Source organism: Trachypithecus francoisi, unplaced genomic scaffold, assembly GCF_009764315.1.
Source record: "Trachypithecus francoisi isolate TF-2019V2 unplaced genomic scaffold, Tfra_2.0 Lachesis_group2, whole genome shotgun sequence".
Taxonomy (NCBI): Eukaryota; Metazoa; Chordata; class Mammalia; order Primates; family Cercopithecidae; genus Trachypithecus; species Trachypithecus francoisi.
In genome coordinates, this window is record NW_022681465.1 from 6,541,650 (window position 1) to 6,612,130 (window position 70,481).

General features: G+C 48.8%; 1 protein-coding gene across 2 annotated transcripts; it reads left to right on the forward strand.

Annotated features, from left to right (window-relative positions):
- Positions 1-2,759: 2,759 nt before the first annotated feature.
- TENT4A (terminal nucleotidyltransferase 4A) lies at positions 2,760-47,324 on the forward strand. Of its 2 annotated transcripts, none has more exons than XM_033178766.1 (13): positions 2,760-4,001; positions 27,539-27,662; positions 28,711-28,757; positions 29,762-29,882; positions 32,919-33,026; positions 34,129-34,257; positions 36,632-36,845; positions 38,551-38,677; positions 39,713-39,813; positions 40,634-40,806; positions 41,288-41,446; positions 43,142-43,306; positions 45,032-47,324. In XM_033178766.1, the coding sequence occupies exons 1-13, from the start codon at positions 3,289-3,291 to the stop codon at positions 45,224-45,226; spliced, it is 2,376 nt and encodes a 791-aa protein (XP_033034657.1). In that variant the 5' UTR covers positions 2,760-3,288; the 3' UTR covers positions 45,227-47,324. The 2 variants fall into 2 exon arrangements, with proteins under 2 accessions (XP_033034657.1, XP_033034658.1); XM_033178767.1 differs by having other exon boundaries at positions 45,035-46,934.
- The last annotated feature ends 23,157 nt before the right edge of the window (positions 47,325-70,481 follow it).

A 70,481-nucleotide genomic window follows, 5' to 3' on the forward strand; every position in this document is an offset into this window, starting at 1 on the left:
GGGAAAATGCCATGTGATGATGATGACAGAGAGTGGAGTGATGCATCCACGAGCCAATGACACACGGAAATATCATGCGATGACATGTCAAGAGAGTTGGGTGACGCACCAACGAGCCAAGGAATGCCATGGTTTGCCAGCAACACGAGAAGCTGGGAGGAGAGCATGGGGCAGACTCCCTTACAACCTTCGGAAGACACACGTCCTCAAACTTGATTTTGGACGTTCAGCCTCTAGGACTGTGAGAGCATGATGCATTTGCTTTTTTAAGCCACCCAGTCTGTGGTATTTTGTTACACAGCTCCAGGAAACGAATGGAGAAAAAGCAAATAGGGCACAGGGGCTGCTGAGGGTTATGTTTGCATTTTAGACCAAAGAGCCATTTGGACGTCCTAAGATGGGGAGAGGAGAATGCACGCCAGGCAGATGGAACAGCAAGTTCAAAGGCCCTGAGACAGGAGGGTGCCAGCTGTGCTTTTGGCTGCTATAGTTTGGGTTAGGGAAAGCGCTGGGAGGTGAGGTCAGGGGAAGAGGAGAAGGACCGGGGGATAAGGGACTTGCAGGTCATAGCAAGGTTGTTCCATTTTGCTGAGTGAGAAAGAAAGCCACTGGAGGGTTTTGAGCAGAAGAGTGGCATGAAGTGATTTTTTTTTTAAAGTTCTGGGATACACATGCAAGACGTGCAGGTTTGTTATATAGGTAAATGGTGGTTTGCTGCACCTGTCAACTCATCACCTAGGCATTAAGCCCTACATGCATTAACTATTTACCCTGATGCTCTCCCTTCCCCCAAACCCCCACAGGTCCCAGTGTGTGTTGCTCCCTTCCCTGTGTCCATGCGTTCTCATTGTTCAGCTCCCACGTATTACCGAGAACATGCAGTGTTTGGTTTCTCTGTTCCTGTGTTAGTTTGCTGAGAATAGTGGCTTCCAGCTTCATCCATGTCCCAGCAAAGGACATGATCTCGTTCCTTTTTATGGCTGCATAGTATTTAAGAGTAGCATGAGCTGATTTTTAATAGTAACATCTTTTTTCTTTTTTAAAAAGGATCACACAAGCAGCTGGGCAGAATGTGGGAAACCAGCTAGGAGGTACTGCTTTAACATGGACCGGTGGTGGGAAAGGGAGTAAAGAGGGGTGGAGGGAGGAGGAGGGGTAGCAGTCGGGTTCTGGATGTTTCTGGCAGTGGAGCCAAGAGGATGTGTTCATTGTGGACAGCGAGAGGAGTCAGGCATGACCAATGATTTTGGACTGAGCCATTGGGAAGAGCTCCAGAATAACGGCTGTTTGACTTGTGTGTGATTTTCTGTAGTTTACTGAATGCACGTTCTAATCCTTCATGATTTCTACATGTACAATACGCAGGTACTTGAAAACGTCTGAAACATTCATTTTTATTATTAAACACCACCACTTGCCCCAAAGCCTTTGTATGCAACACACGTACCTTTCCTGTTGGAGCGATGTTTGGAGGGTCAAGTGCTTAGTAATGTCTACTGATCTGTGCTGGAGACGAGGGGGGTAACATTTACGACACGCCGGTAGGAAAGCCCGGTACGGTTCTACTTAAAAGGTTTGGAGCCCTGGCGCTGCTGGGCTAAGGCGGTTTCAGGGCCCTGGCCCGAGAGTGCATTTGCGGGGACTCCCCTTGAAGACAGGGCGGCAGCCGCGGGGCCTCACGTTGCCCAGGCTCTCGGGGCACCGCGATGATCAACGACACTGGCGTTTGCTTTGGACCTCACAGGATGTGTGGTTGACGCTGCATTCCAAACAGTGCCATTGTCAACTCGGCTTCCATCGCGCTCGGGACACCGGGATGACAAACAGCAGGCTGTGGATGGCGGGCGGTTTCCTACGGACTCCTGTCTGCTCCGTGCAGCTGTAAAAATCGAAGCCAGGAGCCGGACGCGCCGCCTACGAGCCATGGCTAGCACTGCCCATTTTGCCCAGGGAATTAACTTGGAAGTTTTCACTTCACTTTTCGCACAGGAAATCATTTAAAAAAGCAAACCAAACGCCTGTAAGCAGACCCGCTAGGGAGCAGGACGCCGCCGCGCGTCCTTCCCGGCTCCGGAGCGGCGGAGGCAGCCACCGGGCACTGCACGCGGGCCGCTCACCCAGCGAGGTGCAGGGAGCACGTGGGCCGGCGCGCGGACCCCGGAGAGCGCAGCGTGAACTGCTGCACGGCCCCTCGGATGAGAGGCCTGGGGCGGGATTTGTGACCGGGACCGGCCCTTGCGTCAGGAGGCTGCGCCGGCCAGCGGGGGAAGCGCCTGCGATGTCGTCCGCGGCCCTCGCCTGGCTGCGCGGAAACTTCCACCGCCGGCGGTGACGGCCACGCGCCCCTGCGCACGCGCAGCACAGCCCTAGCGGCAGCCCGGAGACACCAGCCCTAGCGCGCATGTCTGCACGCCCCGGACTGCACGCCGCGGCGGGCCGAGGGCGGCGTGCTGGCCTTCCAGCGGCTGCCTGTTCCACCCAACCCCGGCCTAGTCTGGAAGGGCTCAACGCCGCCGCTGCTCCCTCTAGCCCCTCCCAGTCGTGTAGCTTCTGACGCCGACCTCACCCCGCCCGCGGCCGAAGGACCCCAACGCGCAGGCGCCGTAACCACGGCGGCGGTGTCTAGTGAGGATTTGAAATCGGCCGCGCGTGCGCACTGGCGACGCGGCCCGGCGACCGAGGCCGCGCTTCCTCCTGCCGCCCCCGTCCCCGCCCCCTCCCCCGCCCCTCATTGGAGCGGAGGCCGCGGCGGCCCCCTCCTTCCTCCGCGCTGTCGCCGCCGAGAGTGTCTTTTCACCGCCGCCGCCGCCGCAGGAACGCGGAGCCAGCGGCGCGAGCGTGACTGAGGGCTGGGCGCACGGGCGGCGGCGCCTCCCGCGGGTCCCTCAGCCGCGCGGCGCCTGGGCCCGCCCCCTCGGCCCCGCCGCCCGCCCCTCTCCGATGGCCTCTCCCCGCGGCCCGAGTGGAACGCCGCCGCCGCCGCGGCCCCCGCGCCCGCCCCGCGCCGCGTGAAGCGGGAGCCCCGAGACCGCAGCCGCCTGCTGGGACGCGCCAAGCGCCGGAGCCGCCCGCCGCGGCCTGCCTGGGCCCATCACCGCCGCCGCCGCCCCACGCCGGAGCCCGACGGGAGCGCGGCTCGAGCAGGAGGCCGGGGGCTCGGCCCGCCCGCCGCCGCCAGCCCAGGCCCGTCCGTCCGTCCGTGCGCGCGCGGCCGGGCCTCGGGGCGCGGCGGGGGCGGGGCCGCGTCGGGGCGGGCGGGCGCGCGGGCCCCGCGGGGGCGGCGAGTGGATGGATCCGCGCGTGGCCTGGATCCAGCCCGAGCAGAAGGGGCCGGCCAATGCCCTGTGGATGCAGATCTGGGAGACCTCGCAGGGCGTGGGCCGCGGCGGCTCGGGCTTCGCGTCCTACTTCTGCCTCAACTCGCCGGCGCTGGACACGGCGGCCGCGGCGGGGGCGGCCGGGCGGGGCGGCGGCGGCCTGGGCCCCGCGCTGCCCGCCGCGTCGCCCCCGCCTCCCGGCCCCACCGCGCCCGCCGCGCTGCCCCCCGCGTTACTGACGGCGCTGGGGCCCGCGGCCGAGGGCGCGCGGCGCTTGCACAAGTCTCCGTCGCTGTCGTCCTCGTCGTCGTCCTCGTCCAACGCAGAGTCGGGCACCGAGAGTCCCGGCTGCTCGTCGTCGTCCTCCAGCAGCGCCTCGCTGGGCCGGCCGGGCGGCGGCCGCGGCGGCTCCTTCTTCAACTTCGCCGACGGCGCGCCCAGCGCCCCCGGCACAGCCAACGGGCACCCCGGGCCGCGCGGCCCCGCGCCCGCTGGCTCCCCGTCGCAGCACCAGTTCCACCCGGGTCGCCGGAAACGTGAGAACAAGGCCAGCACCTACGGCCTCAACTACCTGCTGTCCGGCAGCCGCGCGGCTGCTCTCAGCGGAGGAGGCGGCCCCGGGGCCCAGGCGCCGCGGCCCGGAACCCCGTGGAAGAGCCGCGCGTACAGCCCGGGCATCCAGGGGTGAGTGCGCGGGGCGGGGGCGGGGACCATGGTCCTGGCCGGCGCCTGCGGTGCAGACACCGGTTACAGGCGCCCAAGCTTCTTTTGGAGGATGCATGTTGAAGGCCAAGGCCCGACTCTGCTTTGCAAGTTTTTTGTTTTTTGTTTTTCTTGCTAATATGAAACTCCTTTATAATGGAGTGACTTGCCCAGATCCTGCAAGTAACAGTGCAAGAAAGGGGCTGCTGAATAGGACCTGCAGGTATTTGTCTTTTTTACTCTTGAGACTGGAAAGGGAAATCGACTCTCCCCCTGCACCCCGCCTCCGGGCAAGTGAGGAACCCCTTGTTAAAGTGGGGCATAGATAAGTGTGGAGTTTCATTAAGTTAAGTTGCAGAATAATTTAGCATTGCCAGGAGCTCAGATCACGTCGAAGGTAAATATTAACCTTTTTTATTTCATTGAAAACAAACATTTAACTGTCAACTTAGAGGTGATTCATTTTGGGGGGGGGGGTTGTGTGCTTTAATTTCGTATTGCGGTTAACAAAAGCATAGTATATAAATATTGGCTTAATTCAAAGAAAAAAACAGATATGTCATATATACCTATTCTTTGGAAGATGCATTATTATTTTAAATACTTACACATCCGCCTGGAGGGAATTAGAGGCTCTACTTACATTTAGTGCACCTACAGACGGCAAGGAATGAAAGCAAAGGTGGTGTGTGTGTGGGATTGGAATTGCTCCAGGTGAGGCTGTTCAGGTGTGATGCTGTTGACGCAGCCCCTTTGCCATTTTGGGCTTTTCTGAGCGTCTGGAAATAATTTATGTGTGGGTTGTATGTCAGTATTTTAAGACTTAAATGATAAATTTTCCTTGCACGATTTTTCCCCCAATTTAAAAAAGAAGGATTTGCCGGGGTATGAGGGTTGTTACATGCAGTAAAGTCCTACAAATAACCACAATTGCTAGATGTTGGGAGTTGTTATAGTACACTTTTTCTTGTAACTCTTTCTCATGTGAAGTATGTTGGGAAACAGAGTTGATACTTCTTTAAAGCGTGTGATACACCGTAATAGCTGCATGTTCTGTAATTTTTTCACCTGGTTTGGGCTACAAGTGATATCTTCTAAATTCCCTGAAGTGTAAACATGCATTGCAGACACTGGCGGGAGGGCAGACTCCTCTCCCTCCAGTTCTTACCTGTAGAACTTTCTGAGAGCAGGTGGTTGGAAGCAGTTTCTTCTTGATGTATAGTAATGTATACCTCAGGGCTCGCTTGGGAGGACCTTTAGGCTTCCAGCCTGTTATGGAACTGGAATGGGCTCCGTGTCTCTTAGCACTAGAAAAAACGGATAGACACGTCATCTCTGCAAGTCTTGGGTTGTATCTCTGCTCTTAGCGGTAGCGCATCAGGCCCCATGCATCTCACTTGGACTCCCCACGCTATTTTCTCCTGGTAACTAGTCAGCCTCAGTAGGTCGTGTTGCTTTTGTTAGTGAATGAGCCCACTAGGGTCAGGTGCTGTGTTAGGATCTGGGGATCTGGTGCAGGGACGATATGGAGACAATCTCATGATCTTGACCCATCCTGAAACCTGCCTACAAGTGCCCCCTGCCTAGAGCACAAGAGTACCCTGCTCAGTTGTGCAGGTCCCCTCTCACGCTGTTCGTCACCCACGCCCAGTTAATCATCAGATGCTGTTCGTTTGGCCCTTTTAATCTCTCCACACCTCATCCTCAGGCAGGCTCTTGTTACTTCTGTGGAGATTGCTCAAGCAGCCGGAGGTGCCTTCAATGCACTCTGGTCCTGCTTGAGTCCTTTCCCATCACTGCTAATGGGGTGATCTTCTCTGCCGGCAGGTCTGATCAGGTTCCACTTCACCCTCTGATGTCACCTCCAATCTCCAATCCCCCACATTAAAGTCTAAAGCCTAAAACTCAGCAACACCTCCAGGGCTCTGCTACTCAGATGGCCCTGGGTCCTGGCCCCTGGCCTCATGCCCCACCCCTTGCCAACCTGTTAGAACCCAGCTGTAAGGCAGTATGGTGTAGGGTATAAAAGAGGGCTCTGAAGCCCACCAGGAGGTCTGGTTTGATGCTGCAGTCATGCTCTTGGAACCTTCCTTTTCACCTTTGCTGGAGACTTCTCCTTGCCTGTCTCCGGGTGGTGTGTACCATGCCTCCAATATGGCCCTGGGTGCATCCACTTCCTGCTGTCTCTGCCCAAAGGGGCCTGTGAGGACTACCTGCTATGGGCCTAGAAGGGCACGGTGACCTCTGCTTGGGCTGCTACTCCAGCTGCTCTTTCAGAAGTAAACCTAAGCGGTGGTAGAGTTGGGCCTGTGACTAGAGGAGGTAAGGGTTCCCCCAGTGATCATTTCCACGTGGCCCGTTGGTCCTACATGAACCAACCTTTTCGTATCAAGAAATAGTTCTGTCTAGAACTTTCTTGCCATCAGCTTACCCAGAGGGTTGAGAAAGGCCACCAAAAAGTCTTTCAGTTGTGGCTTAGAGAAGGAAATAACTGAGTTTTAAAGGCACACCTGAGCTGACCAATAGTAAAGGATCTTGTTGCTGGGAAGCTGCTTGGGGTTGTGATCTAGTCCCAGGACATGCACTTCTGAAAATGCAGTGTGCGTTCCTCATGGGAGGATGAGCCTGCTGCGGAGCACTGGCTGAACCCAGTTGGGTCTTTGCCTGGTAGCCCATGTGGCAACTCGCACTATTTGTCCTTTTCTGGGGAGGAGTTTTCTGTCCTTGGACACTTTGCCTGGTGGCTTGGCCTTGTGAGACTGCCAGTCTGCCTTCTGGTCAAGTAGGATGAAGAAAAAGCAGGTGAAAGAGGACAGGGATTGGTGCAAGAACCTTCAGAGGAGAGGAGGTGAAATGCTCCTTTTGGCTCTGGTTCTTATTCCATTGTTTGCTTGAAATCCCAAGCCTTTGTTTTGGGAATGGTGTGCTTAGGGTGAGCTCTGCTGTTGACCTGGGCTTCTGACCTTGAGATGTTGGGCAGGTGTGTGGACAGGCCCTGGGCCCGTTGCATCCCAGCCTCTGGCTGCTGTTACTTGCACGTGCTCTCATGCCCTGACCCAGCAGGGCTTTGGGCTGTTGTTACTTTGCCATGGTCATTCTAGCAGCTTTGGAAACCTCTTCAGGTTAAAAGTCTTGCATAAGTGAGAGTGGGAGCATGGCCTTCAGATATTTGGCCACATCCTGACTGGTATGTTACAGAGACCCAGGAAGAGTGTAGTTGAACGAAGACATGTGCAGGTGTCCCGGGCTCTGAACAGCTTCTATTCAGAGTTTGGCTTTTCGAAGGCTGTGCTATCTCAGGTGTGCCTGCAGTGTGCAGTAGGTGTATGTAGCTTCCTCTCTGCAGATTTCTTGGTATTTAATCTCATCTTTTAATATCTTCTATTAACTCAAAGGAAATTCTTAGTTTGATGTATGAGAGAGACCGACCACTGTCAGCATAGAACATGGTCAGCCGTACCCCACAAGGCCCCTGGTGAGAGTCGTTTCCAACTTGGTGCATGTTTTTTTCGATTGTTTCTTGCAAAGGAGTCAGAGCTTGGAGGCGCAACCGGGATCCCCCCCTCTCCCTCTAGCCTGACCTCACTGACATAAAGTAGAGCAGGTGTGACCTGTCTGGAACATCCTTGTGATGCTCAGCAGGGCCTGCTGCAGAGCACGGGAGGCATCACTCTAGGGGCCTTTCCCTCCCATACCTTCCTGTGAGTGTCCAGGATACATGAGAAAGGTTGTCGTGAGGCCTGCTGTAAAGGATGGCGGTGACACGTGTGGACCTTGCTTTCTGAGTTTCACTATCTGAGTCCCAGAGGTATAAGCTTGTGGAGAGAAGTGTGCATGATCACACTAAGCAGATACTTGCTCCTGCACTGTTGGAGGAGGAAGAGGCATTAATTTCATAATTTCATAAATTAACTCTTCCAACACTCCTCCTATTTAGTAATAGCATCACTTGTTTCTGTCTTTTGTTCCATTGCCAAGCTCCACAAGGTGAAATTGAAAATCGAGTGCAAGACACAGGCTGTGCTGGAGTTGAGGAAAGTTTTGCTGGAGGACTGCTTGCACCGCATGTCTGGTCACTGATGGATGAGGACTGGCCAGGTCAGGACAGCTGACACTTGGAGAAGGGGCTGCCTGGGAGGGCATGACAGACTCTGGAAAAGGAGGGTTGGAGTATTAAACTGGGAATGAGAGGCCTCTAATCTTTTCTCCAAAAAAAAAAAAAAAAAAAAAAAAAGACTTAATGCTCATGCGGTGGAAGTCAGAGTGAAGCAAATTGGGTTTTGTCTGTCTTGCTGCTGTGAGCATGTGATGGAACAACAGTGTCATTTGCTTTTTCTCAGAAATATTTAATGCATGTTTGTGAAATAATTTTTAAAGTAATTTCAAGTAAATATTTTAAAGTAAAAAGTTCTAAGATTTGTGTCTCAAGGTAAAGTCTCAAACTGTCTTTGGTCACTATTTAATATGAGATTTTGTCTTCATTTTAAATGGATTCATGTAAGTGTCCTATGGGAGAAGAGTTAATGGTTATCCTTGGAAAATAACTTTTTATGCCTCAGGTCATATGGTTTAGGATCTGATTTTGTAGTTGTGGAGTAAAAAAGGTTGTTTAAGGGAAAAAAAGAAAAAAAACCTTGATATTCAAATTCAGAAACTTGAGTTTTGAGGATGCAGCCAGAATTTGGACTAATGGTGGAGAGAGTTGGCAGAGCCAGACCACCCAGACTCGCAGAAGGTTGAAGAAGCTGCAGTGCTGATGTGGAGAGGCCCTTTCTAGGAGGTGTGGCTGGCTTGTCAGTGCTTTCTCTTCTTTGAAGTGAATTGGATGGCAAGCCTCGCCCTCTTTGAAAGCTGCCACTCTGAACCTGCCTTGAGAGCATCTCAGGGAGGGCAGGGAGGTGGCCTCAGTCAGTGCTGACAGGTGCCCAAATTACCTGACCTGTTGTGAATGTGTGCCTGAGTGAGGTGGCCAGGATGCCTTTTCTCCCAACACTGGGGATGTACACTCATGCAACATCCTATTTTTGAGATTTCTATGTTGTGGTAGTTCTCTGTTGCTGTGTAGCAAATTAGCATAAACTCAGAGGCGGAGAAGAACACTCATTTATGGTCTTGTGGATTCTGTGTGTCACATCAGGGATAGCTGGGCTGGGTTCTCTGCTCAGGCTTTTGCAAGGCTGAAGGGTGTTGGCCAGCTGTGTTCTCAGCTGGCACTCAGGGTCCTCTTATGAGCGCATTCCTGTTATTGTTAGAATTCAGCTCCTTGCAGGATCGAAGTCCTTGATTGCTTGCTAGCTGCCAGCAGGGGAATTGGGTAGGGCTCTCTCAGCTTCTTAAGGCCACCTGCATTCCATCTGCAAAGCAAGGTACTTTGAATTTCTCTGACGTTTCCCGCCAGCTGGAGGAAGCCCCCTGCTTCTCTGGGCTTGTGTGATTGAGTCAGGCTCCTGCAAATAACCTGCCTACCTGAAGGTCATATAGTAATATCACATGATCATGGTGTGATAACCTCATCAGAGCCACAGGTTCCAAGGAGTAGGGTGTAGGACCTTGAGGGGAGGAGGTTCTTCTGTGGGTAGACTTCCCCTGGCATGGAATCGCTTGATGAGGAGGTTGTGGTTCTTCTTGTCCAACACTTTTCTCCTGACTGGACTCCAGCCCATCGCAATGACTCTTGTAGATTGCCGGTTCCGTCCTCTGGCTTGGTGGTTACTGCTGAACTCAGGCAGCCACCATAACCAGGAGAACCTTTCTGTGCTGCACTCAGATGGACATTCTTTAAAATACGTCATTTAAGAAAAGTTTGCGGCCGGGCGCGGTGGCTCAAGCCTGTAATCCCAGCACTTTGGGAGGCCGAGACGGGCGGATCACGAGGTCAGGAGATCGAGACCATCCTGGCTAACACGGTGAAACCCCGTCTCTACTAAAAATACAAAAAAACTAGCCGGGCGAGTTGGCGGGCGCCTGTAGTCCCAGCTACTAGGGAGGCTGAGGCAGGAGAATGGCGTAAACCCAGGAGGCGGAGCTTGCAGTGAGCTGAGATCCCGGCCACTGCACTCCAGTCCGGGTGACAGAGCGAGACTCCGCCTCAAAAAAAAAAAAAAAAAAAAGAAAAGAAAAGTTTGCAGGAAAGCCGTGTGAATATATGAAACTACGGTGATTGAAAAGTCCTGTTTGTGAGGTGTCTTGCATTGGCTAGATTAGGAAAAGGGTCATTCCTATGCAGGTGGGGGTTGATGACTTATCCAAGAGTCACCTCTGGAACATTCTCTTAAGTTCATAGCAGTCCATCTTTGCAGAAGGTGTGGGGGACACTTGTCCTGCAAGCCCAGGTTCGTAGGAATGTTGGCTTCCCCAGACCCTTGGCCTCAGAGCACCTTGCCTCCTTTAGGAGGGACAAGAAAACTCCCATGTGGTTCTTCCCTCTGTCCCTTCCTGAGCCCGTCTGAGTGTTGGGCTCTTGTGGAGTTACTGCTGCTATAACAAAGCTGACCCCACTGCCCTCCTGAGTCTCCTCAGGGAAGGAGGAGCTGTATTGTAGCCTGCATGCTTAGTGCCAAGCACATGGTAGCCACTAAGTAAGTATCTCCCAAGAAAGAAGAGCAGAAAAGAGGATCTGCCAACTCAGGAGGGCAGGTGGAGGATGGCAAGTCTGCGGAGTATTCATAAACCCAAATGCTGAGGGAAACTTTTGTTGTTTGTCTTAGAATTTTAAAAAATAAAGTCTGTTGCAGTTTATCTGCTTTCCTTCCTGGAGGGTGGCTAAACTAATGTTCTGTTTTACAATATAGAATGCAAGAGCAGAAAACATTCAGGAAAATTCTATACTGTATTTGAAAAACATCACCATTTAGTTTTAACTGCTCGCTCTTATTATAAAAATTAATACCTAACTATGAACAGTTAGAAAGCCTGGAGAAGTGTGGAGATGAGTTGTCCACCATTGGGCCACCTAGAGAGTGCACTGTGAGCCTGTCCCTGGTGTCCTGTACTCTGGTGATGTGCACTGCATTTGCTGGCAGTGAGCCAGGGAGTGGACCACATCTGGGCCTGGGCTGGGTGGATCTCTGCAGAAGTTTATCCATCTCTCGGCTGACAGGGTGGGCTAGATGGGAGCAGCTCTGAGGGTCCCTGTTGGCAGAGAATGTCTTTGATGATCAACAACATGCCTTTTTGTTGTGAGCTTGTGATCTTTTTCTTTCCTAAATCAGCTGCTGTGCATAACCAGTTAGGCTCTCCCGTGGCTTAAGATTGGAATTGGTTCCCAGTGCTAGGATGTGGGTGTTAGGTGGTTTCTATCTTTCCGTTTGAAAAAGATTTCAGATCAGTGTAACATTTCTAGAATCCTGTTGATCTGAAGGAATGGTAGGATGTAGTAGTTTAAGGGAAATGAAAAGTTGAATTATTTTGATGTTTCTGCTTTAAACCTGCTGGGTGAAGTCCATTTCTGAGCACTGGGAGCCACGTGCTTGGCTCTTGAGAGCCTAGCTCCATCAGCCCATGTCACACACTCACAGGTCTGGCTTTGCCTGGTTTCGCCACGGTTTCTAACTTGAGCCTCAGTTTCCCCACCTGTGAAGCAGAACCTGTGGCACCCACCTTAGAGCACATGAAAGACTTGGAAGCACTCTGTGAGTTGTCATGCAAGAGATTAAAAAGGCCACCGCTGCCCTTTTCTCCTCTCTTTAAGGAAATTGAAACCAAAAATTAAGTCCTCCTTCTTGCCAGCTGGACGGGAAAAGCCTTTTTCTTGGTTTTTTGAAAATACAACTTTCACTTTCAGATCAAAGTGAAAACTGCTAAACACTGAATGTTCTGAGTCTTGGGAGTCAGGGGCTGGTGGGGTGTTATGAATTGAAAGATACTTTTCTATTTGTAAAACATTTTCGCAATGCCTTAATAATGTCTGTTCTAGTTTTGTGTTTTAGTTTTTTTTTTTTTTTTAACCTGTTCTGAAGGTACATCAGCACTCTTCTACAGCTTTAAATAGGAATCTCTTCTCCCTAGAGGCAAGGGTACTCTCGATGTATTTGGTCAGCGGTGAAGGTGCTACTCTGTGTAACTCATTTAAAGTTGGTTAAGGTTTTTTTTTATTTTGTGCGCATAGTAGAAGCAGTGGACTCTTGCAACTTTTAACATAGTGGTCTGTGTATAGTGAAGGAAAACAAAATTAAGGGCCAGGGAACATTAAGAAGGCAACTGGAACAGCGCTGTCCGGTAGAGCTTCCTGTGGAGATGGAATAATTCTAGTTTTGCACTAATACAGTAGCCACTGGCCATATGTGACTTTTGAGCACTTGAAATGTGACAAATGCAACTGAGGAGCTGAATTTTAATTTTATTTACTTTTAATTAAAATTTAAATGGCTATATATTTAGACAGCTCTGAACTGCAGTACATTTAGACTCTATTTGAAACTGTTTGATTCAGTAACTGTTGCTGAAATAAATTGAAACTCATACAACAGTAAAAGCTGTGTTACTCAGCAAGTTACCACTGTGAAAGCTCTAGAAATTGTTTGAGTTTCCAATGCAAATCCTTTTCAAACAGCCGCTGTTTTAATAGCACATAAAGCGTAAAATAGGTTCATAGCAGCGCAACACAGCAACATGGAGAAACTACTGTGACCTGGAGTGTCTCCAGTCCAGCATGCAGGCGATAGGTCTCTCAGCGTTTTTGCACGCAGGTTAATGATGGTGCAGATGATCACTTCCTTCTCTGAACATCCTTCCTGGTCACCAGCACCACTGTGGCTCATGTGTGTGGGGCTCTTTTGGCTTAGCTCTCTGCGTGAGTTTGCTCCTTGAGTTCCCAGAGCTGACCCATGAAATGAGTGATATTGCTCCTGTTTTGTAGACAGAAAACTGAAGCCTTGACAGGCTGACATGACCTGGCAAAAGGTGCTGCACATGGAAGTGTCAATTCACGGCTGACATCTGGAGCCTTGACTCCTAACAGTGTTCAGTGAACAAGACGTCGCTAACATGTGGGGGATGGAACCTAGCAACTCATTCTACAAGTATGGTTCAAATATATTGGTACAGGGCCTTTTGCTTTGTGTTCCTAAAGAGATGAGATTCAGGTGTGGTGGAGTGCTTTGACAGCCACCACAGGACAAAGTTGACAGCTCTGGGGTTGGGGTGTGCTGAGGATTTCGGAGGGAAGCCAGTCCTGTGCAGTAGTAGGCTCTGGGCTCATGCTTTCTCGAGGTGTTCCAGAACTGGCCTGGAGGGAGGCTGCAGTGCGGGAGTGGGATTTCTGTCGCCTCTAGTATTCTTAGAAGTTGCATTCTATGGAAAGTGGAGCATCTGATGAGCTGTTTACTCCCTGTTTTATCTGACGGCAGTTGAAAGACAAAGCAGAACTGGCAGCGCAGCCACCTCAGTCAGCACTGCTGCGTTGGGGGCTTGACCTGCAGTCTTGCAATCCTGGGCAATAACTCATTTTCAAGAAAGAAAAATTATGCATTAAGTGATTGAAGCGTCTTGCCCAAGGCGCTACTAGAAAATAAAGGCGCTGGTGCCCAGATGCAGGTCTGCATGGTGTGCAAGTCTGGGCTCCTTCCCACACCCCCACAGAGAGCGCACTGGTATGTTGGAGTGAAGAGCCACGCAAGACCTCTGTGAATGGGCAGAGATGGGCCCGTGGCGCAACACAGTAAAATGTATTTTGGTTATGGGTATTATCTCTAAACTTATGTAAAACATTATAAAAAATGGAAGGCCAACGATGAAATGATGGCCAAAAACATAGAAAAGGATACCTTGCATGTCCTGTGAAATGCAAAGAAATTCTAAAGTGTCATTACGAGTTACCTCATGGAAGAAAGCAAAAAGGTGAATCTATCTAGAGTTTGTGGTTCTGACTCACAAGAGACTGATGTTCATGCTGAAGGACAAGTGTGATGGGTGGAAGGATAGAGCGCCAAGACCACACTCTAAAGATGTGAACCTATGGGAACTGTCCAGGGAGATGAAAGCAGGGAATGAGCTGAAGCTTGCGGACTTGTTGAGTAGAAAGAGCCTTTTAGGATTGGTTTTAGAATAAAATAGTAAGGCCTGTGGTTGGGGAAGATGACTTGCTGTTCACAGAGCCTCCCTTAACAGGTGGAGACCTCAGCTTTTCCTTTGCTGCCATCAAGTGAGTGGTGTACAGTCCTAGCCACAGTAGTAATCTCTGCTGGCCTGACTGAGCCCTCACCCTTTATGCAGTGTCTCCTGCCACCCTCCTGGGAGAGGCTGTTCTCAGCATAGCTGGCCTGGGGTCACACAGCTGGTAGGTGTAAAGCTGGCGTTGGAGTCCAGGTAGTCTCACTCCATAGCCTGCCTCTTTAGCCACCGCAGATGCAGAGCAAAGTGAGAATTGTCCAAAGAGGTAAGCTAATAAAGAGGAAAACAGGCTGGGTGCAGTGGCTCATACCTGTAATCCCAGCACTTTGGGACACCGAGGGGAGTGAATCACGAGTTCAGGAGATCGAGACCATTCTGGCTAACACAGTGAAACCCCGTCTCTACTAAAAATACAAAAAATTCTCTGGGCGTGATGGCACGCACTTGTAGTCCCAGTTACTTGGGAGGCTGAGGCAGGAGAATCCCTTGAACTTAGGAGGCGGAGGTAGCAGTGAGCCGGGATCACGCCACTGCACTCCAGCCTGGGTGACAGAGCGAGACTCCGTCTCAAAAAAAAAAAAAAAAAAGGAAAACAATTATGCTGAGTTCCAGTAGTCTCTGGGTCCAGAGAAGTGATGTCTGGCTTCTCAGGAGAGATGCTGATGCTGTCTGAGGGCCTGCCCAGTCTCCGAATGATTCAGAGACTCCAGGGATGGACAGTTAGTGCCCTAATTTTCCCAAGAGGATTCTGAGGGTGACTTCTCTCAACCCAACAGGAGGACCTGGTGCTGTCATCATCACCAGTTGGAGAGAGGCTGTTTTGTGAGGCTGGGGACCACCTGCTGTGTGTGCCCTCTTACACTGCCATTTGCCGATCGCTTTAGAGCTAGAGGTTGTTTCTAAGAGTGCTTCGTGCTAACTAAAAAATAATGACATTGTTTTTATAAAACTGATTCATGGTTTGTTTTTTAAAGCGGAAAGCTCTGAAGTCACTCAGTCCCACCACCCAGAAGGACAATTAGGTGACTGCCACTATAGGACCTCTCTAGGCTCGTGTAGATGGACCCATGGATTGGTCAGTAGAAATACCTACATTAAAAGTCTTATCTTTACATAAATTTGCCAAATTATTACTTTTGCTTGAAAGGGAAAGATGTCTGACTTCAGTTGGAAATACTGGTTTCTAAGAGATACTGCTGAGGCTAAGAACATAAAACATGAAAACCGTAAGTGGCTAAGTGCAGCAACATCAGAGTAAAATCTTGATGAAGTCTTGGTTTGCTTGGGCTGTGTAGGTTGGAGGCTCAGCCTTTGTTTCTCCCTCCTGTGGTGCCCAGTGGTGGTGTTTCTGTGTCCATGAATTCTCAGCATCTGTGGTTTGTAGTTATGACCACTCTTGCACCTAGCCCTTACTGAGGGCCAGGGCCTGTGCTCAGCACTTCCCAGTGTGGATTCATTAAGTCCTCATAACAGCACCATGTGGGGGCAGCTGCGTCCCTATGTCGTACTTGGGACACGATCTGACCCCAGTCACTTCGGGCTCCTGAAGGGTCTGCAATCTCGCCTCTGCCTGGGAAACCACGATTTGCAGCATATTCCACAGACCTCATGCTCATCACCAGGAGGCTTCCTGGGACTGCTGTCTGAAGTTTCTAAGTTCCTAACGTGGTTCATGCTTCTGGTGAGTTTCTTTGAGGCTACATACCCAGCATTGCCTCTGGTCAGCTCAGCCCTGTGGTCCCGCGTGGCATCCTGCAGCGTCCTCTGGCTGTGACTCGTGCCACACCACCTTGACCTGGCATCCGCTGTCCTCCACTGTGTTTGCAGGTGGGAGCCACTGTTGGTGCCTTTTGTCATGTGTGTTGAATGGTCAGGGTCCCAAATAAGAGCTGATTGGGGTCATTCTCCTTGAATCTGCCGTGTGCCTGGGCCACTCTTTGCTTCAGAACCCACGCGTGTTGCCTGTCCTCTCTGGCTTGGAGGGTTGTGTGGAATCAAAGGTGAGACCCAGTCCCCAGGGATGGGCGGTTGCCTTTGATTGCCCAGCTGTCCTGAGCGCCCTCCCTTCCGCACCCAGCTGCTGCCTTGGTTGCTTGCTTGAGGATCCGGATGTAGACTGAGGTCGGCCTTAATGTGGCAGGGAGTTTCTCTTGAGCCTTGGATACTTTGTTACTGGTCCCATCTTCCTGTGAGTGGGAGTGTCCTGCCTGGCCCAGCCTCCTGGGGTGACCTTAGCTCTCTTAGTATATGGGCTCTGCCTGCCTTGGTCCCCAGCTTGCCACCCTAGTGCAGTTGCTTCTTCGCTCTTGTTCCACTCCTTGTCTGTGTCCACCCTGTGCTTTCTTGGTGTGTCCTTACTCGGTGTTTTCTGTGGAGCAGGGCATCCTGGGCTTCCTCTCTGATCCCTGGCTCCTGTGCTCTTCCGTGCTGGGCTCCCTCTTCCTTTCCCTTTTCTGCTGTATTGCCCTCACACAGCTGGCATGCCACGGATGTCGCTCACCCAAGCCCTTCCTAGTGTTGCTCACCAAAACACCTCCCACCTCGCCCCCGGGACCTTCTCCCCTTCCAGGCTGCAGGCAGGCTGAGGGCCTGGCATCTCAGGAGTGCCAAGGCTCAGCGGGAGGCAGTGGAGCCTTTGCTGGCACCTGGGCTCTGCATCCTGACTTTCTGAGGGTTTACTCCTTTTGGTCCATCTTGAATCTCCTCCAGGCTTCGGACTCTGTGCTCTGTAGCTGGCCTATGGGGACAGGTACACTCAGGCCTGGTCTTAGACTCCGCTGCTTGGGCTGTGCCGGTGCCCTTGGTGTCCTCTTAGTCCGTCCCACCCGGGGGCCCCGTCCTGCTCTCCCTTATGCCAGAGTGCTGTCCCCTTGTCTTTCCACAACTGGCTGCTCATTGCCTTTCCCGTCTCAGCCTCAGTTCCAGCCCCTTGGTATCAGGGAGGCTCTCCTTGACCACCCAACCTAAAGTTCACAGCTGTGGTTACCAGTTTAAATTTCTGCATAGCACCTTTTTGGTTTATTTTGGCTACTTATCTCCCCCATTATGCCCCCTGTCCCTCCCATATAAACTCAATGCGGGTAGGGACCGCATCTCATCATCTGCCCACAGCTCTACTGTCTGTATCAACCGGGTGCGCTACGCAGAGGCTCATGGTAAATAACTGCAGACCATGAATCCCATCTGCTTGCCGTGCTTTAATATTGGCTTACATCTTTGGATCCAGTGAGTTCTTTTCTCTCTCTCCCTCTCTCTCACTCAGTCATACTTACTTTGTGTAATTGGTGATTTCCAGCCTTTTGTATAGTCCTTTCTTGAATAGTTGTTTTCTGTCATCTTGGCGGGGCCTCAGGGGGTTGACTGTGTGGAGGGCAGGGGCCGCAGAGCTGCAGCTGCTGCCTGGGTTCTCACGGCGCCTGGGCTCTCACGGCGCCTGCGAGGTGTAGGCAGGTGCTTTGCGTCTGAGCCATCTGTAGAATGGGGTGACGGTGGTTTCATCAGACTCAGTGAAGCGTGTCATACAGTGAATGCCTGGTCACAGCAGGCAGATGATGAATGTCAGCTAATGAGTATTCATCACCAATGAATAGTAACAATTTTTTCTACTAAGGATATGTAATGTAGCCTCGGAATCCCACTCAGCACAGCCTCCTGGCAGCAGTGCCTTTGAGAGCTGGCATGGTCGAGAGACCCTGGTTGGCCTTACTAGTATGGTTGGGGTACTTGAGAGAACTCCTTCCTCACATAGCTCTTCTGGTGTTTAGTCTTTGCATCTGGAGGTTTTTCACGATTGTGGGATAGCCTTTTCAGGGGTCTTGCCTTTGGCAGGGCAGGGACGTGTACTGCTGCAGTCTGGGGTATGGGATAACTTTCTAAACCAGACCCAGAACTTGACGGCCGCAGGGGCCTTTTAGCTATGCGGGTCTCGGAGCTGACACAGGGTCAGCAGCATGAGGTCCTGTGGTGCTGGGTGGCAGAGCCCGGAGGGAGCCCCTGCTGGTGTAACTTGAGTGTAAAGGCTACGGGCTCCCAAATTCTTACAGAAGACTTAAGACGGCCAGAGTGATGTCTGCTCTTTGACCCTTGCAGTATGAATTAGTAAAACTGAAATGATTACGCTTCCTTTATTAGGATTATGAAAACAATAATGTACTTACTGAAGAAAATGTGGAAAATACAGAAACTACCTATAAGTATTTTTTTATTGTTAACATTTGAGCATATTTCTTGTCACTTTTAATGCTGCTTTAAATATGTAGCAAATGTATCATTTTGCATTAAAAAAAATGCTACTGGCATTTCCTCCTGTCCTTAAAAAGCTCTTTTAAACAACTTTAAAATATTGTATAGATAGATGTACACAATTTTCTGAATAATTGGAGGTATAGTTACATCTTTTCACTCTTTAGGAAAGGACTGGCCTATTTCTGTGTTGGGTTCCTTCCTGAGTGTGGTTTCCAGCTCAGTGGCTCGGACTTCAAGATGGAGACTTGAGTCCTGGTTGTGTATAGTCTTGGGCCAGTTACCATATGTCTTAGTTTTGTCATCTGTAAAATGAAAATAGTAGTACTTGCCTCAAAGACTATTTGGGAGGATCTATTGTGAATGTTGGTAATGCGGATATTGTGTAGTGTCCCAGAATATTAATGTTTTTAGCCTCTTGGCTCTTATTCTGTATTGTTGCCCCAAAAGATGATGTTCGCTTATCTTTCATCCAGTGTAAGGATATCTGGAAAGACAAAGTATAGCTGCTTTCATTTCAAAAGTGATCAGCTGCTTGAGCTAGCAAGCAAGGCTTGTGCTAGCTTCCAGGCGCAGTTATGCAGTTTCACAGCAGGCGCGGTTCCCTCGGAGCACCCAGAGGTGCTCTGTGGTCGTCAGCAGTGATGCCGTGGCTGCACTGCCAGACGGGGTGGCAGGTGGACCAGAGCAGATGTGGCTCAGGAAGTGCCTTCTTCTTGGCCTCTCCTTAATCTCTTTCAGAGACTGTGGGTCCTTGATTGCGCTGTGGGTTGCTTCAGACTCCAGTATTAGGAGACTGAACCCCTTGGTTTGTGTGTGTGTGTGTGTGTGTGTGTGTGTGTGTGTGTGTGTGTGTGTGTGTGCTGAGCTGGGTTGAGGACATGTTAAGCAGGTGGGGTGCCTCCCCTGGGTTTGCTCCTGGTGGTTCCTGTGGTGTGGGGTGGTTCTCAGTAGTTCTGGCCCCACTGCTGGGGTATCTGCCGACTCAGTTTGTGAGATGTGGAGCTTCATCCTGGTCTGGTGCCTCATTTTCTTCTTTAGCAGTGGGCTTAGAACCAATGCAGATTCCCAAGTTAAGCATTTTTCCTGTGGCTTAATTATTACAAGTTTCTGGTACCTAAGCCCTTTCTTACTTTCTGTTCTGAGGGGAAGAGGAGATTATGGTGTTTCTCTCCGCTCCGAGTGGCCCCAGGACCTTTGCATGGCATTTGCAGCATGCTTGGGTTTGCTGTACTGGGGTGAAAGAGTATCATGCCCCCCAGCATGCACAAAGGCACCTCTGCTCACCCTCCGGTGAGGTTCTGACTGGCCCTGGGACATCACCTGCTCCAGGATCCTATGTGGCTCATCCCAGGAGAGATGTGGGAGGGAAGGGGAAAAAAGGTTTACACTTGTCGAGTGGAATTCCTGTAGATCTGAGTTCCACATTGGTTCCTAAGCTGCAGAGCCCTTCTGCCCTGGATGTTTTGTGAATGTTAGTAAGTCTTAACCTTTTTAACCAAGTTAACATTGGCTGTCTCAGGAGGCTCACAGCTCCTGCTCCTCCTCCAGGGGAGTGCGCCCTCCTCTTCTGTCGGTAGCTGTCAGGTGCCCCTTCCCTCTGCAGCAGATTCTCCTGGGTCCTTGCCTGACGTTCTGACACGTGAGCCTGCAGCTTCATTCACAGCCCCGTGTAGAAAGACAGGCACGTCGATAGGTCCCTCCCTGCCCAGAGTGGGTGGAACTGAGGCAGACACTAAAAGCAGCTGACTGGAAGCCCTAGAAACACGAAGGGTTGCATTTATAGTTTCAGTCCTTTTCCTTCTTTCGAGCCTTGATTTAAAAAAGAAAAAAAAAAACCTTAAAGGCCTGCTTCTGGTTTTTTTTTGTTTTTTTTTTTTGTGAGACGGAGTCTCACTCTGTCGCCCAGGCTGGAGTGCAGTGGCGCGATCTCGGCTCACTGCAAGCTCCGCCTCCCGGGTTCACGCCATTCTCCTGCCTCAGCCTCCCGAGTAGCTGGGACTACAGGTGCCTGCCACCTCGCCCGGCTAGTTTTTTTGTATTTTTTAGTAGAGACGGGGTTTCACCGTGTCAGCCAGGGTGGTCTCGATCTCCTGACCTCGTGATTCACCCGTCTCGGCCTCCCAAAGTGCTGGGATTACGGGCTTGAGCCACCGCGCCCGGCCTGCTTCTGGGTTTTCTAATTTGTGCAGGTATTAGTTGCCTTGTAATGTAATTAAAAATAAATAATGATTTATAATTAGCTCATTAACTGTATCAGTAAATGGATGCTTTAAAGAGGATCATTGATCCCTCAAAATAGAAGCAATGCAGTCATTCCCTCATTATGCTATACTTGAGATTTGCTCTAGCAACCCACTCTTCCTGAAGTTAAATATTAATCCAGACCCTATCAGTGCAACGTAGTAGTGTCTGAATCAGTTGTGGTTTTGGTGTAATAGCATCAAAGCATGTTACAAAATCTACAAAATTGCAGTGGTTAACTCCAAATATTTTCAGTAAGACATTGTTTTTTTGGGCAAAAATGCATAGTGAACATTGTGGTGCTGAGGTAAGGAACTTCAATTTCTGAGAAACCACCCGTTTTAAGGGTTTTGAAGGAAGAGTTGGAGAAGAAGAGGGAGAGAATAAATTAATAGTGAGTTTCCAGTATTTTCTGTCGCATTTTACGTTTTAGTGGAAGACTGGGAACTGAACTCACATGCAGTTTGTAAAATCACTTTTTCCCTAGCATTCAGAATTGATGAGATTTAACTGGGTGTTAAAGGTAAACTGAGGCACATAATTAACACGGACAGAACTATATACCTGAGTGTCGAGAGTTGTGAAATTTCAGTGAGTTGGGAAGACTGGAAGCGCCCATTCTTCAGAGTGCAGCTCCTCATATTCAGTGGGTTTAAGGTGCTGAAGCCTTTTTTTGTTTTTTGAAATGGGGTCTTGCACTGTTACCCAGACTGGAGTGCAGTGGTGCAATCACCACTCACTGTAGCTTTGAGTCCTGGGTTCAGCCTGTCCTCCCACATCAGGCTCCTGACTAGCTGGGATTGCAGACCTGGGCCAACACTCCTGGCTTGAAACTTCTTGTATCCAGATCCGAGGAGGGCGTGTTCGTTTTTGTGACGTTTCCTCTCCCTTAAACATTGAATGACCTTTGACCATCACTTTGCTTAAAAGAAGCTACTGAATTTAAAGTCTAGGAGAACGTCGTCCTGGGCAAGCAAAGCCATAGTATGTTCCTGTATGTTCCCCACCCAGAGACCTGGGTTATGAAGTGTTTGGTGTGCTTCTTCTGGCCCCACTGTTCTTTCTGAAGTGTTTTATTTTACATAGGCTGTCCTGGCTTCAGGGCTGTGACCTTTGCCTTTGTGCCCCTTAGTTCCTTTGTCCTTTACCTACTGCAGTGCAGCTGCCTGTCCTTGGGTAGACTACAAAGAAGTCACTTTTGAACAACTTAGAAATGGCGCCTTGTGGGGAAGGCAGGGCAGAGCCTTGGGGCTGAGATGGAGGAGGAGCCAGCTCTGCCCTGGGAGGGATGTGAAGCGCCCTCTCTGCAGGAGGCAGGGGACGGGTGCTCTGCCCTGGGAGGGATACGAAGCGCCCTCTCTGCGTGAGGCAGGCGACGCGTGCTCTGCCCTGGGAGGGATATGAAGCGCCCTCTCTGCGTGAGGCAGGCGACGCGTGCTCTGCCCTGGGAGGGATACGAAGCACCCTGTCTGCGTGAGGCAGGGGACCGGTGCTCTGCCCTGGGAGGGATACGAAGCGCCCTCTCTGCGTGAGGCAGGCGACGCGTGCTCTGCCCCGGGAGGGATACGAAGCGCCCTCTCTGCGTGAGGCAGGGGACGGGTGGAGTTGCTTCACCTCTTTGGCCCCAGCTTCAAAACCAGCCAATCCTCCCTGGCTTTGGCTTTAATTCAAATTTGGACAAACTCGAAAACCAGTTAATCCCATTAGCTCAGCTTCTAAAGCCGAAAATCATGCCCTGAAATGGGTCATCTGTTTTCATCAATAGCTTTATTAGCTATGGAATAATATAGTTTTGTTCTCTAACTGTAGGATATCCTTCTTTTGCTCTTAAAATAGCTCAGTAAGTTGGGTCTCATAAATACATACAGCAAGCATATACCAGATAACTAAAATACGAAAACCTTGCTGATCTTGCTTTCTAGTACTAAAAGCAGAAAATCGGGAATTTACTAAATGGAGAAGTCAGTCATTACCTTTTGGTGGGTTTGGACTCTTGCAAGGTAGTGATTGTAAACAAGAGTGATATTTTGTTGTTTTTCAGTGAACTTTATTCTCTAATTTTTAGTAAAGCACACTAGGAAATAATGCTTCAGAATTCTGTTTTCTAGTAGTTTCCTGATTAAAATGAAAATTCACTAAAAAAAAAAAAAACTCTGCTGTCACCATTTCCTTTTTTCTTAAGATAACCAGGAAATGAATCATTCAGGGTTTGCTCCATGGTGATGGGTCAGGAAGCTGCCCCTGCTCTGTGTGGGGCAGGAGCCTTGCTAATGTCCCAGGATTTCACTTCGCGGAGACAAGCATCAGAGGCTTGCTTCATTTGTAGATCCTACTACTTTTCTACACCACAGCCAACTCAAAATGGTGACAAAATCTAAGACGAGGCTAGCAGTCACCACAGAGCAGTTGGAAGCTCTGGCCCGGGTTCTGGGGGCAGTGTTCCTGGAGTTGTGTCCTTTGGCCCCACCTCAGTTTGTCGGCTCAGCTCCTCAGCTGAGAATGAGATTTGTATCATAAAGGAGTTTCCTGGGCCACTCACAGCCCCCAGCTGGAGAGTGCCAGCCTAATGTGTCAGGAGTAGGGGCGAGGCCAGAGGGCTATGTGCCAGCTCCTTCCCTAAGAAGCCTCCTGGGAAAGCCCTCCCAGGCACTTCCCAGGTCTCACTGGCCGCCTGAGGCTTCAGGGGAGGGTGCGCAGGCCACCTCTCGGCTGGCACTGCTTCCAGCTGATGTGCCGCCAGCCTTTCTCATGGGGAGGGGGATGATGGCATGCGGGGGGGTGGGGGGCAGCAGGGCCTTGGGGCTGCCTCGGGCTGTCAGTGTGTCCTACTGGTTCTGAGATGCCACCTCTGTGATCCACTGCAGAGGGATATATTCTATTATGGTCGATGCATAGCAATTTCTTCGATTTAGAGACTGAACACTAGTGAGCAGAACTGAAATTGAGCTCTTAAAAGATTTTGATGACTGGTCTGTGGATAGCAGACTTTAGTGTGGTTTTTATGCGGACGTCCTGCCAGTTGTAAATTCTCTGGAGGTTTGGTATGTGAAAACAGACTAAACTTATTTCTATTTTTTTGAGAAGAAATGATTAAAACTTTTCATTGATGTACTTCTGTAACAGACTTTTGGAGAATTGAAGCAGTGGGTATATTCAGTATTTGAAGTCATAGATGAGTAAAGGAGGTATGTCGTAGTTGGCACTGGTGGCATGGCCTGTGGTCAGCAAGGCTTTTCTGTGAAGGTATGTGCACAGCTTTCTAAGGCAGTGAAAAGTCCTGGCAATGTTAGTATTGAATGAGATAAGCCAAAACACTTAGTGACCGTTTACATTTTTAAAGGGCTAGTTGGCCATTTAAATGGTTTCTGCTAACAGATCAAATTATTCAGTGCAGAGGTAAAATATTTTCAGAATGTTAATTTTAGATGTCATTTTATAGAGAATGTAGATGAGCAATGACAAGGTCAGCAGAATATCTTAGCAGAACTTGATTGATTCATTCCATGCACAGGCAAGCACTGTTCTGGGCACCGGAGATGGAGCAATGAGCCATTGCGTCCATCCACAGATGGCCTCCAGGATCGTGAGCTTGCAGGGAGGCCACTGGGTGGGCACGGCTGGGCAGTGCCCTCATGTGGGTTTTGTTGGGCTGCTTCTACTGCGCACTTTTTCTCAGTCTGGTCAGTGTTCCACCTCGCTGCCTGGCCCCCACCCCTCGCCCTCTGAGGGCCTCACAAAGAGCCAAGCGGAAGGCAGGCTGGGGACTTTCCAGGTCAGCCCAGAGGTCTTCATGGTGATGGTTGGTACTGTCCCGTGGCCACCATCAGTCTCACACTCTGCCTCGTGGGCAGTCCTGGCGTCGTGCGGCACCTTGCTGGTGCCCGCTCTCGAAGAAGGGCCAGTGGGGCGCTTCGCCAGAGCCTTCTTGTCTGACTCCCTTATCCAAGAGGCATGGATGGCTGGGCCCCCGGCCGTGTCCTTTCTGTTCTGAAAAGGCAAAACAAAATTGTTCTTGGCTCTTATTAGCTAATATTTGTTACAACAGTTGCTCACTTTTAGGTCCATTTTATTACAGATTTCAGACAGGTGTGGTTATTAGTGCCCCTTATTGTTTAGACACAATGCCAAGGTCAGGAGGCCCCGTGTTCCCCTGAGCCCGCCTTCTGCTAGGAGCACGGGCAGGCCACGCCTCGCCATTAATCTCTCCTGTTTTAGGGGAGGAATACCAGGCCACCTCCTCTTCTCTCTGTGCAAGGGAACAGACATTTGACAAAAACGGATGCCATGTTACGCTGATTTGGTGTGTCTGAGGCAGATTGCAGCAGGTGTTATCTCCGTGCTCTTCCTTTCCTGGAGTGTTGAGCATGTCCTAATAGTAGGGGATGCCCCTGAGGGTGGTGAATGTGGCTGCACAGGTCCTGAAAGCTATTTGATGTTGCCGTTACTTCAGGTAGAACTTAAAGTTGACAGTACATTCTACTCTGCAGGCAGAAACCTGGAGTGGCATTTGGACAAATTGGAATGCCCTGTTTACAGTATGCTTTAATGAGTTAAATCTGGGGGATGTGGATAGAATTTTAGCAGCCTAGCTTTGGCATTCTTCCATGACTTTGGGCCAATTATTTAATAATTCCAACCTGCATCTTTGTTAGAATCTCTCTAAATTTCTCCGGTTGTTATCCTCAGAACGGGACTGTGAGGTACAGGAGGCCACGTGGTGTAGTGGTTTAGGTGGACAGACTTCCCCGTGCTGTTCTCATGGATAGCCGAGGACTGTGCCTAGCTCTCTGCAGTGACAGTGGTAGTGACTGGTGAAGGTGCAGGGATCCACCCAGACGCTCTTGCTGATGGAGAGAGGCTGGCCTGTGGCTTTTCCCTGGGGTGGATATTAACCTGCTAACGTGCCATATCTAGTCCTGCTTACATTACTAAGTGGTAGGAAATTTTAGGTAACACCTCAGACTTTAAAGTGGCCTACTGAGCTGGTAGAAAAGATAGTTAAATGCCTAGTATGTAGTTGGTGCTCAGTAATTGTTGAAAAGATAGAAGCTTTACTTCAAAGCTCTTGTAGTTTGTTCAGTTTGGAAAAAATATTTTAATGTTGGGATCTATTAACAGCTGGACTAGTGGCTGTCTGAATTGGGACCATGGTTAGGGTGACGTGTTCTTTTTTGTTTGTTTGTTTGTTTTGGGTGAGACAGTCTTGCTCTGTTGCCCAGGCTGGAGTGCAGTGGCGGAATCTCGGCCCACTGCAGCCTCTGCCTCCCGGGTTCAAGTGATTCTCCTGCCTCAGTCTCCCAGGTAGCTGGGACTACAAGCTTGTGCCACCACGCCCAGCTAATTTTTTTTCTATGTTTAGTAGAGACGGGGTTTCACCATTTTAGCCAGGATGGTCTCAATTTCCTGAACTCGTGATCCACCCACCTCAGCCACCCAAAGTGCTGGGATTACAGGCGCGAGCCACCGCATCCAGACACATGTTTTTTTAAATTAAATGTGATAAAATTAGGCTGCAGGGATGGCCTAATTTGCAGGTGCTTCATGAGCAAGGGTGCCCAGCATTTATTTGCTGCTACTGGAGTCTCGTGTGTGCTTGTAGCCTAGCCTTAAACCCTCTGTGGGCGGTTTGGAATGCTTACTCCAAATGACTTTTTTGGCAGGGTGGAAAGTGGCGATACTTCAGGTGAGAGACAGTTGAAATTAACTTTACACAAGAACCAAACTGTAGGCTGACGTGGGGCTACTCACCTTTGGACTCACCCCTGGCGGGTCCTGTAAGAGGTGCTACGTGCTTCCACTTTGCCAGCTGTTCGTTGGCCCTGTTTTGTCTTCTGCTGTTTGCCTGATTAGTGAAACTTAGAATGGAAACAGGCGAGTTTGATTTGTTATAATTCCTAGGAGTCATAGAATGGAAGCAGGTGAGTTTGATTTGTTATAATTCCTGGAATTGGATAATTTGCTTTCCCCTCTCTCCATCTTTAATTAATCTCTTAAAGGAAAAGAGGACAACAGCACTTTTCCTGCAGTCATCGGTGTAGGCTTCAGCCTTAACTCATGACATAGGCTGGTGCCACTGACCACAGGGCTGACCTTAGCTCTTGGAGCCCATGGGGTGACAGGACATCAGCACCTTTGAGGTGGCGGCATGAGGCGTCTTCCAGGCCTTGATCCTAGTGCTTGAAAACACTGCTTTAGTTTTTTGTTAAGAGAGACAGAGGCCCTACTTACTCCTATCCCACACGCATCTGGCTGTTGACCTCCTTGTTGGCCTCTTAAGGAGAGAATATTTGAGTATTGAATTAGATCAGCTTTTCTGCCTCCAGGGACCCTGTTTCTCTCTGCTGAGACTGGCAGATGGAACCTGGATTTAGTGGATGGTCACCAGGTAGCTTGGGCAGACCTGGGCCGCCGGGCCCCTGAGGACTCACATACCTTTTTTCCTGTTCACGTGTTCCTTCCCCACACCTTGGCCCATTCTCAGTCCCTCCCATCCTCCTTAGCTGAAGCACTCAGGGAGGTGCTGCTGGGGCCTTGGGACATGCACTGGAGCTGGGTCCCACCCTCAGACCTGTGCCTGACTGTGCCACATTCGTTGGAAAGCTGCTTTCACACTTGCTGGATGGAATTCTCTCATTTTTTTCAGTGCCGAGTCACTGAGATGATTTTTTTTTGGATAAGTGTTTAAAGGCCAGTTGTAAATTTATTGATACTTGGAATTGACAAAATTTACTTGTTTAGTGTTGCTAAGTAATACTGTGTAAGTTTGTTGAACACAGAGTTTTCATTTTATACTTTCAGAGGAGAAATGAAACTGAATTTCGTGGCCAGAAATATATTTGAGTGTCATCCTGATGTAAGAACAGAAGAGAAAGCGTGGTGACGTTTCATTGTAACTCTAGTATGTTTTCTCTTTTGTCCATTAGACTACATGAGGAAATAATTGACTTTTATAACTTCATGTCCCCTTGTCCTGAAGAAGCAGCTATGAGAAGAGAGGTGGTGAAACGGATCGAAACTGTTGTTAAAGACCTGTGGCCGACGGCTGATGTGAGTATGTTCTTTGGGGTTCTGTGCCGCAAGTCATGTGCGAGTGAATTTAAACACCCTGTGGTGATGGGTCGGCTGGATCCACACAGACCTTTTCCCGTTGGCCCGAGGCAGCAGTTCTCCACGTGTGCTTTGAGAAGGCCAGGTCGCCTGGAATGCTAGGAATGCATGGCCCCCGGCCCACCTGCACCTGCTGCCTTGGACACCTGCGGTGGCCGCAGGTCTGGGACGCTGGCGCACACTGAAGTGCGAGGACCATCGGCTGAGGGATTTTTTTTTTTTTTTTGGAGCGGGGAGAATGGTGTGATTGTTTCTCTTAAGTTCACCTTAAATTTAGAAATTTCACCCTGTCACCCACCCCTGCTTCCCCACCACCACACATGGTAGCATATAATGTGTTCATTTTTGTAAAACTTGGAAGTGTTCCCTCATCACACACCACTCTTGCGGTGAAGGAACAAGTGTTTTTTGACATGTGGAGAGGGGCCTTCTGGAATGCTTGGTGCAGGCGGTGTGAAGCCTGCCCCTGGCTGGCTCTGCTCAGCAGCCTTCCCTGCTGCTGGCTGGGCTCAGTGGACCAGCAGGGCGGCCGCGCTCTAGCCGTGAGGGGCATGTGTGCTCTTGGTGGGCGGCGGGCAAGGACGACCCCGTTTTCTGCTCCTCTTTAAACATGATACATCTTTTTGGCTTTAAACTTCAGAGCCCTAGGACAAAGCCCTGCCCCAGTGCCTCAGCTGTGGGCTTCAGGAGAGGTTGAGGGCTCAGAGCTGGCTGTGAAAGTCCTCGGCTTTGAAGGGTTGTGGGGTGAAGACAAAACTTGTTTCGCCTCTTAACTTAATTTTGAGTTTTAAACATTCCTTTTTGGGGCACGTCTTTAACTTAAAGGGAATTTTCTGGTTAATTGTTACACAGTCCCCTCCGTCAGTTTCCAAGGTAGTTTTATTTTTTACCCAAGGGTATAGTGAGGGCTTTCTTGTAGGAAGAAGTAATGGTAGTGTGACTGCTTGGTTTGTGGTATACATTTTAAGGCAACCACTCTTTCTTCCAGGTACAGATATTTGGCAGCTTTAGTACAGGTCTCTATCTTCCAACTAGGTGAGTACCAGACTGCATGGCATGGGCTAGTGTCTGTGCTTATTTAGGGGCTGGGATGGTGTCTGGGCAATATTAAGGACTACAAATAGATTCTTTGTAATTGAGTCTAAGGCGAGAAAGGCCAGCTGAAGGAAAAGACTGTGGTTACAGAAGGAAATTGGCAGAAAGATTTAATTTAGTGTTATGATGAATTCATTGCTTTGCATTTTTGCCTCACACTTAATTTGTTGGGGTGCAAAAATGCTGGATGCTGGAAACGTGAAGAAGACAGGTGGGAGGACTGTGGGAAGTAAACGCAGTAGAAAACATTCTGCTGATACTTTAGGACATGTGTTTGAAAAAATTGATCTTATGTTTCAATGAAGAATCAAGCAAAATTCTCTTTAAATAGTATTTTCTAAGGATTTTTACCTGATAGGAAAATGTCAAACAAGTTTGCATTCTAAAATGTAAACTAGTATTTTCTCATTAAGGATTCTTGATATCCAGATAAATTTCCCGTGCACTGTCTCATTAAAAGTTTACCTTCTATTAACCCACTGCTAGTTAGCATTTGGAGGCTGAAGAGGCTATAATCTCAGGATTTGGGGGTTGATGTTAGCAGGGCCAATGGGCAATTGAACAGGTTCGGGTATCCAGGAATCCGTGAGTCCGCGGGAGTGATCCAGTGTAGGTAGTGCCAGAGTAGGTGCTGGGAGAGCGGGGCCTCAGCCTGGTTTGGGGGCAGGCGTTTTCATCTGAATCCCCTCACATACCTAGTGCTGTTGGGAGAATCATTTAACCTTCTTGCTTTCCGTCTTAGGGAAGTCTTCCCTTCAGTTCAGCGAGGACTTGCTGTAGTTTATGAACTGCATTTCACTTCCTTAGGGGCCATAGCCTGGTGGGATTGTGTCTTGGCCTTTGGGGGAGACGCAGGCACATGTGCGGTGGTGCTTATCCTCCCCACACGAGTGTGTAGGCTGTGTTAAGGGGAGCAGTGGCTGACGTGCGTTTTCTTCTGTCAGCGACATAGACCTGGTGGTCTTCGGGAAATGGGAGCGTCCTCCTTTACAGCTGCTGGAGCAAGCCCTGCGGAAGCACAACGTGGCTGAGCCGTGTTCCATCAAAGTCCTTGACAAGGCTACGGTGAGTGCCTGGCTTTGGCCCCTCTGACTGGGCAGGAGCCTCTTCACACCCCAGGTGGTTACAGGATATGCCTGCGTCACGAGCTCATGGTATTTTACACGGTTATTGGCTATGGTTTCGAAGATTAATCTGCTTCTGGTATAGACAAGTGTTTTATGTTTCTGTTTTATAGTCATGATCACCAACTGGGAACACGTTTAGTGAGTCTGAACTTTTGGGATTTGTGAGCCCATTAAACTATTCTTGGAATGAAAATATATGATTGTGTCTACTCGTGTTAGGATGAATAGGAAAGGAGAGTCATATCTGAAAGCGGACACTGACATTCAAGTGCTGCCCGTTTTGGAGTGTTTGGCTCAATGATTAAACCATGGTTTTTATGATTACCATTTGCTACGTTAAATTCAAGAGGAACAACTTAGCTTTTCCTTTCGTTGTTCCAAAATATATACATGTATGAAAAGCCTCTTTGAGGGAAGTGTGAAGATGAGACTGTTCCTGGTGTGTACTTGTTCAAGTTGATGTCAGTTCAAGATTCGAAGTCCCCAGTGACTGTGAGGTACTTGCCTGTTGTATGACAGTTCTTAGCTCAGCTGTGCGACTGGCAACATTTCATTTTTCAATTGGTGTGTCAACGCATGTGGTGTGTGATTCACATCCTCCTAGTGTTTAGCAGCGTGTCAGTTAAGGCGGGAGCTTCCTCCTGCCTGTGCCGTGGTAGGGGAGGGGCATTCACATGTTTCGCAGGTGATTCATTGTCAGGTGCTTTTGATTGGGGCTGGGGGCAAGTTTTAAAACGTGATACATGCACTGAAAAGTGCACATGTACCAGGTGCACCTCTTGGTGAAAGTTAACGAAGTACACGTGCTCTCGTCATTGTCATGTGGTCCAGAGAGAGCAGGCAGCACCAGAGGCTCCCTCCAGGCGCAGGTTCCAAAAGGGGCTGTTGGCTCTTCTCATGAGCATGAGACAAGCCCTGGCTGGCCACTTTCTCAAATGCTTACGGGCCTTATTGCACTTAGCATTCCCAGCCACTCTCATCAGCAGACGCTGTTGCTCTTCTCATTTTACAGGTGAGGAAACAGGTGCAGAGAGGTGAGGTAGTCAGCCCAAGGTGGGTTGGTGGCGGTGCGAGGCAGCACCTGCATTTAGCCCAGGCCACTGTTGTCTGCTGCTCCTCTGTGTGTGCCAAGGGGCAGCGGGGAGGTGGATGGGAATCCTGACCAGGCGACCACCTTTGGAGTGGAGAACTAAGGTGCGGTTGTCCTGAGGACGCACAGTAGGTTGAGCAGTTGTTGCAGTAACTGCTTAGTTCCAGTGACCTCATTACTGTCGCATATTGGCTACTAAGTACCTCTTCCTCTGTTGCCTGAAGGCCAGTGTAGACTGTAGGGAGAGCCTGGAGCCTGCCACTGCTCCTTTCCAGGGAAAGTCCTCACCGTGCAGCCGGTCTGTCATGGGCACGAGAGCCCCGGGGCGAGGGCTGAGTTTAAGGTGAAAGCTTAGGCCGGGCGCGGTGGCTCAAGCCTGTAATCCCAGCACTTTGGGAGGCCGAGACGGGCGGATCACGAGGTCAGGAGATCGAGACCATCCTGGCTAACACGGTGAAACCCCGTCTCTACTAAAAAAATACAAAAAACTAGCCGGGCGAGGTAGCGGGCGCCTGTAGTCCCAGCTACTCGGGAGGCTGAGGCAGGAGAATGGCGTAAACCCCGGAGGCGGAGCTTGCAGTGAGCTGAGATCCGGCCACTGCACTCCAGCCCGGGTGACAGAGCGAGACTCCGTCTCAAAAAAAAAAAAAAAAAAAAAAAAAAAAAAAAAAGGTGAAAGCTTGTCTGTTTGGAAGGACAACCCAAAACTGAATGTTCCAGTGTTACTCCTCACCTCCGGATTTGGGGTTCCTGCGGTGAGTGAGTGTGTGCAAGAGTAGGGCAGGAGAGTGCCAGGAGTGATTGTGGGGAGGAGTCCATGAGATGGAAAGGAAGCTGCTTCCTGAACTCTGGGTGTCGGGGAACGCATAGCCATCGAGTGTTGACTTCTTCCAAAGCAGTTTCTGATGAGTTCTTTGGGAAAGTATTTTGTTTCTCTGCCTTCTTAGAATGTACTGGCCCCCAGAGCTTACCCTGTCTGGTGGTTGCAGTGGCGTCCAGGTGACTCTGGACCCACTGGCCTGTCCTCACACGCTGAATCCTTGATGGTTTGCCCTCAAGTGTAGACATTAAAGCCCAGAATAGGGGTGTACTGAATGCCCTGTCCCTGTGTTGCCTTTCACTGGTGTTTAAACCTTCCATCAGACCTGATGGTTTTGGTTAAAGGAACTCCGTTTTTAATGCTTCAAGGCGCTGAAGGAAACCAAACAATTGCCTTTTTTTTTTTTTTTTGGAGGAACACAGTTTCCCTGGTGGGGTGGGCGGTAGGGCGTGAGTATGGCCTGGACAGTTGCTCAGGCAGCTTTTGAGTGCCATTTGGTGACAGTTCTTGTTGGGGAGAGTATTTCTAAAATAGCCCTTTATTTGCTGAATCTTTTAGGCGAAAGTTTTTTTTGGTAAAGTTATCTTAAAGAATGAAAACCCAAAGTAGATTAACAATATCAGTATTGTTTGGAGAAACAATATCAGTATAACGTACAATTTAAAAAATGGCTTTGAAGTTACATTAAATTATTTCAAAAATTCGACCAAATAGAAGTCGGGGGCCAAGCACCTCTCCCCATCCCAGCATATAGGGTGGGCGTGGCAGAGACTAACTCATTGTGTTCCCTGTTGGCTCCCTCCCCTCACTTCTCTTTGATGCTTGGTCACCTCTGGTGCTGATCCAGGGCTGCAGGGGCTGGACAGAACGTGGGCCTTGCTGTGAGGGGCTGGGGCCTGGGAGTTGTCCTGGATTCAGGGACTACTGATGCTGACAATGTTCTCTGACCCCCTTTCATTACTAAGAAAAAACACCAAACCTTTGTACAGCTTTGGCAGCATTTTGATGCCTGGCTGTGGAGAGTCCTGCATATTAAAGCAGTTTTTAAAATGAAATCTTTACAGGTGCCAATAATAAAGCTCACAGATCAGGAGACTGAAGTGAAAGTTGACATCAGCTTTAACATGGAGACGGGCGTCCGGGCAGCGGAGTTCATCAAGAATTACATGAAGGTACTGTGCTTGGTGACCTAGCGCGGCGAAAGTGCGGGACTGGAGTGCTTATGCTCGGCGGCATTTCTCCTACAGATGTTTACAGCTGTCAGCTGCACACAGGAGTCTTTCGTAATACAGACTACGCTTACATTATTTCTCCTACAATATTATTTCCAGAGATACTTTGAAATTACATAGCTGTTTTTAAAATTTGCTTTTCTTGAGTAACCATTTTATAAAGTTGACAATTATTTTAGAGGGCTTTGTTAAAATGTTCTTTCTAGTTATTACAAAGAGACTCTTCTAGCTCAGCGTGCCTCATTCGCAGGTTTTGCCCAAGCATCCAGTGGAAGTTGATAAATCATGAGGTGTCTTAGATATACTCACTTTGGGTGGTCTCAGTGCCTGAGGATAGGCAGAGAGACTTGGTTGAGCTGACATATTTGGGACTCTGACCATGTTCATGGTCTTAAACGGGTGGTCGTGACCTTCTGTTACAGTAGAGGACGTGCAGTCCTTAGCAGGGGCAAATCCTGTTACGGTAAAGGCCATTGCATCCTTAGCAGGGGCAAATCCACCCCTGCAATCTGGTCCCGTCTTGTTCCATTTTCAAGGGCCTTGCCCTTCAGGTTCCCCCTTCCCCCTTGTCATCTGGTCTGAAGGAGCATGTCTGCCCCTGGAACAACACGGACAGCAGCAGCCAGGCTTTCCCTCCCTCCTGTCATCTCCTGCCGCTCTGCCTTCCTTGCCACCCTCACTCTGCTCTCCTTTCCGGAGACCCCCACTGTCCTCACGGCCTGCGTAGCAAGCACATAAATACTCCAGCGAATGTGCTGGTCTCTCCTTGAGTTCCTTTGCGCCTGTGGACTCTTCATGGTGGGGGTGCACCCCTGCTGAGTCATAACCGAGGGAGAGCTCCACAGTCTCGATTTTCACAAGCCCCTCAGGAAATTAATTCTTAGCGTCTCCCAACCAAAGTTTGAGACTTACTGACTGAGAGTCTTCAGATGGGCAGGAGGATGGAGGAAACTTTCCTTTCTGTCTTGTGTAATTTGCTATGTGAAATCTCTTTGAAAGTATGGTAATTACTCAGTAAATCTTTTTCTTTTGGAATTTACAGAAATATTCGTTGCTGCCTTACTTGATTTTAGTATTGAAACAGTTCCTTCTGCAGAGGGACCTGAATGAAGTTTTTACAGGTGGAATTAGCTCATACAGCCTAATTTTAATGGCCATTAGCTTTCTACAGGTACGTATGCTTTCTTGAGACCGTTTCTGTTGAGACATGTGTAAGAGTAGACTCTTCCAACCAGTTGTCTTGTGGGTTCCCGCAGCCTTTGCTCTCCTTTTACTATATTGTTTCATTTTGTTAGAGGCTGATTTCTGATTCTTATATTAAAACTCTCTTGATCAATGCACCTTTCTGGAGGCTCCTTTGTAGCTCATTTTGTACTGGGTATAACTGTTAGTGCGGGGGTGCCCATCTGCTTCTGTGAGTCCAGTGCACATCAGTGCAAGCTCAAGGAGTTCTCTGTATTCAGAAATGTCCATTTCATGGTAAACAATGAACATTTCTTGATGCTTGCCTGTGATTTATATTGAAAAAAAATTGTCTCAGAATAAAATTTGGTACCATATATGAGAAAAGGATTTACAAGAGAGCTTTCTCAAGTGATGAAACCTCATTATTTTGTCTGAAATTATATGTGGTCCTTATTTTGTTGAGTAACATGGAAAATCTAGCAATAGAAAACAGATGTGTTTTAAAAAGTATCGTTAAGTGCTGTGATGTATTGATAAACTGTACTTAGACTTTTTAAACATTTAAAATCATCTCTAATTGAAACAGTATTCTGTTTGTATTTTCTTGAGTGAAGAATTCTGTTCTTTACAAAATCTTGCCTATATAATTTAGCTGTACAACTGTATTTGTCCATGTTTACCATTATGTTGTATTTGTGATTGTGCTGAGCGAGCCGTTTCTGTTCATGATTTGGTAATGTTCTCACTGTCATGAATGCTATGATAGTAGAACACTGGGTAACCACCTATGATGATTGCAGCTTCCTTGGTCTGTCTCTGCAGAGATGCTTTAAGAGTAGTGAAAATGGAATTCCATGTCTGTTTTCTTTCAGTTCAAGTCACACTGTCCTGTTTCCACTTTCCCCTCTGAGATGTGGCCCTTAGTGTATAGCCTTTCTTCCGTAGTTTTTGGACATTATTTTGAACTAAACATGGGCCTGTGTTCTTTACTAATATACTCCTGACTTGCACTATTTTCATGGCCTTGTAGTAACAACAGCTACTTAAGACTTTGATCATGCATGTGCCATATGTGCCTGGGCCCAGGGCCTCCTGCCACCCCCTCAGGGGGTCCTTTCAGTGATCCTGTGACCCCACAGGAGGCCACCATAGCATGAGTGGGATTCCTGTGTTCACTGCCACATCCCTGTGCCTTGTCCAGTGCCCAGAGCTTGTCCTGCCTCAGTGGTGTGACTGTGGCAACATCTGAGTTTCTTGACTGAGTGAGGGGAGGAGGCCCACCCTGCCACTGGCCAGGCTCTTGGATATGTGATTTTGGCTAAAAGACAAGGCATAAGGAAGGGAATAAAGGTGAGGCCAGAATTGGAATCCTCCTCTTGTGTGGTAGAAATATGCAGAGAACTCCGGGATTCTTCTGAACCTTAAAAACATTTGTATGCTTTCGAGCTGCAGCTCCTCCTGGCACTCTGTGTTATAAATAGTTTCAAGCACCGTGCTTCTCTGAGGGATTTCTCTTATGTGCCCTTGTCCATCTCTTTCTAGTTGGCACTGTCCGATAGAATTCTCTGTGATGGTGACGGCCACTTCTGCATGGTCCGGCAAGGGGCTTGGTGCCACATGTGGCTACTGAGTATTGCAGTGTGGCCTGTGAGAGCAACAAGCTGGATTTTTAATTAATTTGTTTTAGTTCATTTAAATAGACATGTGGGCAATGCAGGTCTGGACAGCTGAGAATTATGACCCTCAGAAGGTGTGGTGGACAGTGGTTTAGTTCAGAACAAGCCCAGTGCCTGCTTTTGAAGACGATATGGCACTGAACTGAGAGTGGTGCTCATCTGTGTGCAAGCAGGATAGAAGCTTGCTATAAATATTATGATGTAATACTGATGACCTATACTTAGCTGAAATCAGTCATTTCACTTTCTGGTTTTATGTGATACCACCATGCTGTTCAGTCTAACACTGACCCCTGTTGGTTGTACTTCAGCATAACGAAATTAGGACGATGAGAATCTGAAATTACATGTACCATCCAGGCAACTAAGTTATGCAGAATATAGTCAATTTATTTGCCAATATTTGGTTAATCACGTATCTGTGTTTGCAGGAAGTTTGCTGTATGGATTAACAATTCCAAAAATTAAACGACAATAAAATTCAGATTAGTACATTGTATTCCTTTTGAACACTCCTCATTGAAGAGGCTGCTGTTCAGGCTTCCTCGTGGTGCTGGTGAGTGAGCAAGTGCCTCTCACTGGTGTTGCCTTGAAGAGGCTGCTAGACGGCAGACTTCGTTGCATCCTGTTTTCTTTAGAACATGCCCTGAATCCGTACAAATTGTGGGTGCATTGCTTTTACAGTTGCATCCAAGAATTGATGCCCGGAGAGCTGATGAAAACCTTGGAATGCTTCTTGTAGAATTTTTTGAACTCTATGGGAGAAATTTTAATTACTTGAAAACCGGTATTAGAATCAAAGAAGGAGGTGCCTATATCGCCAAAGAGGAGATCATGAAAGCCATGACAAGCGGGTACAGACCGTCGATGCTGTGCATTGAGGACCCCCTGCTGCCAGGTAAGGGCTCCCTGACCTCCACTGCTGGGAGCTAGGCCAGCCTCGGGGGGTGGAGGGGAGGTGCGGAGACTATGTTGGGGCTCTGAGAGCCTCGGGCAATTCATTTGCTCTTGATACAGGTTTCTCTCTTTTTTTTTTTTTTGAGACAGAATCTCATTCTGTCACCCAGGTTGGAGTGCAGTGGCGTGATCTTGGCTCACTGCAAGCTCCGCCGCCCGAGTTCACGCCATTCTCTTGCCTCAGCCTCCTCAGTAGCTGGGACTACAGGCGCCCGCCACCACGCCCGGCTAATTTTTTGTATTTTTAGTAGAGGTGGGGTTTCACAGTGTTAGCCAGGATGGTCTCGATCTCCTGACCTTGTGATCCACCTGCCTTGGCCTCCCAGAGTGCTGGGATTACAGGCGTGAGCCACCATGCCCGGCCGCAGGTTTGTCTTATACTAACCAGTTAATAATGACACTTTGAGAAATCCTTATTTAATGCTTCTAATTAAGTTTTGTCTTTCCAACTGTTTACATTCTATAATAAAGCAGAATTAAGGAAAATTTTTTTTTCTGATTACAGAAGTATTACATATTCACCCTAAATCATTTGTTTCCCAGAAGTATGTAATATAGACAAACAATAGATGCCATAATCCCCTTTTATTTGGACATGTATTTCTCCACTTTTTTTCCTATATGGATATTAGTGTTTTTTATTGTTATCTTGTTGAACACATCCCACAACGCAAACCTGTTAGTCACTTGGCTTTTGACTTTATTTCCTAAAGATCATCTCAGGGAAAACACATTGGCTGATGTGTTTTGTTGTTGCTTGTAGATGGCGTGATTTATGCAGGCTCTTGAGTGGTTTTTTTGGTAGCACGGTGTGGCAGTGTATCATCCATCTTTTTGTCTGTTGGATCAGTCACATTGGAGACATTGCCATTGTCTTCAAGTGTCTACTGAAATGTACTCAAAAAAACAAAGACCCACATAATCATTGAGATGTAATATAAACCTAGAAAAGATAAAATTCCAGTACTTAGAATATATGTCCTTTAAAAAAAAATCTACACTTAACCTGATTGTGAAGAATGAGTTGTATGTAGATTAAAATTCGAAACAGTGCTTTTCTGATGAAAAGTAAGCTCCTCTTGACTGACTTCCTTGGTGACTTCTGTGACAGATTCCTTTGATTTGCTGTCCCAGTTTTCCACACATGAGAATTCACGTTCCATTCTAAAGGATTCACTTCCTGCAGGTTCCATTAGTGTTGACTGAGTTGGGGTGCACTTGGGGCTAGCTGCCCTTCTGCCTGCCCTGTGAGGCCTCCTGATTGTCAGATCGGCGATCACACTGGGTCAGTGCTGCTGGTCTGCACAGTGGTATAGCCTTTGGCTTCCTTGTGTGTCTGCCACCTGGAGAGTGGGCTTTTTGTGAGCTGTCGCTCCGTCTGTGAATGGCAGCTGCCTTCATGAGGTGGGCCGTGAGCACGTGGGCACTGATGATGCAGACCAGGCCCCTCGGCACTCACAGACCGTGCCCTGTGCATGGTGATTGACAGGGCCTTTGCTAGTGCCGACTGCCATGCGTGCCCATTGTGTTCGCCTGTCTGGGCTTTGCTGGTGAGGGCCTGCTTCAGAGTCACTCGTATGACAAGATCTGAAATGTGGACGATGGTGTGCATGTGGGGAGAGTCTGACATAGCCTTTTTGCTGCAGGGAATGATGTTGGCCGGAGCTCCTATGGCGCCATGCAGGTGAAGCAGGTCTTCGACTATGCCTACATAGTGCTCAGCCATGCCGTGTCGCCGCTGGCCAGGTCCTATCCAAACAGAGACGCCGAAAGGTAATGGGTTGCGTGTCTGTGTCTGGGCTCAGCATGCCTGTGGGATGGTAGTTACCCCTTTCCTGTGTCATTTACCTCCATGAAATTGATGAAGGGATGTTCTGTCGTATTTTGGTAGAATTTGGATATGTTGGTGAAGGAAGGCCTTCTAGGAATGTGGGATGGCTGTGTGGGATTCATCCATGATTGAGAGTTGAAAATTTCTTTCTTGGAGATTTGACATTTTCTTCAGGGTCTTTTGTTTTGGGGAGGTGATTTCTAGCTTTCAAAACTTTGGAACATGATGGTTTTTCTCCAGCCTTGAAAGCATAAACATTCACTTTCTAAGTGAATGTATCTGATCACCCAGTCCCTACCATCTTCTCTTATGTACACTCGTCCCTTGTTCTACATTTTGGGCCATTTTTACAGTCCCAAAATGTAGTCAGAGGTATTTACTTCTGACCCAGATGATGCTGTGGTGGTGGTAGTGGTGGGATTGGAGGGGGTGGGAGATGAGATAGGAATGGAAGGAAGAGTAACGTGGTCGTCAAGAGTGGAATTTGAAACAGTTTGATAGATCTGTTCCATGGTGGATGATGGAATAAACAGGTTTCGGGGCCTGGCTCAGTAGCTGCTGCAGGCGCTGGTGGTGCTGGAGCTCTGTGTGTTCCTGAGCCGCTGTCTGCTTGGTGTTTTCAGGCGGAGCTCTGGGCCACGTGTAGGGCACTCATCTCGGTACCATCTCCATTCTCGCCTGTGTAGTGGGAAGTGAAATGTCAGCACTGTATGACCATTGAGGGTGGGAAGGCCACGCTTCCCACTTGGAGCTGCATTTCACAGTGGTCTTCTGTAGGTAGATGTACTGCGGTCCAGGGTTTGCTGGAGCTGAATCATTAGAAGTCATATATAATTGTAAATGTATTTTAGCTCCCTTCCTACTGTCCTTCACCTAGCGAGATGATCTGTTAGGGGTATAAGGTAGCTGCTCGAGAGGGGTTCTAACTCCCTGATACCTGTTGTACTCTGTTGATCTCCAACAATGTCCCTTTGCAGTACTTTAGGAAGAATCATCAAAGTAACTCAGGAGGTAATTGACTACCGGAGGTGGATCAAAGAGAAGTGGGGGAGCAAAGCCCACCCGTCACCAGGCATGGGTGAGAGACTCATTCATTTGTGTCCATCCTAACCCGTCGCCAGGCATGGGTGAGAGACTCATTCATTTGTGTCCATCCTAACCCGTCACCAGGCATGGGTGAGAGACTCATTCATTTGTGTCCATCCTAACCCGTCGCCAGGGATGGGTGAGAGACTCATTCATTTGTGTCCATCCTAACCACTGGCTGCCGCGTTCATGCAGAAGTGTCTCTATTCCTTTATGGTAAATTAGTCAAATTAAGAAAATAGCTAGTTTTTCTGATGAGCATTAATTAAAAACACAGTAAGATCTAGAGCAGCACTGTCCAGTAGAAACAATCTAATGCATGCCACATATAGAATTTCAGAGTTTCTAGGGCCGTGTCAAATGTGAAAAGAAACAGGTGAAATAATTTTAGTAGATTTTATTCAACTCAAGTCAAAATATTAACATTTCAACATGTAATCAACATAAAAATGATTGAGATATTTTATAGCCGTTTTTTGTACTAAGTCTTTGAAATCCAGTGTGTATTTATTTGTACTTATAGTACATCCTTATATGGGTGCCAAATTTTCATAAAAAATACTTGATCTATAGTTAGATTTTAGAAAGTTCACATTTGAAGATGATTTGCATACCCAAGTTGTTACAAGCATGTTTAATGTTTTCCAATAACTAATTGACTATAATTTTTAAAATTAAGCAAAACCTAGTGTTGGGTTTGTCAGTCTCATTAGCAGCGTTCCCGGCTCAGCAGAACCCATGACTGATGCTGCCGGGGCGGCTCCACGCCACAGTTCTCAGGAGTTATTAACCAAGGCTTTTTCCCTCCACAGACAACAGGATCAAGATCAAAGAGCGAATAGCCACGTGCAATGGGGAGCAGACGCAGAACCGAGAGCCCGAGTCTCCCTACGGCCAGCGCTTGACTTTGTCGCTGTCCAGCCCCCAGCTCCTGTCTTCAGGCTCCTCAGCCTCTTCTGTGTCTTCACTTTCTGGGAGTGATGTTGTGAGTGCCCTCCCCTCCTCCGTGTGTGTGTTGGACAGTTTGTGTCTCTGGTAAATGTCCATAGCTGTGAGCTTAAAATCTCCCCCTTAGTTTTGCTCAGGTTTTGTTTCTTTTTATGTGTGTGGAGTGGGTGGGGGGCAGCCCCGTGATGTTGGCACCTGGCTTCCTTTCCCCCACTGTGAACCTTCTGAACCTGTCTGGCTCATGTGGCTGTCGAGGGCAGTAATCCTCTTCACAGATTAAAAAAAAAAAAAAATCCAAGTATCTCTTCTGTATTTCCTTTAACATTCTTTTTCAGTTTTGATGAAATTACTTGAAGGAAGCCTGGGTAGATTTGGGCTGCCCGTTCAGAAGTTAGACTTAATTCGAATAACCTTTCATAGCCAGCCTGGAGGCAGGCGTTTCTTTTCATAGCTTTAAGGAAGTAGTAGTGCACCTTTGTGGTACAGCTGTCCTTGTTATTTTTTGTACCGGGTTCAAGGATTCAGACACACCGCCCTGCACAACGCCTAGTGTTTACCAGTTCAGTCTGCAAGCGCCAGCTCCTCTCATGGCCGGCTTACCCACCGCCTTGCCAATGCCCAGTGGCAAACCTCAGCCCACCACTTCCAGAACACTGATCATGACAACCAACAATCAGGTACGTGGCCCTCTGGTGCCCTTCCCGGTGGTGGCCCCTGGGAAAGACATCCAAGCTGTGATATGCACTAGAGCTTCACGGTCCTTTGAATTTGAAGAGTAACTTTCTGAGTCTTTGGCCATTGCTGTCTTGTTCTAGGAAATCCTCTCTTTTTTGTGGTGTTGAGGTCCACCACGTATAGTTTCAGCAGCGAGGAGACTGTGGTTCTTGAGTGCTGCTGTAGCTTTTCACGGGGCCAGGTCGACTGCCTTCCTGTAAGTTTCCTCACTGCCCCAGCATGAGACTGCTGTCGAGGGTCATCTTGAGAGAGCGACTCAGTCGCAACCCACTTAGCCGGGCACCAGGCAGCACCAGACACGTGTCCCTGCTTCCTCTCAGAATCTCAATGTTGAGACTTTTTAAAAGTTTTGATGTGAACTTATTGGACTTTTTTCAGTTTTACATTAGACATACTTTCTAAGGCTTTTTCTGTTAGAATATACTGTCTGCTTCTAAAATTTAGATAAAATTAGAAATCTAAAGGAGAATTTTATAAACACTAAATTTTGTATCTACTTCCGATTATACATCACTGGAATATGTGTGGGTATAAAACCCAACATGTTAATTGACTTAAAACCATTTTCTGAAATGTGGCATGTAATTTGAGCATAAAACTATGTAGGTACATGCAAAAGTATTTTGACTCATTTCTTGGAGTTTTGCACTCTGCTCTGGGGAAGACATGCTCACAGGATCCACCCTGATTCTGGCAGAGCTTCTGGAATGCTGGCTCTGTAATGACCCACAGAGTTGATGAGCAGAGCCATGGCCCAGCCAGACACCATAACGTGTCTAATTACTGCATAAATGTAAAATTCTGAGGCAATTATTTACACTCTTAAAATGAATTATACCACAGATAAACTTGGTTGCCTTTTTATGGTCATCAGACTGGCCCTGATGTCCTGGGCCGTGTGTCACAAAGGTGTTTGTTTTAACCACCCACAAGCCTTGGGGCCCTGGAGAGCCCAGTGCGGCTGCTGAGCTCCAGAGCCACGTTCTGCAGCTGCTTGTGTGGTTCGAGCGTGAAGTCTAGGGACGCTGAGGGTTTCTAGGTTCTTATCTAAGAAGACTCTTGGCCACAGTCGATCTCCAGAGGTGGTTGGGGTAAATGCATGGGATGCCAAGATGCAACGAGGTCAGTGTTGCAAGTCTGAGAAAAGGGGTTCTTGTTAGTGTGCTTGCTTCTGCTGCTGACAGTAATGGGCGATGCTGACATAGAAGCAGCCGGGGACCTGGACAGCAGGCAAGGATGGAACTGCCGGCCGTCCCACGGCCCCTCAGGCCACCAGTCGGGCCAGCCTCGATCTGTGACCCCGAGTTCAGTGTGTGACTCGCAGATTCACCACGGGGGTGACAGTTGTTATTCTGATGATGCTAATGTTTTGAATCGTTTGATCTTCAATGAGTTTTAAACTTTATGACTTGGATTACTGGCCATACTTGATATTCCAGTTGCTGTTTCAGAATATGAGGTATTTCTAATTCAAAGCACAATATTGTTAGGTTATAGTAAAACAAACTGCTTTATGGAGCCCACATGCAACTGTGCCATTTATGAGCTGCCCTTTGGCGATGCTGAGCTTTAGAAGCCGGATGGTTTTCCTGTGACTGATTTGGTACCCATGGCCGTCTCTGTCGTTTTCTTCCTAGACCAGGTTTACTATACCTCCACCGACCCTAGGGGTTGCTCCTGTTCCTTGCAGACAAGCTGGTGTAGAAGGAACTGCATCTTTGAAAGCCGTCCACCACATGTCTTCCCCGGCCATTCCCTCAGCGTCCCCCAACCCGCTCTCGAGCCCTCATCTGTATCATAAGGTATAGCTCTTTCCTGGTGCGTTCACCTGTTCAAGCTGCCGTGTGAGAGGTGGCACTGAATGTTTTCTCCTCCAAAGAGAATTCCAGAGAGATCATTTGAAAACGGAATTTGCTTTCTTGTCATTCAGCCTCATGGTTGCTTGTCTTTCCAAACAAAACTTTAAAGAGTTAAACTATTTTAAGATGTAATATATAGTTTAATTGGTTGCCACAAACATCTCTTAATTCCTCTGTTGAGCTGATTAGCATAAAACTAAAAGTTGAAACAAGGCTCAAAATGAAGACTTTTCTTTTCCCATTTATATAATTCATTTGTATGCTACATACCTTGGTTTCCAAGAAGCAAATGATAAAACCAAGAGCAGATCTTGCCGTGATGTCCCATGTGCGCTGCTATCACTCCCACGTTGCCTGATCCTCACCTGGGGTGGGAGCAAGCGTCAGGGTGGGCAGAGCTGTGTGCTGGGCCTCAGCAGGGCCCTGGCGTGCCTGCCCCTGTGGCTCCTCACAAGTCCAGCTGTGTGCGTGGAAAAAACAGGCCACGTTAAGTTCCTATATTCTCCAAGTACCTGAATGATTGGGAGAGCCATGACGAGGATCTTCCAGGTCAGCCTCTATCATGCGTGATGTTCCCTTGGGCTGTGCGGATGCTCGGTGCTTTCATCGGTGTCCACACCTCTTACTCTACTCCATTCCTCCTTTGCTTGTCTAATCCTATTTTGCCAATAAGTTTTATTCTTGAGGCTTGGCGTCTTTGGCCCTGTGTTGTATAATGATTGTTTTTAGGAGTTAAGTCGTAGAACATTTCCTCCTGGATTTATGCATCCCTGATAGACATATTCAGGATGAAAGAACAACTTCGCACAACAGCTCCTTCATTGCATTTTGGCATTGCTTTCCCAGCCTCCTCCTGCTGTTTGTCTTGCTCTGAGACTTTCCTGAAGCCGGCGTGTGTTTCCTCTCAGTCTGCTTGGCCGGGACTTTGCAGTGTGGGGAATGTGCTTTGGGTGCAGCCCAAGCACAGGCTGCTGCATGCCGGGATCGACAGGCTGCTGAGGGCGAGAGCACCAGGCCCTGGCACGTGTGACTCGCTTGTTTCTAGAAGGTCACAGTTGGGGGAAGAACATGACAGGGACCTTCTTATTTCTTTTTTTTTGGAGACAGAATCTCACTCCATCTCCCAGGCTGGAGTGCAGTGGTGTGATCTCAGCTCACTGCAACCTCCGCCTCCCGGGTTCAAGCAATTCTTGGGCCTCAGCCTCTCAAGTAGCTGGATTATAGGTGTGCGCCGCTACACCCAGCCAATTTTTGTATTTTTAGTAGAGATGGGGTTTCACCGTGTTGGTCAGGCTGGTCTCGAGCTCCTGACCTCAAGTGACCTGCCTACTTCGGCCTCCTAAAGTGCTGGAATTACAGGCGCAAGCCACTGGCACCCGGCCAGGGACCTTCTTATTTCTATGGATAAGTAGAACAAGTTAGAAGTGAGGGTCTGCTGAATTTGTGTGGTTTGATCCTGGTACATGGTTCTTGCCTTCAGTCAGTCACGGAATGGGAAGAATACTTTTCTCTCAAATGGAAGAGTTGGAAAGTCCCAGAGGGCAGGTGTCCATCCCTCCTCCCTACGTAACATCACGTCGGTGCTTAGTGTGGTCACTGCCGGAGGACGTGGTGTGGGCATTGTGCCCGTTGTCTGGCTCCAACACTGCTCTCTCTCTCTTTCTCCAGCAGCACAACGGCATGAAACTGTCCATGAAGGGCTCTCATGGCCACACCCAAGGCGGCGGCTACAGCTCTGTGGGTAGCGGAGGTGTGCGGCCCCCTGTGGGCAACAGGGGGCACCACCAGTATAACCGCACCGGATGGAGGAGGAAAAAACACACACACACGCGGGACAGTCTGCCCGTGAGCCTCAGCAGATAATGGCTCCTGGCTGCGTCGGCCTCCCCACCCCTCCGCAGACTGCCCTGCGGCCTCGGCCACCGGCAGGGGAACCGAGAGCAGCACCCCGCACGTCAGCCGGGCTCACGGCACGCCCGCTGCTGGTCACTCTGCATGTTTCTTTGTGTGGTGGTCGCGTCCATCTTCAAGAACAGCTCGTTGTGCTCATCTGTGAAGCCTTATTAAACGTGGACGTTCTTTTCTGCCTTCCCAGGATTCTTCCTTCAGTGCTGAGGCAGGCCAGGCTCAGGAACTGCAGGGACGTGAACATGCGCTTGCGGTTTGCGGTGGCCGTGTCTGCTCCTTCGCGGTTTGCTATTTTCGTTTCCTGTTTGTCAGAGCAGCAGAGGAGATCAGACCCCGTTCGTGTGTCTTTCCTCCATGGATAGGCTTGGGAGGTCATTGTTTTACTGCCCTCACATTTTGTTTGAAATTTCAGAACTGTTTTTCTATGTAAATATTGAAAACTTATGATTTGTGCAATAACTCAGATATTTTTTATTTAATTTCCTATTTTCACATAAGTTATATTTAAGGGAGGAGGGAATTTTTTTTAAACAAGCTTAGGTCCTTTCCCGAGCTGCATTTTCTAAGTTGGGTCATCGTGTCGGCTGGTTGTCTGACGAGCATCGTTACAAACACCGTGATGAGGGGTTTGGGGTTTCATTTTGATGTCTTTTCTTTTGGTTGGAGTGAGTGAAGGAGCCAGGTCGCCCTCACGGTTTTCCAAAGGGCTCGGCTCCAGAGCCACCTGACGAACTGCCCGTGGCCCCTGCTGTCGGGCCCCAGGCCGTTGTCTTGCTCTGACCACAGAGTTTTAATGTTTTGGTTTTCAGTTCTTTTAAACTGGACAACAAATCCAGCATTTCAAGTGCCAGAAGTATAACTTTCTAAGGAGAGAAGGGTTGTCACATTATAAAATCTTTAGGAAAATGTGAACTGGAAAACGCTTCAGTCAGTTTTAGTGACATAGCCTGTGATGATGGGTCTGGTGACTATTATTGCGGACCATGGTACCCAGTTTTAGGAATGTGGAGAAAGGAATTCTGTTGATTCCATTGAGGAATCTGTAGCGTATGCATTCGTTCTGTTAAGAGCAAATCTAGGAGAAGTGCTTCAGCTGCCCAGTGCGCCGTGGGGAGTGTTTTAATGGATCATGTCGCAGGAGAGCACAGCCCAGCGTTGGGGCCGGGACCGCTGGCGCCCGACGTTGGAAGCATACAGGTATACTATGCAAGTGTATTCTGCCACAACAACCACTGTCTTTGTTACCTTTTTTTGAACAACAATATATCCATCCTGCCTAACCCTGAGTTTTTGGAGCACCACAGTTGTCCTGGGAGTTGGTTGCACCTTGTAGGCCATCTGACTTCCTGTTGTTAAAACAGGGGTCTGGTCTTGCTAAACACTACAGGTAGGTTGGTCTTTGAAGTCCACTAGTGGAGAATGTCGAGACAAGATACTTATTACCATGACATCTGATGGATGTGCAGCAGTGGGGAGTTCTAGATTGATCTCTGAATGTGATGGACGCCCAGCAAGGACAAGCTTTAAAATGTCTGCGGTCTGCCCTTTTGAAGCAGGACTGGCTCACTTTGTCATTGGGAGCTGTCAGCTGCGACTGCAGGTTCTCTAGGAGGCATTCCAGAATAGAGTAGCACACTGTGTCTGCAGTTCTCGATGACCGAAAGTTATCAAAAATATTTAAAATATTTAAATCGTGAACCTATTGATAAAGAATATTTATAAAAACTGATCTGTAGGCCTGTACTAATCTCTATGCATTAGCAATATTGACTGTATACCCACATTAAGGAAACCACTACGGGGCTGGCAGTGAGTGTCCCGTGGGGTGTGCATTTTAAAGCTCAATTCATAGACACAGGTACCATGTTCCATTTCCGTCATGGTGAAGCAGATGAATTGGCCTGGCTACCACTGTGGTCGCGTGCTACAGGTTTGACAAAAGATACCATGTTTCGATTTTTTTGTGTGTGGACAACAATATGGAAGCTAAAATTGACATATTTTTATGTAAAGTTTTTCTATTCTTTGATTTTTAATAAACTTTGGAAACCAGTTTTGTGTTTGTGTTCAAGTGTATGCTTTAAAGGGTAAGAGTGGCTTCCACATTTTCAGTTTTGAATTTCTAAATTAGGGCAATACTTTAACCAGTTATTCTAAATAAGATTCAAAAGAAGGCAGATGATCCCAGTCCTATAAAGCAAGTTGCGGCAGGGAGATTATGTTGTCACTGGTCCGTTAAAGTACGAGGAGATAAAAATAAAAAAATTAGCCGGGCGTAGTGGCTCACATCTGTAATCCCAGCTACTCGGGAGAGTGAGGCATGAGAATTGCTTGAACCCGGGAGGCAGAGGTTGCAGTCAATCGAGACTGTGCTCCTGCACTCCAGCCTGGGCGACAGAGTGAGACCCTGTCTCAAAAACAAAAAACAAAAAGTGAGTGGAGGTTCTAGGCTTTGCACGAGGCCTATATAACAGTAACAGAAACGTGTTCTCTGTGCTCACATTCTGATGCTAACAGGAATTCAGTAAAACGGTTTAAATGGTTCTTACATGCAGTTTCTGGCAAGCTGCTATGTGATGTTGTGTATTTACACTGCCCAGGGGCAACGTTTTACTTTCTTCATTTCTGTTAGGTCAACACTGCATCACTTGCAAACAAGACATTACAAACCAAACCATCATAATGTAGCTTAAAATGTAACAGACATTTGGGATTTATTTGAGAACTGTCGTTTGGATTTATTTGAGACGGAGTCTCGGAGTCTCACTCTGTTGCCCAGACTGGTGTACAGTGGTACGATCTCGGCTCACTGCAGGCTCTGCCTTCCAGGTTCAAATGATTCTTCTGCCTCAGCCTGCCGAGTAGCTGGGATTAGAGGCACCCACCACCATGCCCAGCTGATTTTTGTATTTTTAGTAGAGATGGGGTTTCACCATGTGGGCCAGGATGGTCTTAAACTCCTGACCTCAGGTGATCTGCCCACCTCGGCCTCCCAAAGTGCTGGGATTACAGGTGTGAGCCACCGTGCCCTGCCGACATTTGGAATTTATAAGGAAAGGTACAAGAATTCTTCTAGGCCAGTAAGTGACAGAACTGCATGTCCCAGCCTGTGCAGCCCCTTGAGTGCATGTTCTAGAACCATCAACTCTAGAGTTCTTCCGGTTGTCAAGGTGGGTGCTGTGGGTAAAACACATTCCTTCCACCTGGAGAACAGAGTAGCCCTGTCCTCTTGGCACCTGGTTCCTGAGAGGGTGCAGAAGCTGCTGACAGCACTGCCTAGTGGTGCTGTGGGGAAGATGGCAGGCAGCTGGCTGGGACTCGAAAGCCTTTCCAGGGGGCCGAGCCCTGTGCAGGTTCTGCGTGAGCTGCCGTGGCCAGGGTGGGGCTGGCAGGAGCTGAGCTGGGCCTCCGAGGGAGCTGGAGGGCTTATAGCCGGGGGCGTCTGGAGGAGGAGCCCACGACAGTGCTGAGGTACAGGGCACTGGAGTGGGGAGATGTGGCTGAGGTAGCCTCTGTGTTGGAGGCGGGACTGGTGGGTGTTGTGGGGAGGCACACTCGGCCTGCCCCGGGTTTGCCCGTGGGTGGTGATGCTGCCTACTGAGCCACTGGTGCCTGCAGGAGAGCTGTCTTTAGGAGGCTTCCAGGAGCAGCCACTGGAGCAGCCGCGTTACCAGGGAGCCTGAGGCCCCACAGAGGCATCTGAGGTGTCAAATTTGGGTCCCGCTCTCCTTGGAAGCTGGGAGTACTGGAAGGTAAGGGCTTTCTGGGGGCGGAGTGAACCTGTCCAGGCCACTGCGTGAACATCAGCCCACCATGTCATCTCGGGACCCCATGCGCTGGATTTCGTGGTAACAGGTAACCCCCTCATGACCAGCTTTTGTACATTCCTTTTGATTTGTCTGGGGTCTCGAGTGCCACCTCTTTACCCTGTGAGATACTCAGAGATCTCTGTAAATGCTGTGCCCAGCGTGCCTCGGCCTGGGCGTGAACCATACGCAGGGGAGGTGGCGACATTTGTGATCCAGACATGGTTTCATTGTGACTGGGTCACCTGTGATGCCCTAAGCCTTGAGAACTTGTCAGGGGTGTGTCATTATCCTCTTGCTGTCTAACTTGTGAGGTTCTTGCCAATCTTTAGGTGACTCTGACTACCTTTGGTCCAAGGTAATTGCCTAGAATGGACAGTGGCTCCTGTTACACACACATCCCAGACACCGTGCCGGGGGCTACGCCTGTTGTTTAAGAATGGCCCCAAAATACGTAACCTGCATTGTGTCTCCAGGGCCTGTGTGGGAGGGGTAGCTTGGGAGGGTGGGGTCCCGCCAGCCCTGGGTTGCAAGGGTAAACTGCCTGGTGTCATTCATAGTGAGTCTTACCCCATGACTTGATCCTAGAGAAGGACCAGCTAAGGACTTCAGAGGTCTTGGAGTGAGTTCCAGGCAAAGGCAAGAAAACAAGGATTTTCATGGGGTTCTTAGGTAAAGGAAGGGGGTGTGAACCAGTCGCACTGGGAGGTCGAGTCCTGTCTCCTAGGAAGCCACGTGGCTGTGGGGTGAGCTTGCCCAGGGTTCCTTCCTGCCAGTGTGGATATGGCACCCTCTGCCCAGGCCTCTTGAGATGGGAAGCTTGGAGCTCGGCCAATACTCAGGTTGTCATAGGTGCTGTGGGGTCACTCACACTTGGTTGAGAGGTATGTGACTCGAGGCAGATTCCTGTCATTCCTGGTTGTATTTCATCAAGTCCTGAGCGAGGTTTGTGGTAATGGGTGCAGGTGGCTGTGACCGAATCCAGGTCTCCTCAACAGACAGGAAGCCTCCGCACGTCCTGTCATGTCACTGTTGGAATTTTCAAGTTGGGAGGAATCTTAACAATCAGCTAGAGCAGCTCAGCCCCAAAAATGAGACACTGAAGTCCTGTGATGGGAAGGGCTTCTAAAGGTCACGTGGCACATCCGCCAGGCCCCTGAGAGCGTGCTGGGCCTGGCTCCCAAGCCGCTGCTCTTTGCAAAGGCCTGTGGCCCCTTTTTGTTGTCTGACGACATCTAGAGAAATTGCTGTGAGTTTACGCAGAACACGGGTGCTTACGCTATGATTGAGTCCCACCAGATTCTGAAGATGTGTCTTGGACCCGTGGCTCACGTCTGTGGGAGTCTTTCAGGGACATAGCAGTATCACCAGCCTGGCCCTCTGTGTTGAAATGGTTATGGTGGAACTCCGTGGGCTCATGAAAGGTGGGAGGCTTCCAGTTGGACTTTTTGTGGCCAATGTTTATAGGATCCTGTCAGCGGAGAGCCTGGGCCGAGGGCCAAACAGCTGGAGTTAGGAGCTGGGGTGCGCAGAGCCCTGGAAGGGTTTGGCAAGGCAGGGGAGAAGGGAGTAACAGTCTCACTCTGTGCTTCAGGCTTTTTCTTGCTGGTTCAAGTGTCCACTGAAAGCAGCTAACATAATCAGTATAGCTCCTCTGTTTTGGGCAATCAAACCCCAAATCTTTAATTTGGTTTAAAAAGCTTTCCAGGATCTTGCCTTTGCCTCCCTTTCCAGTCTTGCCGCTCGGCAGTTATTTCTGCTAGAAAATAGGTATTTCCCTCTCAGTGTCCCCAAATGTGAAAGAAAAGTCATCATCATCAATAGTCGAGTATAAGAGAGGCAGGCTTCTCCGGAAGGGGACCAGTGAGCAGGCAGTTCACAGAGCAAAAGGGAAGGTGGATCTCCATGGACGGTCACCGGCTTCAAGTCTCGCTTCTGCTGCTTCCTGGCTGTGTGTCCTCGGGCATGTCACTCAACTCCTGTGCTCCAGTTTCCTCAGCCCCGCAATGGGCCGTTGTACAGACTAAACGAGTAAACACACATAAAGCACCTGGAGCCACACCAGGCCCGATGTGAGCATTTGGGCCGCATCAACTCATGTAATTAGACCTGGTAGGCCCGGCGCAAGGAACCAAGACTGTCAATTTAAAGGGGAGTGGCAGGAGGAACTCATTTTTAATGACAGGCAAAAAGGGAAAATATTGTAATACATGGCTTCGTGTTTTCCTTTCCCCTTTTTCTTGCCTTTGAATTTATAATATTGCTTATTTGGTATTTAAGATTCTTGCTCTGGAGCTTCGAACATTTTGAAAGAAAAAGTAGTGTCATTTAATAAATTCTGTCATTTGACGTTCTGGTTACTATTTTAGGGTAGCATGGTAGGTAGATACTGCTAGTTACTTACCCAATATCCATCTTCCTTTATTACTTGCAGGATTGCCAGGTTTAGAAAATGAAAACGCAAAACTCCAAGTTAAATTTGAATTTAAGTAGACAATGAATACTTTTTTGGTGGACGTTCCAAATATTGCCTGGGCAATTTTAAGTGGGTGTCCTGTATTTTATCTGGCTCAACTTTGTTTAGACAGCAGCGTGCACAGCTGAAAAGATAACTTTTATAACATCCTTGCAGCTAGGGGTGGTCGCAACAGAGTGCTTTCCTTTGGAATGAAACTTTTCTGGGAGAAAGTACTTTGCTTCCCTCCTTGGATTCTGGCTGGAATTCAAATGCAATGCCTGGTGACACAGCAGCCATGTGGTAATCATGAAGCAGCTAGCTGTGTAGTAAGGCTGACAGAGCAGGAAGCTGGAAAGGACCTGGAGTCCTGAGGCTTTGGGCCTTCTTTATATGTTCATATATAACATTTGCATGAAGAAGACACCCACATCTGTTTATGCCACTGATATTCGGGGCTCTCAGCTGAATACAGTTTTAAGTGATGTATACAGGAAACACATTTCAAACAAAATCTCATGTGAAACTCCATATGGGTGGTTCTGGTTAAAGCAGTCTGGTAGGGAGGAAAAAGGGGCCATCGCTTCATTGCTTGAATTTCTGCTCCACTCCCTTTCCCTTCTCCCAGATTTTGGGGGATGCCCTGTGGAACCCCTCACTTTCAGTGGAACACATCTTTAAGCCAGGAAACCACCCACTCTTTCCCACTCTTATTTTCATTTTTATTTTCTCAATTCTTTTGGGGAGGGGTTGAGGAGGGTGTCCTGCGGCTTGCATAGATGCCTGCTGGACTGACCAGAGCCCTGGATCCCATACCTGGAGTGGGGAGCTTCCTCTGGAGCCCTGCAACTCCCACCCTGGTTGCTGTGCACCGCGGAATGGGCCCGTCAGGAAACAGGAAGGGAGCCTGCTCCACTCAGGTCATTTGTCCTAATCCAGCTAAGGTACAGGCTGGAGATCTCAGGGGAGTCCCTTCTCTGCGCCCTTGGGAACGCTGGACCCACCTGGGTGCTGGTTTCACCACTTTGTTACCAGAGTCTTTGTCACAGACAGGCATTGGGTGAGCTTACAGCTCAGCCTGCGGACATAGCCTCAGGGCAGCATGGCTGGACTGGCTGTGCACAGATGCCTGCTGTGTGCTGTGGCTCCCCTGCGGGTGGAAATCTTGGCCCCTGGACCTGGTATTCGAGGTCTTCCGAGACATTCTGCCCTCGGAATGCGTGCCTCTCAATTGATCTGTCCTGAGTGGCTTGTTACTATTTTTTAATATTCAGTCATGTATCAGTAGTTATGTAAAATGTGGCAAAAATGAATGACCGAAGAAAAATGAAAAAGAAAAAATCTGAAAATATACAAAATAAAAGCCCACAGTGTTTTGCTGCTGGATTCAACAGACCTGAAACTATCCTTGCAGGAGCCCCTCGGTGCCCACCCATAGGCCACACTCACCAACTGCACCCGGGGCTGTGCTTCCAGGACCCAAAAGCTCCCTCCCTGAGCCACACCCAGGCCTGCTCCCACTCACCTCACCAGCCGCACCCGTTTCTCCCACCGCCCGCCCAGGGGACCATTGATCCTTTAGTCCTCTTCGGCCAGTGTACCCCCATGGCCCGGGACAGCCCCTAGTGCACAATGGCTGTTTCTTGTGGTCAACGCGTGGAGGCACACGTCAGGGCCCTGCTTTTAAGAAGGAAGTGCTGAGACCTGGGTGCCACCTCTTCCAGGAGCCATGGATGCCGGGGCTCACCTCCAGAGACTCTGAATTAAACGGTCAGGAGGGAGCCTGCACACCGGAGAACTCTGAGCACCAGGCGGGTCTGGCCAGGTTGGGAGCTATCGCTGTTCACGTGGCCAGGGCTGCCTTGCCAGAGGAGCTCATCTTACTTTGCCACTGTGTAACTGTTCGTGTTTATCAAGTCATGACCTCCCTTGCTACAGTCACTCTTGTCTTTCGTGTTCTATTTAATTTTTTAAAATGCTGGTGGCCTCACTCACAAAATTTTTTTCACCACCACTCATGGACAGGACCTGTCACGTGAGACATGCACCAAAGCACGGATAGGGATGGCCACGATCCTGCCCGGAGCAGGACTTTCAGAACTGGGCAGAGCATGGGTCCTTCTGGTGGGGGCCCCAGAACTCTTTTTCAAAGGCAATGGCAGGACGGGATCCACAGTGCTTGACCCTTTGATAAGGAGACATCCTCTGGCCAAAGGTGACACCACATGGATAAGGTCCATGTGCTGCTTAACACTGTTTTGGGTGCAGAACAAAGGGCGGCTGGGACATTTCTCGTCTGGTCTCCCCCTCTACGTGTCCTGAATTTCTAGCTTGTTCAAAGTGATCAAAGACCCCAGGCTAGTCTGGCACAGAAGGGGTCGTGCCTACATGTAGGGAGGCGCTGACGCTTGTCTCCCCTTGTATGTCCCCAGGGACCGGACAGCCCCCTGCCTGTTGTTCCCAGTGTCCTCTGTGAATGGGGACCATCTGTCCTCCGAGTAACTCCCTCCTCCTTCACCTCTGTCCACCTGCTCTGGTAGCCACCCCTTCCACGTGCAGTGCGGCTCTGCATCCCGGAGAGCCTCGAGGACTCTTTTCTCTTCTCTAGTGTTGGCTCCCGTATCTGTCAGTTAATTACCTATTCATTATATGAACATGTTTCTCTTGGGTCATTATTTAACTTTTCAAATTTATCTTCCTTCCTCAATAAATTGTGAGCGTGGATGTCTGTTCCTCATGGGACTACCACTGCCAGGCATGTAGAAATTGCTTGATGATGTTTCATCGGCTTGTGGACAGGCAGTCATGCTTCTCTGTGCTTCTGTGATTCCATGCCAAAGAAAGTCAGTAGCAAGCAAATAGCAGAGCTTTAGTGAATAAGGACAATATTTTACCTTGAAAAAGGCAGCAGGAAACAGAGTTAAGACTCAAGTTTCCTTTATTAAGGAAAATTGAAATCTAGGTACCTACAGATGCTCTTTGACTTATGGTTAGGTCTCAGTAAACCCATTGTAAGTCAAAAATGCGTTTAATACACCTAACTTACCGAATGTCTATCTTACATGTGCTTAGAGCACTTATATTAGCATACAGTCGGGCAAAATCATCGAACACAAGCCGATTCTATTAATGTTAAAATTGATGTAATATATGTATATATTTTAGTACATGTGATAGTTTAATATGTTCATATAATGTATACAGGTCAAATCAGAGTAACTGAGAGATCCGTCGCCTTAAATATTTCTTTATGCTAAAAATATTGGAATTATTCTATCTGTTTTGAAATATACAATAGACTGTTGTAAACTTTAGTGTCCCTGCTGATCTAGAACTACCATGTGATCCAGAAATCTCACTATTGGGCATATATCCAAAAGAAAAAACTATGGAAGAGGCATCTGCACTCCGTGTTTGTTGCAGCACTGTTGACAGTGGCCAAGATGTGGCGTCAACCTAAGCAGCCATCAGTGGATGAATGGATACAGAAAATGTGGTATGGATACACAGTGGAATACTCTTCAGCCAGTTGCAACACAGATAGAACTGGAGGCCATTATGTTAAGTGAAACAAGCCACGCAGAAAGGTAAATATTGTGTGTTCTCGTACGTGGGAGCTAAAGTGGATCTTCTGAAGATAGAGAGTAGACTGGTGTTACCACGGGCTGGGAAGGCTTGGGAGTAGGGGGATGAAGAGAGGCTGATTAATGGGTACACAATCTCACATAGTGTGTGCTTTACTGAAATAAAAACAGAATTGTCGTATGGGTACTCTTAAGTATGGTTTCTCCTAAACACATACAGTTTCCACACCATCAGAAAGTTGAAAAATCATTAAGTCAAGCACTGTCTGTAATAGAATTTAATACATTGGTAAGGTCCTTCATTTAATTGTAACATAAGTCACTCAAGTGTTGCCATCTTGGATGATTTTCTTTGTTTTTTTTTTTTTTTTTAAAAGACAGGCTTGCTTTGTCTGGAGTGCAGTGGTGTGATCACAGCTCATGGCAACCTCATACTCATAGGCTCAAGCAATCTTCTCATCTCAGCCTCCAGAGTAGCTGGGACTACTGGCATGTTCCACCATGCCCAGTTAATTATTATTATTATTTTTTGTAGAGACGGGGTTTTGCCATGTTGCCCAGGGTAGTCTCAAACTCTTGGGCTCAAGTAACCCTCCTTCCTCAGCTTCCCAAAGTGCCGTGAGCCACCATTCCCGGCCCCTCTTTGATTTTTAAAAAGTGCCTGCTAGCTCATCAGCACAGGAGAAAGGCACCTTGGAGCCACAATGAGATAGATGATTGCCAACGTTCTGTTTCATTTCAGTTCTTAAGTTCCTGGATGGGGCGCTTACTGATGAGTCTGTCTTGCCTCTCAGGTGAGCCAGGCCTCCATCCACTCCTGCACAGCAGGGAACACTGCACGGTGACCCAGGGTCTGGGGTGGGCATGTTGTGCCCCTCACCCCCTCCACGTGGAGTCTGGCTGAGGGCTCCCTCCCGCCTATGCAGGGTCCTGGGTCCAGTTTCCTGGTACTTGGGTGCAGGCCCTTGGAGTTCTGGCTGTGCTGCGCAGTCTCACCCTCAAGAAGAAGGGGGCGCTGTTGCCTCAGCCTTGCAGAGTTTCTCTGTGGTCCAACCACCCTGCCAGCCTCCCTGCTGCAGCTGGCAGCACGTCACTCCATGAAGGAGGGGAGCCCCGGCTAAGGTAGACTGTGAATTAATATTTTTTAAAGCCCCAGGTGTTCAGGTTTAAAAAAGGCCCAGGGACATGAGGCTGCAATTTTTCACTCTATTGAAAAAAAGAAAAACCTGTAGAATTTTAACAGTGACAATGAGGTTGAAGCTACAGATGCTGCACCTTGGGAATCTTGGGGTCCCTCCTGCTCCCCAGGGGAGTCTATTGGTTCCCACAGAGGGGCTGCTAGAATTGCTGAAATCAGACTTGTACTCACCCAACAGAACTTGCACCAAGTTCTGCGGCCACATTCTGGTGTGGGCAGGGGGATTGGTGCCCGCTTTGCCATTAGGATCCCCAATGTGCTGGGAGGGGGACATGAGCTTGACGAGTGAAGGGGCTGGGCCCCCTGAGGATGCTGGTCTGTTCTTCCCTGGAATCTGCCCGTGGCTCAGCCTCAAAATCTCAGGAATGGAAACAGGAGCAGAGAGCCGCCTATGCAGGGTCCTGGGTCCAGTTTCCGTCTCACTCCCCGATGAGCTTGTGAGCTGAGGCAGTGGCATTCTGTGACGTCTGCCTGGGTGGAGAATGAGACTTACTGCCTGGAGCGGTGGGGCCCAGATGCAGGCCTTGGCGCAGGGCACTTTACAAACTGCCTGGTGCTTTGCCGATGCCTCTCCTTACCCTCCAAGCCCGCAGCCTTTAGGACCTCCTGCTCCTCTGCTGCTCCCTCCCTCCTTCTCCCCTCCCTGGCACTCTCTGTCTGGCTGCCTGGGCACTGACTTGCTGGAGGGCCCCTGGCTCACCGCCAGCAGACATTTCCCTGTCACCGCCAAGGGCTGAGGAGGTGACTGAGGCTCTGACTGACCCTGGAGGCTGGAGTCCAGGGCAGATGCAGAGGAGCAGCTGGGTGCCATGAGGGCCTCAGGAAAATGTCCCAGACACCTGCCTCGGAAGCCCTGGGGGCAAAACAGCCACTGAACTCTACAGAATCCCCACCCCGAGACCACTTCTCCCTCAGGGAACCAGTGCGCTGTGTGGGGTGGAGCGAGTGAGTCCCGGAAGCCAGAGTCATGCCTGGTGACAAGGAGGATCCCTCCCGGACATGGGAGAGGCTGGGAGTGGGCGGCCAACTAGCCAGCCATGGGTCCTGGGAGCTGGCTTATTTTGGTTGTTAGGTTTATGGCTGTATTAAGCGAACAGCAATTTTGGTGAATGACCTATAAGTAGACACTCAAAACCTACATTGGCGGAGAATAAATATTTCTTATTTTATCAGTGCAAAAGAGCACAAAACTGTCTTTTCTCTCTCTCCACTCTTTTTTTTTTATTTTTTTGAGAGAAGTCTTGCCCTGTCGCCCAGTCTGGATTGCAATGACACCATCTTGACTCACTGCATCCCTGCCTCCCGGGTTCAATCGATTCTCCTGCCTCAGCCTCCCGAGTGGCTGGGATGACAGACGTGCACCACCACGCCTGACTGATTTTTTGTATCTTTAGACAAGGTTTCACCATGTCAGCCAGACTGTTCTCGAACTCCTGACCTCATGATCTGCCCACCTTGGCCTCCCAAAGTGCCGGGATTACAGGCGTGAGCCGCCACGCCGGGCCCTCTCTCTCTCCACTCTTTAATCTTTGTCTCCTTTTTGCTGTGATTTCACATCCTGCAGGTGGAGGTACCAGCGGGTCCGGACAGGTGGGACTTGCTTTGTGTCTTCCAGGCTGGGCTGGCTCCATGGCTACCCTTCCCACGAGGCCTCCGCATTGGTGCTGGGGGACAAAGCAGCAACTTGGTCCCCAGGTTGCTCTGATTTGCCCTTACACAGTAGCCCCCTTCTCTAGCGGGCGTGTCAGGGTGGCCAGGAGACAGGAAGCGGGGGCCAGGGAGGGGTCAGGCCTCAGCCCGCATAGGGGGTGTCCTCTGCAGGGAGGTGAGCAGCTTAGCATCTGCCAGCACCAATCATTCGGTGGGCTTCGGGCTGTTGCGGGGCTCTAGTTGCCTGCTTCCTGGCCCTGGAATGACTTGGGTACGGGGAGTGTTGCTGGATGTGTCAGATATGGAGGTGGGGGGGTCATAGGGTTGGGATGTTTTGTCCCCTCCAAATATGTTGAAATGTGGCCGCCTCCAAAAATGTCCCCTCCAAATATGCTGGAGGTGGGCCTGCTGGGAGGTGTTTGGGTCACGAGGGCTGATGCCTCTGCAGTGGTTGCTGCTGTCCTCATGGTAATGAGTTCCCACTATGAGTTCCTACAAGTTCTGGTTGTTTAAAGAGCTGGCACCTCCTCCCTCTCTCGTGCTCCTCCTCTCGCCAGGGGAGGTGCCTGCTCGCCCTTTGCCTCCTGCCATGAGTAGAAGCTTCCCAAGGCCTCACCAGATGCAGATGGTGGCGCCATGCTTCCTGTGCAGCCTGCAGAGCTGTGAGCCAAAGAAACCTCTTTTCTTTATCAATTACCCAGTCTCAGGTATTTCTTTGCAGCAACATGAAGGACTAATACAGTGGAGCCCACCAAGCTGCCTCGTAGCAGGAGGGAATCTCTTTGGCCAACAGTTGGCCTTGTGGATGTCAAACAGATGTGCAGAATCTAAGAAAACACAGAACGGGCAGACAGAGGGCGAGCTTTTCCTTCATGTTGGGTATTGGAAAAGCGGAGGTTCCAAGTCCTGAGGCCGTGTCAGGGTGTGGGGGTGTGGCCTGCCCTGGCTGAGGTGTGCTGCTTTTAAGGCTTCTCACCCCACCCACTGGTCAGGGCGTCCGCCCTGAATGGACCAGGGTGCTGATGGACACTGATCCCTGTGGCCAGGGCCTCCGAGCATTTGGTGTTCAGCTCATCGGGGACTCTGTGGACACCACAGGGCAGAATGGGGTCTGTCTGCCCCAAAGCCCTGTGGGGAGTGAGCTTGAATTACCCCAGAGTCTGTGTAGGGAAGGCTCCTGGAGCCTGGCACTTTCTCCTTTACGGTGGCTTTCAGTTTGTGGATTTTTTTTAAGTTGTTGGCCCTGGGGCTTGTGTCAAGGGTCCTGAAGACCACCCCCAGTGTTGGTGATTTTCCCAGGAGAGCTCACAGCCCTCATCATGCGGTGCTATCCTCACAGCATGGTTCATTACTATGAAAGGATACAGAGCAAGCCAGCGGGGGAAAGGCACGTGGGGCAGAGTCTGGGGATCTGGGTGCACGCTCCCAAGAGCCTGTCCCAGTGCAGCAACACAGGACAAGATTATTTTCTCCAGTGTCGGGTTATGACAACACTTGTTCAGAAGGATCCAGATGGTCGCCTGGATTTGCAGCCATGTGGTGTTTTAGGTGGTTAGTCAATCCACATAATGGTGTTAAGTCAAATTTCCAGCTTTGGGACCAATCTATCCCCCATGGCAACCCAAGAAACCCAATCCAGAACTCTTTCCACTGGGAGTTGTCTTCATCCAAGACGATTAGTTTCTCATACTCATACTTAGAGGGAACCCCGGCCCCTTTAAGGTGGGGCTCCCTCAACTTGGGACACCTCACTCCTCAGTTCAGCTCCCCTGCCGTTGCTGGCCTCCTTGACCAAGTTCAGAGGATGCAGCTCCATCCTTCTCCCTCTGTCCCAGCTTCTTGTATGCGAAAACAAACCAGGGAGGCTGGAGTCCCTGAGTCCATATATTTGAATTCTGGGCAGCAGCATTGGTGGCCTCGGTGGTGCACCGTGTTCAGGCGGTTAACAGTCATGCTGCTCTGTGGTGATAGTGCTTGTTGGCACCACAGTGAGAGTCGACACTCTCACATGTTTCAGAGATGGTGGGATGGTGGGGAGGTGCCGGCAGGCAGGTGAGGAAACATCCTCCCTGGAGAAAAAGGCAGTAGGAGAGCATCTAGGAAGCTGGCAGAGCTGTCTGCTTCCACTAATCTTTACTATTGAGAGACTCTGGCTCATTGTACAAATTGGGCACACAGCAAGAGTGCTGGGATCAAAGGCAGTTGCATTCTATCATCCCATGGCATCGCCGGGTACCTTTCGTTTTACTCCTGAGGCTGTGACTTGGACAAAGCTCTTTCTGCTGCTTTGGATTAAAAATTCTTATCCTCCACAGGAAACAGAGCAGATGAAATGCACAGTGTGAAGGACAAGGATTCTGCTGAGAGAATTGCTGCAAGGGTTGCTCAGGTGATCATGGGAAGTAATGCATCAAACTATTCTTTAGATATTTTTTTTTTTTTTTTTTTGAGACGGAGTCTCGCTCTGTCGCCCAGGCTGGAGTGCAGTGGCCGGATCTCAGCTCACTGCAAGCTCCGCCTCCCGGGTTCACGCCATTCTCCTGCCTCAGCCTCCCGAGTAGCTGGGACTACAGGCGCCCACCACCTCGCCGGCTAGTTTTTTTGTATTTTTAGTAGAGACGGGGTTTCACCGTGTTAGTCAGGATGGTCTCGATCTCCTGACCTCGTGATCCGCCCGTCTCGGCCTCCCAAAGTGCTGGGATTACAGGCTTGAGCCACCGCGCCCGGCCTAGATATTTTTTTAAATTAGGAAGTATTTTTTTGAATTAAGAGGTAAAATTCTCGCTGTTTGCCAAAATGATTCGTACATGGACAAGCTGGGAAAATTGCTCTGAAACATGTCACAGACTCCTGATTTGGCCCAACTGGGGTGTGAAGGATGAGATCCATCCTGAGCCCTTCCTCCTTCTGCTTTTCCTGGTGCAGATGCAGCTCAGGTACGCCTTCTCCTCGCCTGTGCCCATTCGCCTGAGATGGACCATAACCGTGAAAGTCAGAAGGCACTGACCCTTCAGAACGTGACAGGGTTAAAAGATGCTGGAGGGAAAGAGTCTGTAGTTGATTTTTATTCGCTTCCTTTCTCTACTCTGCCATTTGGAGGAAGGTAAGAAACTTAACGCTATTTTAGACCACATGTTGTAACTAGCAGGAAAATGCCTTTGAGCTGGTGATGGTGGCCCCAACACGATAAACCTGTCTTAAATCCCTGCTTCAAATCCCTAAGGGTGTCACAGTAGATACTATCTGAAGTCTTCCCATGCATGTGTAGGGTGGGGGGAGTACCAACAGCTCATCGAATGGGCTCCATTAGAAAGATCTGGATGGTTGCCTTTATTTGTAATTAGTTTCTTAGATGACAACTCAGTCCACAGGATTGAGTTAAATCAGATACCCAACTTTGGGGCCAATCCTGTCCTCATGGCAACCTAAGAAAGTCTGTCAAGGATTCTGTCCATTGGAAGTTGTCAAGACTTTGTCCTCATCCAAGACAATTAGCTTCCCATACTTATATAGAGGGATCCCCCTCCCTACCCCTGAAGTGGCTTCATACTCCTCAACTCAGCTGCCTGCCTGGAATGGCAGTTGCTGGCCTCACTGACAGAGTTCAGAGGATGGGGCTGGTTGGCAGTTCTAAAAGCCTGCCCCAGTCCTCTGATTGGCTACTCAGATGTAAGAACCAGAGCAGTACCCCAGGCTGATAATCAGGAACCTGGGGACCTAGAGTTACCTGCTGCTCCTAGTGTCTGCTAGAGCTCCCTAGACATCTTTTTAGATGGAGGTCTGCCACTCAGTGTGCCTTCACACTGTCCTGTTGGCTGCAGTCTCAAGCTGGGACAGAATGATCAGACTGAATGTTTGTGTCTTCCCCAAACTTGTGTGTTGAAACCTAATCGCCAAGATGAGTGTGTTTGGAAGTGCAGCCTTTGGGAGGTGATTAGCTCATGAGGATGGAGTCTTCATGAATGGGATTAGTGTTTTGTTTTTGTTTGTTTGTTGTGAAACAGAGTCTTGCTCTATTGCCAGGCTGGAGTGCTAGTGGTGTGATCTCAGCTCACTGCAACTTCTGCCTCCCAGGTTCAAGTGAGTCTCCTGCCTCAGTCTCCTGAGTAGCTGGGACTACAGGCGCATGCCATCATACCCAGCTAATTTTTGTATTTTTAGTAGAGACGGGGTTTCACCCTGTTGGCCAGGATGGTCTCGATCTCTTGACCTCGTGATCTGCCTGCCTCAGCCTCCCAGAGTGCTGAGATTACAGGCATGAGCCACCGCACCTGACCTTGAATGGGATGAGTGTTTTAAAGAGGCCTGAGAGAGACTCCTGGCCACTTTTACCGTATGAGGACACAGTGGGAAGGTCCCATCCCTGAACCAGGAAATGGGCACTCACCAGACACTGAATCGGCCTGCAGCTTGACCTTGAACTTCCCAGCTTCCAGAACTCTGAGTAATAAATTTCTGTTATGTGATAAGCCATTCAGTCTGTGGCATTTTGTTATACCAGCCCAAATGGACTAAGACACAGAACATAGATTGTGCCTCTTCCAGTTTCTTCAGGATCCTTCTGGGCCCAGAAAATGGAGCTAAGAGGGGGATTCTACCATTAGGGCTGGTGTTCACCTGTCTCTTAAGACTGATGGGCTCCCCATATGAATGACATTGGTCAACCTGACATCAACCCATTGGGTATGGCTGGGGCAGCTCCTCTTGTCTGTGAGGTGGGAACCAGGTTGGTAACGTTGCATCCTGTTAGCCAGGTTCCTAGTTCAGTTTAGCTGGTGTGCAGATCAAGGACTCTTAAGGATTGAATTTCTTCCCGTCAAAAGATATTGAAGTCCTAACCCCCAGAATCTGTGACTGCGACCTTATTTGGAAATGGGTCTTTGCAGATATAATCAAGTTAAGATGAGGTCGTATTGGATTAAAGTGGTCTGTAATTCAATAACTGACCTCTTTAATGAAAAGGGAAATTTGTACTGAGAAACACAGAGGGAAATGCTATGTGAAGATGGAGTCAGAGATTGGAGCGATTTGGGGCAATGTTTATGTCTGCAAGCCAAGGAACACCAAGCATTGCCAGCAATCACCAGAGCTGGAGGAGGGGCCTGGAACCGATTCCCACTAGAGCCCCCAAAAGGATCCAACCCTGCTGACACTTTGACTTTGGACCTGTGGCCTTCAGAACTGTGAGAGAATAAATTTCTGTTGTTTTGAGCCACTCAGAGTGTGGTATTTTGTTACAGAAGCCCTTGGATGTTAATAAAGACATTAATAGCTAGATTGGAGGCACCCCCTCCAAGGTCTGGGAGAAGGTTGTTTTATGGAACTCTGGTTTAATAGCTAGGACCACAGATGCATGCCACCATGCCTGGCTATTTTTAAAAATTTTTTGTACAGATGGCATCTTGCTGTGTTGCCCAGGATTCTGGCTGGGGACTGTGGTTGCAGGTGCTGGGGCTAATGAAAATGGGCAAGAGCATAATAGCACAGTCACATCTGTTCTCTAAATCAACAGTCTTTTCCAGACTGCGATTTAAGAATCTGTGCCTGAGGAAGCTGAAGGGGGCCTCAGAACTGGTCTCGCGGTCCTCTTCTCAGCTCTGAGGTACCTGTGGCTTGTGGCAGAGCTGCTATGGACGTAGCTGACCTAGTGGTCAATGCCTACAACTGCAGAAAGGTCACTCTACATTCAACAGAGTGTCTAGAAATCTCAATTCATGGTGTGTGGGGGCAAGATGCCCATTCTGACCCTTTAAGGGGGCATCAACATTTCAGAGGGTGGTAGGAGTGGTGATGAGTCCTCCTTAGGGTGGAAGCTCACCCCTTTGGGCTACTAGAGGGCAGTCACTGGCATAATTTCTCTATTTTAAGCCTTCTGATACTTGATTACATGGAAGGCTGGGTTTGTAGTTACTGAGCCTTTCCAAGCCTGGGTAGCGTGCCTTCTCTCCCAAACGCTACGGAGTTCTACAGTGTGCCCACATCCATTTCTGTACCTCCTTCTTCCATCACTGATGGACGTTCAGATTGTTTCCAGTTTTCTACCACCACAAACAATGCTTCCTTAGCTGTGACCATCCTTAGCTGTGGCTTCTTGTGTACGTGTGAGGATTTCTTCAGAATCAGGTCTCCACCTTGGACACTGTCCACACATTGGGCCAGATAATTCTTTAGTGTTGGGGGGTGCTGTCCTGTGTACTGTAGAATGCTTAGCAGCACTTAGCAGCATCCCTGGCCTCCACCCACTACGTGTCAGTAGTGTGCACTACTTATCACGACCAAAAATGTCCCCACATGGTGTCAAATATCCCCTGGGGGAAAAACGGGCCTTCCCGACTGTTCCGAACCACTGGGATAGATGAAAGAAGTGAGGCGTTTTTTTGTTGTTGTTGTCTGTTTGTTTGTTTGTTTTTAAGACAGGGTCTTACTCTGTCACGATCTAGACTGGATTGCAGTGGCATGATCACAGCTCGCTGCAGCCTCAACCTCCTGGGCTCAAGTGATCCGCCCACCTCAGCCTCCCCAGTAGCTGGGACCACAGGCATACACCACCATGCCCGACTATTCTTTTTTTTATTTTTTATAGAGATGACATCTTGCTATGTTGCCCAGGCTGGTCTCAAACTCCTGGCCTCAAACAATCCTCCTGCCTCAGCCTCCCAAAGTGCTGTGATTACAGGCATGAGCCACTGTGCCTGGCCAAGAGTGAGATTTATGAGTGAAAAGGTGCTGTGGTTTGAATATTCATCCTCTCCCAAACTCCTATCGAAGTTTAGTTTCCACAATGTCAGTACTGAGAGGTGGGGCCTTTAAGAGTTGATTGGAATAATTCATTCATGGATTAATGAGTTAATGAACTAATAGATTATCATGGAGTTATAAGAAGAAGAGAACTTGAACTTGTACACCCAGCCCCTCGCCATGTGGTCTCCTAGGCCAGCTCAGGACTCTGCAGAGAGTTCTCTGTCAGCAAGAAGGCTCCTCACCAGATGTGGCTCCTTGACATTGAATGCTTCTGCCTTCAGAACTGCAAGAAATAAATGTATTTTCTTATGAATATCCTAGTTTCAGGTATTCTGTTATAAATAACAGACAAGGGACAAAGACAAAGGGAATACATGTTGAGTGTAATACACATGCCGAACAGTCATTCAGGGGCTGGGCACATTCCACACTCCGGGAGGCAATGTCAAATAGACATTTCTCACACCATCACCATACTTACCGGCCATGCTGATGGCTGAGACAGGGCATCTCATTTAGTTTTAGGTTTGATTTTCTTAATTATTACCTAAACGTCTTCTCATGTTTATTAGTCATTTGAATTTCATTTCGTATGAATTACCTATTCAGTGTCTTTTTCTATTTGTCTATTCTTCTTACTGATGTTCAGAGAAAATGTCCAAAATATTTGGCAACCACGAGGGCATTGGATCCTCAAATGCCCAAACACCTGCCCCCATAGGATGGACACCAGCTGTTTACACCAACACAGGAGTCCTGGGTGCAGTGAAAGAACATCTGCCGTGTGGATTTGTTGCTGTTCTTTATTTACTATGGAAATTAGCCTCTTGCCTGTAATAGGAATCACACATATTATCTCTGATTAGTCGCATGTCTTAAAGCTTTGTTTGTTATTTAAATTTCAAAGTAGACAAATTGAGATGTCTTCTCCTCCTTTATATATTATTTTACTTATTTTTATTTTATTTTATTTTCAGATGGAGGTTCGCTCTTGTTGCCCAGGCTGGAGTGCCATGGCGAGATCTAGGCTCACTGCAGCCTCCACCTCCTGAGTCCAACCAATTCTCCTGCCTCAGCCTCCCAAGTAGCTGGGATTACAGGTATTTACCACCATGCCCGGCTAATTTTTTTTGTATTTTTCATAGAGACAGGGTTTCACCATGTTGGTCAGGCTGGTCTCAAACTCCTGACCTCAAGTGATCCACCCACCTTGGCCTCCAAAGTACTGGGATTACAGGCGTGAGCCACCACACCCAGCCTATACCATATTTAGAATGTCTTTTCTACCCCAACATTCTCTTTTATGTTTTTTCCCTTATTGGCATTTTTTTTTTTTTTTTTTGTATTTAGGACTTTAATTGAGGTGAAACATATTTTGTGGTGAATGCTGTACTGGTAGGGATTTAACTTGCCAATGCCAAACTTTCAATGCCAAAAACATAGCTGGTCAGTTTAACAATTTTTTTTTTTTTTGAGACGGAGTCTCGCTCTGTCGCCCAGGCTGGAGTGCAGTGGCGTGATCTCAGCTCACTGCAAGCTCTGCCTCCTGTGTTTACGCCATTCTCCTGCCTCAGCCTCCTGAGTAGCTGGGACTACAGGCACCTGCCACCACGCCCAGCTAATTTTTTGTATATTTAGATGGTCTCGATCTCCTGACCTTGTGATCCACCCGCCTCGGCCTCCCAAAGTACTGGGATTACAGGCGTGAGCCACCGCGCCTGGCAACAATTGTTATTTATTCTTAAATGAACAAATAAATGAGTTTCTAGGCTTTATCTCCTCCACGGATAGTGTCACCCCTTCCTGAATCAGCACGCCTCTGTACCTTTTAGGAAGTCTGGTAGGGTGCACAACCATCCCTCTTTATTCTTTTCCTTTACAGGTTCTGACTATTGTTACACAGTTCCTCTTCCATATTACTCTGAGACTCAACTTGTCTAGTTCCATTAAAATCTTTGCACTGCTGAATCTTTTCATTTGTGAATACAATAACTCCCACAACATAGTCTGGTCTTGTAAACGTGTTTGTCAGTAAGGTTTTATAGTTTTCTCTGTAATCTTGAACATTTATTGTGAAGTTTCTTTCTCGGTTTATTATAGTTTTTTTTATTACACATGAGATTTTTCTATGCATTTGTAATTGGTTCTTTCAGATGTATAGGAAAGTTAATGGTTTTAAAGATATTGATCTTGGCTGGGCACCGTGGCTCATGCCTGTAATCTCAGCACTTTGAGAGGTTGAGGCGGGTAGATTGCCTGAGATCAGGAGTTCGAGACCAACCTGACCAACATGGTGAAACCCTTTCTCTACTAAAAACACAAAATTAGCCGGGCATGGTGTCAGGTGCCTGTAATCCCAGCTACTTGGGACGCTGAGGCAGGAGAATCACTTGAACCCAGGAGGCAGAGTTTGCAGTGAGCCGAGATCACGCCATTGTACTCCAGCCTGGATGACAGGAGTGAGACTGTCTCAAAAACAAAACAAAACAAAACAAAAACTAAGAAATATGTATTTATCTTGTCTAGCACGCTGTTCATAGCTGGTGTTTAAAATATGATAATTTGTTTAAGTGCTATTTTCTAAAGACAGTTGTGTAGATTTTTAAGAGGCAGTCGCAGTGGTTCATTGTATATGTTGACCTAACTGGGACAACAAGTGCCCAGATAGCTGGTATTCTGGATGTGTCTGCAGGGGTATTTCTGGAAGCAATTAGCATTGGAATCTGTAGCCAAATGAAGACCCCCCTCCCCATGTGGGCAGGCATTGTGCAATTCACAGAGGGCCCAAGTAGAACGAAAAGGCTGAGAAAGGGGGAATTCGTTCTCTGCTTGAGCTGGAACATCCATCTTCTCCTGCCCTCTGGTATCAGACCTCCTGGCTCCCTCCCTTTTCCCTACCTCACTTCTCAGGCCTTTGGACTCAGAGACTGAATCACATCACCAGCTTTCCTGGTTCCCTGGCTTGTAGATTGCAGACAGTCTGACTTCTGGGCCCCCATAATCACGTGAGCCAATTCCCATAAAAAATCTCTCTCTCTCTCTCTCAAACTCTCTCTTTCCCATGTATGTTATATATCGTATTGATTCTGTTTCTCTGGAGAACCCTGATTAATACACAGTCTGAACTCAGAACATCATGCGTGTCCATGCGGTGAAGAGTGTTGCACAAAGTTGCAGAGTGAATGGCAGAAGCAGCCAGAAATTGCTTATCCCAGGGAATGAGCTGGAATGAAATGCTGCCCCAGGCTGGCCAACTGTGCCGTGGCTGCCTGGGCCTCAGGGGAGGAGGCAGCGGTGGGGAGAACCAGGGGCGTGTGAGCAGGGAGGTCCAGGTTTCCTCTAAAAGAGGAATGTGGAGACAGAATGGAGATGACATTGGGGCTGTTCCTTCCAACTGTTCTGGAATCTGGAAGCCCTCAAATTGGTGGCTGTGTCTGGCTAAGGTTCCAGAGGAGCTAAGAAGCAGAAGACAGACCAGTGTTGCCAGTCCCTTTAGAGAAGGAGGGTGCCAGGCTGAGAAAGGGCAAATCTGCTGACCCAGGACAGCTGGAAGCTAGGGAGGGACGAGCTCCTGGGCATCGCAGTGGATGTGACGTGCAGTCATCGGAATTGGGGTTTAAGGCTGGGCTGCTTAACCTCTGCTGAGTGCTAAGAATTCCCTGGAATGTTTTCTAAAAATGTGGTTTCACTCTTTTGATCCTAAAGATTATGATGCTGAGAGTCTGGGGGCAAAGCTCAGAGCTTTCTTTTTAACAAGCTTCCCAGGTCACTTGAAATTAACAAATACTGGTATAATTTGCATTATCTTTGACAATTTGCAAGTGGGTTCTTAAGTTAACATATTAAATTGAAAGATGAAACTGGTGTGACACATTCTTCAAGGAAACCCTTCTGTTTCAAAGAATGACTGCTTGGCCCATCTGACCTGTGGTGGTAAAGGCAGGAAGATGAAATAAAGCACCCAGTGTGTGCAGTGTTTAGTGTGAATGAAGTTAGAAAGAATGAAATCTATGTACAATTTGCCTACATAGCAGCTGCATGAAAGTGAGTTGGCTTGTGATAGGGCAACTTAGAAAACCAGATTGGTGGGGGCAAGCGGGTTAAGGGAGGCCAAGGGTCCTCCAGGACCTACACTTCCTTTTCCCTTTGCAACCCCCAACCCGCTACTCCTCCAACCCTCAACCAGGGGAGAGGATGGGCTCCCTGGGGAGGGCTAAATGAGGGTGGAGCATGGTGTGTGTGTGTGTGTGGGTGTGTTGGGTTGCTGTGTGAGTGTGTGTGAGGTACGTGAATATAAATTCACAGGAAGTTGCGGAAAAGCACCCTGTGCCGTTGACTCAGTTTCCCTGATGATTACATTTTACATAACTGCACTGCGATGTCAGAACCAGAAAACTAACATTGATACAGTGTGTGTATGGTTTTATGCCATTTTTTCTCTTAAAAAATTTTTTTCTTTTTAATTATTATGGATATACAAAGAAATGACATGTCATTTCATCACGTGTAAATTTGTGAACATTTTAACTTAGAGCAGGGGTCCACAGACTGTGGCCTGAGCGCCAAATCCAGCTGGCCCCTGGCTTTTGCGAATAAAGATAAAGTCTCGGAACAGGGCCGTACTCATTCATTTGCATATTGTTCGTGGCTGCTTTTTCACTCCAGTAGTGGAGCTGAGTAGTTGTGATGCTGGCAAAGCCTCAAATGTTTCCCTTTTGGCCCTTTATAGAAAAAGCTTGTTGATCCATGATTTAGAGAATCACTGGATTTTTTTTCAATCTAAAAAAAACCTTGGGGTCCCTATATTCTAGCCCTTTTATTTGATAGAGGAGGAAGCTAAGCTCAGGGCAGACAGAGGACATGCCGTGGGTCACACACTAGTCAGCACCAAGTAAATCTATGACCAGGGTCTCCTGGCCTCCCTGCTGTTCTGGCCTCAGCAGGACCCTCAACTGGCCACTGGACCATTAAACTGGATTTTATATTTTGAGCATGTCTGGGAGTTGGGCAGTTGGGTAAAGTAGTTTTATGTCCTCAATACAAATATTTCTTCTAAATTTCTTTTGCAGTGTGAATTCCACTGGGCAATCTGCTTATTTTCTTAATTTGAGTGAAAGAGAATGTGTATTACAGCATTAGAAATGGTGAAATGAGGCCATAGCCCAGGACTGCAACCTCAGTGTCCCCGGGCAGCCGATGGAAATGAGCGAAGCAGGAGAGGAATCTGCCTTGGGGGGCTGCAGGGCAGGGTGGGGACTGTGGCAAAGGGCATGCCCGAGGCGAAGGGCAGCAGCCACCCAGCTCCAGTTCATTGTTCCTATGTATAAATGCAAGGCAAGAGTGGCCAGATTGGATTTTCAAGTGACCTTTTCTAATATTTAAATGTTAGCAACTACTTAAACAATTCACAGACCCTGAGCAGTTCAGCCTTGGCCCCAGGTTTCCCATTTACCACAGTTTACTCTTGGTTTGACCTCAGGGATCTTATGAATTTGAACCATCAGAGTCAAGGGGTTGACAGTGAGAGGACAGGGATGGTGAAGATCCCCATCGCCACTCCAGTTCAGTCTCTGGTGGACGAACGGTCATCTTCACAGGCGCGCCATGACCCAGTGTTTCTGCACGCGCTCGCCTACCGCTGGGTGAACGCCCAAGGAAGCTGATGGCTCAGGCTGTACTGACCTCTCCCAGGGAAACAGTTGATTCCCTAAGACCTTACGAAATACACTTCCTAAATACAAGAGCTGTCATACCCTCAGGTTTGTAGGCATGACCA

Coding starts and splice junctions, on each gene's coding strand:
- TENT4A (XM_033178766.1), top strand. CDS start 3,289: ATGGATCCGCGCGTGGCCTGGATCCAGCCCGAGCAGAAGGGGCCGGCC. Junction 34,258..36,631: donor TGGCCATTAGCTTTCTACAG/GTACGTATGCTT, acceptor TTGCTTTTACAG/TTGCATCCAAGAATTGATGC. Junction 38,678..39,712: donor CCAAACAGAGACGCCGAAAG/GTAATGGGTTGC, acceptor GTCCCTTTGCAG/TACTTTAGGAAGAATCATCA.